The 72,089-nt window shown below is 37.5% G+C and overlaps 1 protein-coding gene across 2 annotated transcripts; it reads right to left on the reverse strand.

Moving 5' to 3' along the window:
* Nucleotides 1-10,947: 10,947 nt before the first annotated feature.
* LOC116274477 (hyaluronidase PH-20) lies at nucleotides 10,948-45,416 on the reverse strand. Of its 2 annotated transcripts, XM_031665201.1 has the most exons (6): nucleotides 45,243-45,416; nucleotides 23,236-23,320; nucleotides 21,048-21,158; nucleotides 16,529-17,688; nucleotides 15,970-16,059; nucleotides 10,948-11,515 (listed from the first exon to the last, which is right to left on the reverse strand). In XM_031665201.1, exons 4-6 carry the CDS (start codon nucleotides 17,507-17,509, stop codon nucleotides 11,027-11,029), a joined length of 1,560 nt encoding a protein of 519 aa, XP_031521061.1. In that variant the 5' UTR covers nucleotides 17,510-17,688; nucleotides 21,048-21,158; nucleotides 23,236-23,320; nucleotides 45,243-45,416; the 3' UTR covers nucleotides 10,948-11,026. The 2 variants fall into 2 exon arrangements, with proteins under 2 accessions (XP_031521061.1, XP_031521062.1); XM_031665202.1 differs by lacking the exon at nucleotides 23,236-23,320.
* Nucleotides 45,417-72,089: the final 26,673 nt, after the last annotated feature.

The raw sequence follows: 72,089 nt of genomic DNA on the forward strand, positions 1-72,089 counted from the left end.
GCCTTGAACTCCTGGCCTCAAGCAATCCTCCCATCTTGTCCTCCCAAACTCTGGGATAACAAGCATTAGCCACTGCACCCAGCCTTAAACTCTAGTAGCTTAAAATGTGACCTTATTTGAAGACAGGATCTTTACAGAGGTAATTAAGTGAAAATGAGGTCTTTAGAGTGTTGTCTAATCCAACATAACTGGTGTCCTTAAAAGGGGAAGAAACATGGTCACAAACAGAAACATATGGAAGACACAAGGAGAAGATAGTCACCTACAAGCCAAGGGAAGAGGCCTGAAACACGTTTATCCCTCATGACTCTCAGAAGAAACCAATTCTGCTAATACCTTGATCCCAGACTTCCAGCCTCCACTGTAAGAAAATTAATTTCTGTTGTTTAAGCCATCTAGTCTGTGGCACTCTGTTATAGCATCACTAGCAAACTAATAGAGATATACAGAATAAATCCCAGGAGACTCCAGGTAAAGAAAGTGAACCCAGACTAAAGGACTTGAGGAAGCACTAAGCTGGGGCACAGAAGAAGATATGATGTATTAATTCCTCTGACCACCACCCTAGGGAAAGAAGAAACCTCTCTTAAAATACAGAGCTAGCTCTGAGGTTCCAAGTTTTCAGTTTCTTCACCATACATGAAAGCTATTAGATATACTATCCGAAGCAATCTATAGATTCAATGAAATCCCTATCAAAGTACCAGTGTCATTTTTCACATAAATAGAGGAAACAATCATAAAATGTGGGTGAATTCAAAAAAAAAGTCCAAATAGCCAAAACAATCCTGAGCAAAAGTAACAAAGCTGGAGGCATCACACTACCTGACTTCAAAATATACTACAAGGTTATAGTAACCAAAAGCGAGAGCATAGTATTGGTACAAAAACAGACACATAGACCAAAAAAACGGGATAGGGAACCCAGAAGTAAATCCATGTTTCTATGGACAATTGATTTTTAACAAAGGCGCCAAGAACATATATTGGGGAAAAGACACCCTTTTCAGTAAATGGTGCTGGGAGAACTGGATATCCATATGAAGAAGAATGAGAACGTACCCCTATCTCTCAACATATACAAAAATCAACTCATGATATATTAAAGATTCAAACATAAGACCCCAAACTATAAGACTACTGGCATAAAACATAGGGGAAATGCTTCACTACATTGGCTTGGGTACAGAATTTATGGCTAAGACCTCAAAAACACAAGCAACAAAACCAAAAATAGACAAATGGAGCTATGTTAAATGAAAGGCTTCTGTACAACAAAGTAAACAATCAACAGAGTGAAGAGATAACCTGCTGAGTGGGAGAAAATATGTGTAAACTGTTCATCTGACTAGGGACTAATATCCTGAATATATAGGGAACTCAAACAACTTAACAGTGAAAAAACAAATAATCCCATTTTAAAAATGGGCACTCCAACCTTGGTTTGCATCTTGACCCTAGCCCTTGTTTCCCAGTGGGTTACTTTGGGAAAGTTGGTCAGAGTAAAATCTCAATTTCTTCAGATAATAACAGTGTCACCATCACAGGGTATTATGGAGATTAATGAGAAAATGCCTATAATCTTTTAACACAGGCCTGGCCCAGAGCGAGTAATCAAAAAATAAGAGCTAAAATAAAAATAACAGCAATACAACAAACAAGCATATGGTGCTTACTATGTACCAAGTACTGATCAAAGAACTTACACATATCAATTAATTTCATTCCCACACAGATGAGGAAACAAAGGCACAGACAAGTTGTGTAACCTGCTCAAGCTTACACAGCCAATGAACAATGGGCCTAGAACTCAAACTCAGGTAGTCTGGCTCTAGAAACCATATTTTCAAACTATTAGACATACTATCTCTATTATTATCCATTGTTAAAGACACAGCCTTTATCTCTTTCTTGAGCTTTGAAATCACATGGTTTTGAAAAAAAAATTATCAAGATACCCTACAGACACCTCAAATACAACATGCTCAAAACCTAATCCCCCAAACCTGCTTCTCCACCTGTGCTCCTTTTTCAGGACTCGATGACATTGTCCTGGCAAGGAACTTGGTGTCAGATTGAGGTTAGGAGGCAAGACTTTACTCCAGACCAGATTGAAGATTGGCTGAAACATGAAAGAGGCACCAAAAGCAATTCTCCATAAGACACACCTGCCAGTATCATGACAGTTTATTGTTGCCATGGCAACACCTGGAAGTTGCCTTCTCTTTCCATGGCAATAGCTCAGAAGTTACCACACCTTTTCTCGAAATTTCTGAATAACCTGCTCTCAGTTTGCATATAATTATAAGTGGGTGTATATATGACTGCAGAACTGCCCCTTGGCAGCTACTCTCAAGCCCTGCTCGGCAGTAGCGGTCATGAAGCTCTAACACTGCCACCTCAATAAAGCTGTTTTCTTCTGCCACTGGGTCACTCTAGAACTCTTTCCTGAGCAAAGCCAAGAACCTTCCGAGGCTAAGACCCAATTTGGGGGCTTACCTGCCCTGCAAAAAATTAGGTTCCTTGCTTTCCCTTGACCCTCCCATATCCAATCATCCAAGTATTGATTTCTAATTCTATCCTTTTCTCTCTATCCCTAATACTTCCCTAATTCAAGACTTTATCCTCTCTGGCCTAGATAATGGCAATAGCCTTCTAACTAGTTTTCCTGCCTCTAGACTCAAAGACCCAATTTCTCCACAACGTACTTTCTCTGCAGATTTAAAATACAAATCTGACCATTTCAATCTGGGCTAAAGGATTAATTGCTGTTTCACTAACAGCATCCAGAAGACACTTCATATCTGACACCTACCTTTCCAGCCCCAACTCCCATCTTGCACCATGTCCCCCTTCCTTCTTGCATTTCAGCAATCTCCAGAGGCTCTTACACTCTCTCCATCTCTCACACACACACACATACACCCACACATGTGCACACATGCACACACACATGCACAGACACCGTGCTGTTTCACAAATACTATATTGGAGTCTGTGTTTTAAAATTATCAGCATAACTCCTAAGAATATATAAAACAATCACAGGGAATATATAATCACTTACTTCCTACCCTACCAATTCCCTCACTGACAAAATAACCACAAAATTAATTTACTTGTAGAAAAAAGTTTAAATCAGTTTTATAAGTAATTTTAAAAAATTATCTTTCAAGGACACTGAAGAACTTGCAGACAATCACCAAACAGTAACATTATTCATATACTGTTTTTACATTGTAATACCAGATTTATCTGAAATATAAGCTGACTGATTTCCTTCAGGATACATACTGTGACTAGCACTGTGACTAGCTATTATTTCTGTTTGTTGAAACCAAAAGGCTTCAAGGACACAGAAATGTTACTGCTGAAGAAGCACAGGGGACTTGATGCCGTTATCTTACTGCCCCCTGCTGCTATTATTGTGTGTTATAAATGAGGCCCAGGAAATTGTAAAGTGATGCAACCTTCTAATAACCTAAGCTTCCTCTTTTCTCAATTGCCAGTGTCTCCTTTAATCCATAAAAGCCATATTGAAAGCATGTAAAAAATTAACAGATGACCCTTGATAACCTATTCCCTATGATACAGCACCCAGAAAAAAAAAATATTTATTTTTTCTTCAACCTTTAAGTTTCAGGGTGTATGTGCAGGATGTGCAGGTTTGTTATGTAGGTAAATGTGCGCCATGGTCGTTTGCCGCACAGATCAATCGTCACTTAGGTATTAAGCCCAGCATCCATTAGCTATTCTTCCTAATGCTCTCCCCCTACACAGGCTCCAGTGTGTGTTTTTCCCAATGTGTCCATGTATTCTCATTGTTCAGCTCCCATTTATAAGTAAGAATATGTGGTGTTTGGTTTTCGGTTACTGTGTTAGTTTGCTGAGGATAACAACTTCCAGCTCCGTCCATGTCCCTGCAAAGGACATAATCTCATTCCTTTTTGTGGCTGCATAGTATTCCATGATGTACATGTACCACATTTTCTTTATCTAGTCTACCACTGATAGGCATTTAGGTTGATTACGTCTTTGCTATTGTGAATAAGGCTGCAATGAACATACATGTGCATGTGTCTTTATAATAGAATGATTTATATTCCTCTGGATATATACCCAGTAATGGGATTGTCGGGTCAAATATCATTTCTGCTTCTAGATCTTTGAGGAATAGCCACATTGTCTTTCACAGTGGTTGAACTAATTTGCACTCTCCCCAACAGTGTAAACGTGTTCCTTTTTCTCTGCAACCTCACCAGCATCTGTTGTTTCTTTTCTTTTTTTTTTTTTTTTTTTGAGATGGAGTCTGGCTCTGTTGCCCAGGCTGGAGTGCAGTGGTGCGATCTCGGCTCACTGCAAGCTCCGCCTCCCGGGTTCACGCCATTCTCCTGCCTCAGCCTCCCAAGTAGCTGGGACTACAGGCACCCGCCACCTCGTCCCGCTAATTTTTTGTGTTTTTCGTAGAGACGGGGCTAATTTTTTGTATTTTTAGTAGAGACGGGATTTTACCGTGTTAGCCAGGGTGGTCTCAATCTCCTGACCTTGTGATACCCCTGCCTCTGCCTCCCAAAGTGCTCGGATTACAGGCGTGAGCCACCGCACCCAGCCCAACCTCTGTTGTTTCTTGACTTTTTAATAATTGCCATTCTGATTGATGTGAGATGGTATCTCATTGTGGTTTTTATTTGCATTTCTCTAATGATCAGTGACGTTGAGCTTTTTTTCATTTGTTTCTTGGCCACATGAATGTCTTCTTTTGAGAAATATCTGTTCACATCGTTTGCCCACTTCTTAATGGGGTTGTTTGTTTTTTTCTTGTGTATTTGTGTAAGTTCCTTGTAGACACTGGACATTAAATCTTTGTCAGATTACAAAAATTTTCTCCCATTCTAGTAGGTTGTTCACTTGATAATAGTGTCTTTTGTGTTCAGAAGCTCTTTAGTTTAATTAGATCCCATTTGTCAATATTGTTAAAATGGCTGTATCACCCAAAGTAACTTATAGATGCAATGCTATTCTAGTTAAACTACCATTGACATTTGTCACAGAATTAGAAAAAAACTATTTTAAAATTCACAAAGAATGGAAAAAGACCCCAAAGAGGCAAGACATCCTAAGCAAAAAGAGTGAAGCTGGAGGCAACATGCTATCTGATTTCAAACTATACCACAAGGCTACAGTAACCAAAATAGCATTGTACTGGTACAAAACAAGCACATAGATCAATGGAACAGAATAGAGAACTCAGAAATAAGACCACACATCTTCAACCATCTGATCTTCACCAAACCTTACAAAAATAAGCAATGGGGAAAGGATTCCCTATTTCTTAAATGGTGCTGGGAGAACTGGGTAGCCATATGCAGAAAATTGAAACTGGACTCCCTTCCTTACACCTTATACAAAAATTAACTCAACATGAATTAAAGACTTACATGCAAAACCCAAAATTATAAAAACCCTAGAAGAAAATCCAGACAATAGCATTCAGGGCATAGGCAAGGGCAAAGATTTCATGACCCAAACGCCAAAAGCGAATGCAACAAAAGAAAAATTCGTTTCTTTTGTTTTACCCATGGTCAGAAGCTACTCTGAAGCCTGGAGTGAAAAGAAATAAGAACTAGTTCCTTTGTGTTATAATGTTACTTGACTTCACATCCTTGCAGGAGCAGTATTGTCTAATGGTGGAATGCACAGGCTTGGGAGTCAAAGTCACCCACTCCCATCTTCTTTCAGCCTCTAGGACTTATTAGCTGTCTGACCCAGGGCAAGTCACTTATCTAAGGTGTAGTTATTTCAACTGGAAGAAAAATTATTAAATGAGAAGTTGTATGTAAAGCATATGATTGTTGTATAATAAACAGAAGCTCTTCTTATTTATGAAGAATTGTAAAGTGGTGATTAACAATTTCAGTCAGACTAATTGGCAGCATCACGTGGAAACAGAACATCACTAAAAGTATTCGTCACTAAAGGCAACCCTAACTATTCGGGAATTAAGGTTTCTACAGGATACAAAAATTATATATTTAATTTTGCCTGCTCAGCCCTCAAAAACATTTGTATAATACATATTGCAGTTTTAACGGTTTTTCCTACTTTTATGCAACCCTAACTATTCGGGAATTAAGGTTTCTACAGGATACAAAAATTATATATTTAATTTTGCCTGCTCAGCCCTCAAAAACATTTGTATAATACATATTGCAGTTTTAATGGTTTTTCCTACTTTTACAAAGTTATAAGCACAGTATATTGAACCCAGAAATATCTTTACCTCCAGTCTTTAATTAAAACCTAGCAGTGCCACATGTGATGGGTCACAGCTGTGGTCACACCTGCACTCTCAGCTACTAAGGAGGCTGAGGCGGGAGGATCACTTGAGCTCAGGAGTTCAAAGTTACAGTGAGCTATCACCATGCTGGTGCATCCCAGCCTGAGCAACACAGTCAAATGGCAAAATATCCTGTCTCTTAAACTAAACATTTTTAAAAAGTCAAAAATTTAAAACCTAGCAGAGAAAAATAAAATCATTTATAATGATATAGTCTAAAAATTACATAATTGTATATTTATCCAAACCCATCCTTGTCCTTATATCTGTTATCTAGGATTAGCAAATTAGAATAAAAGAAGTGATATGCTTCAATAAAAATGATATATTCTACCTACTACTTTGAGGTTTATTGTTAAATATATCCTGTATTGAAATGATTAGACAGCAAGTAAGTGAACAAAGTTGTATTAGCATAATGTTTTAAACGTTTATAGAGTCTAATTACAGATGTAACACATCAGTCATAAGATAAACACCTTCACGGAGGTCCCAATATTTTTCTGATAATTGACATGTACATGTAATATAGTACTTAAAAAATGGCACATAGTGCTTAAATGAGATAATTTGTAGTTTTCAGTCAAATTAAAGATGTTATAAATAAATTTTACTTAATATACTACCTTATGAAATAAAAATATTGTCAATTTTATATTTCAAATGTAAACCTTAAATCATCTAATAGAGGAAAAATTTTGGAAGATAGATACATTCTTCAAATAAATAACCATTACTATGTTTTGGGCACCTACCAATCTTATAACAAGCACTGTACTAGCTAACTTTTGTTTACTTTTTCTAGTCTTCTAAACAATTGACCTAGTTGAGGAAAGAAACTCAGAGAAGTTAAGTTTCCCAAAGTCAGCGGCTTGCAAATTGCTAAACTGGGATTCGCTTGCTCTTCCCCCTATATCCTGCTGCCAAGAATTAGCCTTCCCATGAAAAACTAACAGCTCATTAACTTTTGAATTTTGTTTAAATGATATTTCTTATAAAAAAGTAATTTGCCAAAACTTTGTATAGCCGTATGCCCTTATAAAAGCAATAAGAGTCAGTAGATAGATGAATTTGTAATTCCTTGTAACTGACGTACTTTAAAAATATAATGATGATTCTCATAGACAAATGCCACATATAAAATAAAAAGGGATAAAAAATCAAATGTTCTTTTTAATGCTAAACTTTGGTTTCTGTTTTCATACTATAATCTACAGGTATCTAAAAAGTTGTATCTTACATTTTAGAAATGGTAGCAGTCTACTAAAATAGAATTTAAGTATAAATGAGAAAACAAAGTTTACTCTGAAAAGAAAAATAAAAGATACCCATAATAAACTATGAAAAAAATGTCAACATTACTGATTATAAACCAAGTTAAAACAAGATGTCATTTTCACCCATCAGGTGAACAATGACTGCAGAATTCTATAAAGGCCAGTGTTGTTCATCTCTATTAGTGAGATCATTAATTGGAACAAAAGTTTTTGAAAGATAATTTTACAATATCTATCTAAATTAAAATGTATGTACCCTTCACATCAGCAATTCCACTTAATCCTGGCAAAAGTATGCCATGGTATATATGTACATGATATTAACTATAAAATTTTTGGCAGAGAAAAAATTTCCGTAAAATAAATATTCACCAACAAGAAATTTCCTTTAAAATTGTCATATAGTGGTATCACAGCATGATGTGGTCAGTACAAAAATGTACTGATATGGACAGACACCCAAAATATATTGCTACATGGAAAAAGCAAGTTACCAAAAATTATGGCACCAGAGCCCAATTTGTTATTTGCGTATATATACGCACACATTTGCTTCCATATTATTAGCAAATTTCCGGAATTATATACAAAAAAACTGAAACCAGGAGTTGTCACTCGCAGAAGGAAGAGAGAAGGAAACATTTAGTTTTCCACTTTGTATTGTTTCATAAAGAGCAGCAATGACTTTATAAGAATAAAAAAAAAATACAACTCAAAATGGATTAAAGACTTAAATATTAAGACCCAAAACTATAAAACTACTAGAAGAAAATACTTAGAAAACACTTTAGGACATTGGTTAAGGCAAAGATTTTATGGGTAAAACTATAAAAGTACAGGTGACAAAAACAAAAATAGTCAAATGGGACTATAACAAACTGAAAAGCTTCTACATGGCAAAGGAAAAACAATGAACAGAATAAAGCAAAAATCTATAGAATGGGAGAAAATATTTGTAAACTATGCATCTGACAATTGACTAATATATAAAATATACAAGGAACCCAAATAATTCAACAGCAAGAAACAACCTAATCAAAAAATTGCTGAAGGATCTGGGTAGACATCTCTCAAAACATACAAGTGAACAAGAGGTCTTTGAAAAAAAATACTCATCTTTACTAATCACCAGGGAATGCAAATCAAAACCACAATAAGATATCCTTCACCCCAGTTAGAATTGCTATTATCAAAAGACAAAAAATAGCAAGCACTGGCAAGGATGTGGGAAAAGGGAACTCTTGGTGAGAAAGTAAATTAGACCAGCCATTATGAAAAACACTATGAAGATAGGGAATTTCTCAGAAAACTAAAAATAGAACTAGTATAGTGATAGGGTTTGGCTGTGAGCCCACCCAAATCTCATCTTGATTTGTAGCTCCCATAATTCCCACATGTTGTGGGAGGGATCCAGTGGGAGATAACCAAATCACGGTGACAGATATCCCCCGGACTGTTCGTGTGGTAGTGAATAAGTCTCTCAAGATCTGATGATTTTATAAGAGGTTTCCCCTTTCCCTTGTCTCTCACTGTCTCTTGCTGCTACCATGTAAGAAATGGTTTTCGCCTTTCACCACGATTGTGAGGCCTCCCCAGCCACATGGAACTAAGAGTCCATTAAACTTCTTTTCCTTTATAAATTATCTAGTCTTGGGTATGTCTTTATCAGCAATGTGAAAATGGACTAATACACATAGGATACAGCAATCCCACTATTTATCCAAAGGAAAAAAAATAAGTATATCAGAGAGATATCTGCATCCCGTGTTTATTGCAGCACTATTCACAATGGCCAAGGTATGGAGTCAATCTAAATGTCCATCAACAGATGAATGGATTAAAAAAAAATGTGGTATATATACACAATGGAATATTAGTCATAAGAAAAATGGAGTCCTGTCATTTGTTGCAGCAACACAGATGGAACTAGAGGCCATTATCTTATGTGAAATAAGGCAGGCATGGAAAGACAAGTATCTCACATTGTCACTCATCTGTGGGAGCTAAAAAAATTGAAATCATAGACAGCGGAATTATTGTTATGAGTATTAGAGGATAGGAAAGATGGGAGGAGAGAAGGATAGGGAGAGGCCAGATAATGGGTACAAAACAGCTAGAGGGGAAGAATAAATCCTAGTGTTCTATAGCACTGGAGGGTGACTATAATCAACAACAACATTGTGTGTGTTCAAAAAGCTAGAAGAGAGAATCTTACATGTTCCCAACACAAAGAAATGTTTGAGGTGCTGGTTACCCTTATTACCATGATCATTACACATTGTATGCATGTATCAAAATATCACTCTCTATGCCATAAATATGTACAATTAGGACATGTCAACTAAAATTAAAAGAGAAAAAAGAATAAAAAAGATTTTAAGCTAATCTAATGTAAAAAACTGTACAAGTGGTTCAGTTTTAAAAACTTCAAGCTTAAAAATGCATAATTTTTTTTAATTTTTAAAAAATGCATAATCATTTGAATTATTTTTATTGCTTTTTAGAGCTCAGTCTCAATTCAGATATTAAACAAAGCTTAAACATAAAGAAATGAGATCTGTAACAAGTAAAACATTCTCCTTTTTTCTCATGAAAAATGTAATGCCTCAAAAAAACTAAGATCCTGAAAACTTGTGCCATCATTTGAGAGTATCTAGACAACTGGATTTGGAATATGTGGTTTCATCTCTTTTTGTTTCTAGGGAGGCATGTGGAAAGGAAGGAGGAGATAGTAATATTTGTACAGATCAGACTAGGCAAGAAATTCAAATACAACTGCTCTGCGCTTTAACAGAGTCGAAGGTTAATTGTATACACTGAAGATATTCCTTTCATTCCTGTGCAAATTAGAGTCTTCAATGGCACCAGAGAAAGCAAAAAAATACTAATTCTTTTCTCTTATCTCTTCCCTCCTTTTGATTTCTTTTCCACCATCCTTTTTCCTTCTCCCTCTCTCTCTTGATTATGAGCAGAGGAGAAACATAAATATCCAAGCACTCTAAGTCTTATTGATGGGTTGTATTGAAAGGGTTTTCACTTTCAAGTTCTTAAACACTCTATATCAAGTTTTATTTATCAAAATGTCAGTGTCTTGTGCAGAATGATAGTGTTGAAACAATTCTGGCAGCTTTGCAAGTGAAACGCATAATAGGAGTTTCTGTACTCTAAACTGGAGTATTTACATAAGCTATTGATTCCTGGAATACAAATCCCTGAACTCATGGTTGAGAATTCATAAAATATAGCAGTGTTTGTCAAGTTCAAAGGAAATTATCATTTTCTAAGTATAGTTATTCAGACAGAACTTTCCAAAAATGATCTTTCAACAAGAGCTGTTCTTTTCAGAGATTTAATTAGTTGAAAAAGCACCCTTTAAGATGGACATATTGTTCATTTCAGCTAACCTGTGCAATCACAAACTCACTACAGAAGAAATGATAACAAACAAAATATTAACAATGAACATTGTGGTAGAGACTGTGGAGGATGAGGTATTGTAGAAAATTGGAGGAGATCCTTCTGTCTCCACGGGAGGCTTTAGAGAGGCATCTATACAGACACCATCAGCAATACATACATCAACAGCATCAGTGTCTTTTACATCAGCTTTCTCCTTACAACTCAAGTTGGTATAACAGCTGCAATAAAATTTTTCAGAAAATTCCTCCAGGTCTTCAACTGTTGGTTTTCCATGTACTGTGAACTTTCCACCTTTCTCCAGTCGAATATCAAAATTGTCTGGGTTGAGGTGAAGATAGTCACTTGAATTCCAGTCCTTCCTTATACACACTCCTTGCTCCTGGCAAAGCACTTGGCTACACATTTTGGCTGCTAGTGTGACGTTGATTATGTAAGGATTCAGTATAGTCTCCATGTAAGTGTCTAGGAGCAAGCAAGATTTCTGTAAAATTATAAGACAGAATATCAAAGGACAAGTTAGTTGATATGTGAATTAATTTACTGTACTACACAATTTTTTACAGAAGAATGCAAAACCAGAGGTAGCAAGAAGTAGAAGATAATTTCTTTTTTACCTTAACCAACAAGATTATTCCAATTGCTTTTTGTAAGACTTACAAGTTTCACATGCCACTTCATTCCACTGAATTACTGACTAATTGAGGCTTAATATTCCTTACCCTTGCTCTTCCTCCATAATTCATAACATTATCCGAGGATAGAATCCTACAGCTGTTACAGTATGTTAGAGTATGGTCTCTAGGATCCATTTGCCCTGATTGGAGTCCCAGTTCCATTAGTGACTAGCTGTAGGAACTTGGGAATTTCTTAAGCTTTCTAAGTCTTAGTTTCCTATCTGGGTGACTTTGGGCAAGTTGATTAACTTGATTATGCTTCAGCTTTATCATCTGGAAAATAAGGATAATTATGATGCTTACCTCATAAAGTTGTTATGAAAATAGATTTTAAAAGAACAATACATATAAATGTGCTGAACACAGGGGCATACCATATCTTCAGTTGACCCTCAATAAATTACAAATAAATGTAAGAAACACTACATTTGTCAGACAATTTTTTTCCTGAGACAAATTCTCATTCTGTCGCCCAGGCTGGAGTACAGTGGTGCAGTCTTGGCTCACTACACCTTTGATCTCCTGGATGCAAGCAGTCCTCCTGTCTCAGCCCCCTGAGTAGCTGGAACTATAGGCATATGCCACCAAATCTGTCTAATTTTGGTTTTATTCTGTGGTAGAAGTGAGGTCTTACTATGTTGCCCAGGCTGGTCTCGAACTCCTGGGCTCAAGCAATCTTCCCACCCCATCCTTCCACAGTGTTGGGATTACAGGCATGATCCACCATGCCTCGCCTGCCAGACAAGTTTAAATAGCATGGAAAAGGCTTATAATTTGGCTTATAAATTGCTGGCTCAAATACGTTAAACAGGTTCAATTGAGTATACTTTCTACTAAATGTTATGTATAGTCAAGTTATGGGTGAATAATGACAACTCTTTTACAGATTTGGCAGACTATGAGTGATGACTAACTAAAATGATTCATCTTGAGACTGGCATGTTCTAAACCCTGGACACTATCCTCTAAGAAATATTGAAGTTGATCACTTTTTTTCATATTCAACAGTTCCATTGAATGAGGTAGTTGTGCTAGTCCTTTTTCAGGTCAAAGGAAGTGGTGGTGGTAGATATGCAGGCATGTGAAGGAATCTCGGCAGCTTCCATCTGAATATATTTCTTTTCATCTTCCTTGAGATGATGTCATCTATTGTTGGCAGAATAACTGATTGCCAAAATTGTCTGCATCCTAATTCCCTGGAACCTGTGACAATGTGAGCTTACATGGCAAAAGAGACTTTGCAGATGTGATTAAGGAATGGATCTTGAGAAGGGGAGATTATCCTGAATTATCAAGATGGACTCAATGTAACTACATGACTCTTTGAAAGTGTAGAAAGTTTTCAAGCTGAGTTAGAAAGATGAAGTGAAGGAAGGAGAAATTCAAAGTGTAAGAGAGATTCAATGCACCTTGGCTGACTTTCAAGATAGAAGAGGGCCCTGAGCTAAGGAATGTACTGGCCTCTAAAAGCTGGAAATAGCCATTTGCCAATAGCCAGCCAGATAATGGGGATCTCATTGCTACAAGCACAAGGAAGTGAATCTGCCAACAACCCAAATGAGCAAGTATCTTCTCCTAGAAAGGAATTCAGCCCTGCTGTCACCTTGATTTTAGTCCATTGAAACTCATATTGGACTTCTGATCTAAGAACTATAAGATAACAAATTTCTTCTATTTTTTTAAACCACTAAGTTTGTTGTAATTTTTATGAAAGCAATAGAAAACTAATACACCATCCATCTTCTTAACAATCCAGTAGTTTTGAATGGTGTTTAGAATGAAATTCAACTTCTTCTCTTGACTTGTGCACAATGTGACACGGTATAACCCTTTCCTCCTCTTGTACAACCTTCCCATATCCATTCTACCTTAGACATAGTAGCTATTTCACTAGCACGGCAGTTTCATTTCAAACTGCACTTACTGTTCCCACTGCTTGGAATGGTCTTTCCTCTAATTTTTACCACAATTGACTTCATCCTGTCATTCAGATGGCAGCTTCAAATTAGACAACGCCCTTCTCTGATACCTTCCTTGTTAAGTTCTCCACATCTCTGTTTTAATTCTCTGTGTAGCACTTACCATATCAAAAATGTTTCTTACTTGTGTACTTTTTAAGTACTCATAAGTTCCAAGAGTACATAGACTTTCTCAATATTCTTCAACACTATGTTCCCAATACAAGGGAAATGAGAATTTATACCAAGTTCAAATAACATTGCAGCTGCTTTCTCAACTCCACAGAGACAAGGGTTATACAAAGAGGAGTAAAAGGGTGAGAATGACTTGAGAATCATTAACCTGCATACTTTGTAGTCTATGGAAATACATTAAAAGTGGCTCTCTAACAGGTAAGACTTGGTTCTTATCATTTTTGTGTCTGTGTGTGTGTGTGTGTGTGTATATCTATATCTATATCTATCTATCTATATATCTATATATATATATATCCATGGTGTAAATCCTCCTGCCATGGCCAATTTCAAGCTACCTCCCAAACATTACTGAATGCAGATCTGGGAATCAAGTATACCACCATTACACATTATGGTAGCATGCCATGAAGTAGTACATTATTACATAGTATTTCCATTTATAAAGGTATGAAAGATGTAAATAATCTCAAGAGCATGGACCATGGTAAAATGAGGTAAAATAATTGATATATTGAAATGTGTCACCTGTTTTTAACATAGTTTTTATTGTAAGTTTTTATCATTTAATTTTTAATAATGGCAGTGATTAACAACTGGCTCACAAAATCCCTGAATATTTACCAATTAGGTCTCAGTTGGGACCAGTAGGGCTGACTCTGTCACACCACCAGATCTAATAAAATGGAATGAAAAGAAATGGCTCATTTGCATTTGTTTTCTGTCAATTCCAGTAACTGCAAGTAAACCTGCAATTATCAGTTTCTTAAGTTGTCAATGAATCAGAGAAAACATGAGAAGTAATCCATGACTATTGATTGCAAATGACATAGAAAAAAGGGGAAGTAATGATAGATCTATTATTTAAAATAATCAGAAGTTGAGAAAGGTAGCAGAAATATATACAACAGAATCTATAGGGGACAATTTTGGGACAATGCCACTAAGAAGAAAATAATCATATAAAAGTTGAAGGATTGTCTCTGGTATGGATAATACTGAAGATGATTTGAGAGACATAGTAGTAGAATTTGAATCTAAGCTTAAAGGGCCACTAAAAAACAAGTGTGATACTTAAATAGTATGTCATGTCATCCTATTCATTGAGGAATGCCTGATTCACTCCTCCTCAGAGTAAGAGTGGAGTTTTCAGTTTTTTAAAAAAAGAAAAGAAAATAGTATGGAGAATTTATAAATATGTATAAGTTTTTAAATAATAGGACATTTGAGAAGGGAGTTTATGGATTTGGGGAAACAACTAATAAAAATTAAGAATTTACTTAAGAAAATTATCATTTTACAATGATTTTCTGACACATAAAATACTTTACCAAGGGTCACATACCTTTTTCTGAACTTACATTTCCTGTTATTCCTTTATATTAGAGATCCAATTAGAGACAAAAGAGTTATACAAAATAGGCAGATGGGCTCTGAGTACCTTAAAAAATTCTCATAAATGTAACTGCTGTTAAGTATTTTTAAATAAAGACTATGTCTATTCTGTCCAAACAATAAGAGATGAATACAATGCTTCTCAAAGGCTTTCTTAGACTACTAGAGTATAGACTATTTGCTAAAATCCTAAGATAGGACCCTTGGGCCATGAGCTTCATCTGGCATTCTTCATGGCACGTTCATCATTGGTATTTCCACATCCAACAGAGAAGAAAAAATTCAGCTTCAACTCAGCAATGTCCATAGGACAGCTTTCCTCTTAGGTCAAGAAGGTTGATGAGGTGGGGGATAAAGATCTGATATACAGAATTAAACAAGAATGAAAATAAAGGAACAAGGACCTATCTTCTGATACAAAACACCATGCCAGAAAATTAAGATTGTAGTCTTGTTTTTGTTACTTAATAGTCATGTAGCCTAGAGAAAATCAATTATTCACTGAATTTCTATTTCCCCACTGGAAAACGGGTATACTATTTTCTGCCTTACAACCACCACACAAATGTATTTTGATTCAGCCAGTAATACTTCAGCACCTATTACTGCCTGCTAAGCATAGTACTACTTATTTTCTTATTCAATACCAAAACAATCCCCAAAAACATTAAACATAGAAATATTTTCACCTATTTTCTACCAATTCAACTTACCATACTTCGCATTATACTGAGGCTTCCCCATATTACAATTCCAGAAGCACCCAGAGCAACAGTTTCACCAAGCGTAGACACAAGTTCTTCCTGGAAAGTGTGACAGAAAGAGTTAGCAGATAAAAACGAAATGAAAGTGCTATACATAGGACAGTAACACCGAAGCTAAGCATGCTGACCCAATAATAATAATTTTAATATTTCCCCATTATTTCTATCTCTTACACAGCCATTGCCTTACTATAAAACAAATAAGATACTATTACTGTTTCAATCACTTCTATTGAAAAGACAGCAGGCCTAAGAAATAAAAAAAAAAAGAAACTCAGTTCATACACTGTCTATACTACCTAATTCTCCCTGCCTACTAAGAGATAAAGACATTACATTAAAGATTAAGCATATTCTTATTTTGCATTCATAAAATAATGTAGAACTACTTGTGTATACATTCCTAATATTAAAAACTAGATTTCACTCCCTTCGAAAATAATATTAAATTTCAATAAACGTATTTTGTGAATTTCATTTCATAGCCCTCATACCTTGATTTACTTACTCGAGAAAGGAATTTCAAAACTTGATCAGTAAAAACTAGGCGGGCATAGACAAAAACCGGAAGTGGATTTTTTGCATCAGGTATTTTGGAAACCCTGATGGCTTCCCGAACTCGATTGCGCACATAGAGTGTAGCAACTACAACAGACTGCTGAGTGTTCAGATAAATGGATGGGTAAAGGGCAGTGCTTTCATTCCATAACCAGCTGAGATCATCATTTCTTTTTATTTCTACATCGAAGCAACTTCCATTGTAACCGGGTTTCCTATAGTGATGGTTGTAACAATCCGGAAAAAGATAATAACCCCACAAGTGATTTGGCCGAAGTGATCTTCCCAATTTTATAGTCTCTAGCATGAAATCCTTCCCTGCCTTTTCAAATTCTTGTTTAGCTTTGTCAGTGGCCTGTGGGAGACTAAGCTGTACATTTTGTTGCTGAACCAATTCAATAGACCTATTCCTGTAAACATCTTTAGGTTTCCAGTTTCTTGCCCAAGTGGGTCTCCATTCTTCCCAGTCAATAACAGCCATTCCCAAATTGTCTACTGGCATATAAAAAAGAATGTCTTGCTTAGATTTGTCCAGATGGTCTTGCAAGGAAACCTTCTGGGGGATTCCTCCATGCACAGTTACTCCTGTGGTTAGGTCTATATATGGATAGTAGCCAAGTCTATCAACATAAAATATTGTAACACCTTGCCCGGTGACGTTTATTCGGGGGCTTCCCATTAAAGTGAAGAGGCTCATATCTAGTGGCTCATCAAATTTTCCAAGACAAAATTCACTTGGGGCATTCCAGGCCCAGAGGAAAGGCACATTTGGAATAATAGGGGGTGCTCTGAAATTCAGAGTTAAGCAACACGGAATCAGAAGGAAGGTGAAAACTATCTGTGATACTCCACTTGATTTAACAAAGCTTCTGAAAAAGATGTGCTTGAATTTTAGCACTCCCATTGTAAAGAGTAATGACTGTGAAAACATTTATTTCTTCCTACACACGTTGGTTTACCCAATATTTGATGCAAAGTGTGAGCACAGATGAAAGGGAATGGAATGAATTCACTTTGGTAGATAAAGAGGTATAATGATTAAGTTACATTTAAATATTATTATTCTTGTCTCATGTTTCAGGATTGTTTTGCAAGTTGCGTCACCTATAACTGAAAAAAGAAATACAGAATACATTGTTATGATGCATTTCATAATAAAGAATGTAAGCTTCACCAAGTTCTCAACTTTAAGTGCAGGGGGTTTAATTTCATCTTAGAAGATGGAGGACCCACTCCTGTGTTTGAATCTATGAAATTATTTCCTTTCATGTATGATACAAACTCTATACTAGTTAACATTTTTCTCATCTTTCCAAATCACTACTGGGCCTACAGAAAGGAGACTGTAGCTATTTTCCTTTTGCCTTTCTGGCTGTACATAATGCTGTACCAAGCAATGCCTTAGCAAAAGCCCATTGGAGGAAAATAAATTCCAAGTTGATCCTCTCATTCTGTTTATTGCTTCCTGAAAGACCACTTGCTAGCTGTCTTCCATATACTGAAAACAACCTTTCATAGAATTCTGAAATTTCATCTTTCTCTTTCTTTCTTCTTTTTTCTCTTTTTTCACATTTTTTTTTATCAAAGGGGAGCAAACTCACTTCTGCCAGAAGTAGTAAATCAACAGTTTGGCTGAATGTATTGAATCAACCAAAAACTTCTACCAAACAAGTTGAAAGGCTCCTTGGTACACTCCTCAATCACATCTTACAATAATGTACTCTCATGTCTAAAGTTAATAAAACATTTTACTACTTTCCATTTTCTACTAAAAGGATTGGCTCTAGCCTAACTTAAGAAAAGCAATATATAGATTTTGGTCTTTTTATAGTGTTTGATAAGTAAGATTGTCTTGTCATTCTGATTGTGACAAAGCAAGGTGTTATAGCACATACTCTGGCTGTATTAAACCACAAAAGTGGTACAATAAAATGGTCTGGGCTCAAGAAATTAAACTATGTATATACTCAGCATTTAGGATTTGCAAAAATTACCTGCAAGAAGATATATTTAAATGTTCTGTGATTCTAGGAGGGAATTGGAAACTTTCTTTTAAATTAGATTAGTAGTATACTGCTTTATGAAAGTATAACAAGAATTATACTATTCTTCCCAGGAACATGTGTCCTTACCATAGCAAATTATCCGGTGATTTCCTTTGCTGAAAAATATATGACTCTAAAGAGATCACCATATCAGAATAAAATAAAATTATAAAGACTATTATAGTCTCATGTTTTGAAGATAGTGAATTTTTCCCTTCATGTTTAGAACATACAAAGTACCTAAAGATTTTTGTAGCTTAAATACTCATAAATTTCTTTATTCAGGACCTAGATAATCTTCACCTAAAATAATATTAGGGGGAAAAACGAATTGCTTTTAAATACCAACTATCAATACTAATGCCTGAATGGCAGGGACAGGGAAAAGAAAATGGAATAAAGGATTAACTTTCCCTGTATCTCAGGGAAGGAGTAAGCTAATCCTACTGAAATTAACATTTAAATCTATTTACACGTGTTCATTTTATGTAAGAAAAAGATGGGGGACCGGGCTCAATGGCTCATGCCTGTAATCCCAGCACTTTGGGAGGCCAAGGTGGGCGGATCACCTGAGGTCAAGAGTTTGAGACCAGCCTGACCAACATGGTGAAACCTCATCTCCACTAAAAATACAAAAATTAGGCAAGCGTGGTGGTAGGCTCCTGTAATCCCAGCTAGTCAGGAGGCTGAGGCAGGAGAACCACTTCAACCCAGGAGGCGGAGGTTGCAGTGAGCCGAGATAGCACCACTGCACTTCAGCCTTGGTGACAGAATGAGACTCTGTCTCAAAAAAAAAAAGAAAAAAAGAAGAAAAAAAGAAATGAAAAACATGGGGCAGAATGAGCCTGTTGAGAATGTCTCTACCCATAGAAGTCTTCAAAAAAGAATGGACACTTCTATGCTTAAAATTTTAATCAGTGAAATATCTTTTCCTCAGCATAAATCTAAGGCAAAGCCTTGGAACAGAGAATTGGCACAAAATTGAGGATAAACCTAGAAGTTAGCATCAAGAATAACATCTTTTTGTTTAAAGTATCTAATAGAGAACTTTACCTGTTTACAGAGAAAACCTGACATTGGCCTAGACAAAGAATTTATGACTAAGACCCCAAAAGTAAATGCAACAAAAACAAAAATGGAACAAACTGGACTTTATTAAACTAAAAAGCATCTTCACAGCAAAGAGGATAATCAACAGACTAAACAGAAACCTACAGAATGGGACAAAATGTTTGCAAATTATGTCACTGACAAAGGATTAATACACAGAATCTACAAGGAACTCAAACAAAATTGAAGAAGAAAACAAACAACCCAATTAAAAAGTGGACAAAGGACATTAACAGACATTTTTCAAAAGAAGACATGCAAGAGGCCAATAAATGTATGAAAAATGCTCAACATCACTAACCACCAGAGAAATGCAAGTCAAAACTGCAATGAGATACCATCTTACACCAGTCAGAATGGCTATTATTAAAAAGTCAAAAAAAATGTTGTCATGGATGCAGAAAAAAGGACACACTTATACACTTCTGGTGCAAATGTAAATTAGTACAACCTCTATGGAAAACAGCGTGGAGATTTCTCAAAGGACTAAAAATAGAACTACCAATCATCCTAACAATGCTATTACTGGCTATCTACTCAAAGGAAAAGAAATCGTTATATAAAAAAGACAACTTCATTCAAATCTTCATTGTAGCACTATTCACAAGAGCAAAGTCATGGAATCAACCTAAGTGTTCCTCATTGGTGGATTGGAAAAAGAAAATGAGGTGTATATACACTATGGAATACTATTCAGCCATAAAAAAAATAAAATCATGTTCTTTGAAGCAACATGGATAGAGCTGGAAGTCATTATCCTAAGTGAAACAACTCAGACACAGAACTGCATGTTCTCACTTTTAAGTGAGAGCTAAACAATGAGTACTCATGGACATAAAGATGGAAACAATAGACATTGGGGACTCTGAAAGGGAGCAGGTTGGGAGGGGGATGAGGATTGAAAAATTACCTGTTGGTTACATTGGTCACAATCTGGGTGATGGGTACACTAGAAGCCCAATCCTACCATTATGCAATATATTCATGTTACACACTTGAACATGTAACCCTTAATCTAAAATAAAATTAAATTTAAATATCTTTTAATGAAAAAGATACCATTAAAAAAATAAAAATAAATACATAGATACCCTAATAGAGAACCTCATCTTCCTGGAAAATCTTAACTAATTTAACCCCAGGTAATAATGCCTGACCTTATCTTTCCACTAGTATTCCTAAGCTCTATATTCAATTTATACCTATTAAAGTTGCATTTTTAAGTGTCTTCCTTGCTCATTGTGTAGATAATTGCTTCTTAAAGCACTTCTGCTAAGTCTTTGCTATCCCCCAAACCCAAACAATAGCACTTACCCAGAAGTCTGCTTTCAAAGTCCAGCCACCCAATGTCTCTTCAGTAGTATCAAGACAAGAAGTTGGCTGGTCTCAATGTCTTCCTAGAGCACTGGCTAGTCATTAGCATCCCTTTGAAAAAAAATAAAAAAGATTATTTTCTCTCAAAATAGATTTAGAAACTTTAAATTCTGAATATATCTAAAATTCTACTTAAACTCTTATTCCTGTTGTAAAGGCATTTTATCACTGGAACACATGCTAGCTAAATCCTTTGAACTAGGAATCCCTTGTCTAAGGATAAGTTCAAAATGATTTTGTAATAAAAATTATGTAGCTATGTGTAGTTATTCACACATGTAGTATTCACCACTATGTATTGTAGCATCTATGAAATGAGAAAAAATAAAAAGCAAGTTCAATACCCAATGATAAGAAATGATTTAATATGGTATTTCAACCTGAAAGAATGTATGCAGATATCAGAACTAGTTACAAAGATAATGATACAACATGTAAATATGTTTGCCTAAAATACGAAGTGAAATAAAGTACAAAACTACACACTGTTGAAGTATGCAAAAACATGTATGTGCATGCTTAAGGAATTAAAACTATTCAAAACTGTGAAAGAATATTTGTATTTTCTGAGTGTCCATTATATATTTCTGATCTTCTAATTTTCTTTCATCCAACTATCATCCTGTTTCTCAAATAAAAAGTGGAAATGAATAAAATTTTAATGTTAGAAAATAGTTTGCCAGAACAAATTTGAATCTCAGCTTCCCTTCAGTGAGGAAAGACAAATAACCATAAACCTCTCCACACATTATCTACCAGGATGCTTGTACAGGGGATTCTTGTTCTTGTAAGAGGAAGAGGAGTTGATGATTGTGAAATTCTTTTTCGAATAAATGCTACTGTGTATATTTAAGGTATACAACATGATGTTTTGGGAAGATTAGGATTTTTGAGGTAAGGAGAGGAGAGTATCAGACAGGAAAAAAAAAAAAAAAGAGCCAAATTTCTTGGCTTAGTCCTCTGCTTTTCTTTTCCACAACAAACGCTTTATTTCCATGACAAATGCTTTCTCTCTAGAGAATCATAACGGATATAGATGTCAGTCAAGACACTGCCTTCAGAATCTACCTTTTGGAATTCCCATTTCCTGTGAGTTTATGTATACATTATCTCAATGGAATTAAGAACTGAATTTAGACACAATCCTCTTACCATTAAAATTGTTATAGATTTTGGATATAAATTATGATCATAAATATTTTTAAAAATTTAGAAATATGGACAAATATTGAAAAAGGCAAGACTATAACTTTGGTGAAAGCAAACCATAACATTACCAAAGGGGGAGGAGCAAAGAGAGTCCCAAATCTAAGTCATGCACAAGGCACCTCGTCAATTTCCATTTCTCTACAGACCTCACTCAAAACTACCAAACTTTGTTACAATACTGAAAATGGCCTCCAGCCTCGGGAAGCCTGAGGATACTGAGATAACTTTAGTGTTCTAAATTACTTCTGTACATACTGTGGGAATCATTCTTTAACATGAAAAATGAAAAGCAAATTTCCACATGAGTGGTAGGTCCCAAGCTGATTGCCCTCGTATCCTCATCGCATTTGGTAGGATGTGTGGCATTTCCAAGGTACATAGTTCATAAGTCCAACCCAAAGGCTGACTAATACATCCAGTTACAAGTAACAGTGACTCCAAGCTAAGAGTTTTAAAGAAACTTTTAAGAGACCAGCATAATATCCCCAAAAGCGTATTTTTTCTCCTAAAGTAAAAATATTTACAAGTATTTTCACGAATGAAAGGAGCTTTTGTGTAAGATTATTTTCTAGGAAACTTCTTAAACTATTGTATTTTATAAATAAATTGACCAGAAATAGATTATCATAAACTTGATTCAACAAGAGAAGTTAATCCCATTGTAGGTGGCATTTCATCAACTCTTTTTTCTTTCCTCTTTATTATTGTTGTCATAATTATTCCTCTCCTTTGGTTCTTTCAGCCTCGTCTTAACTTTCTCAGTGTCACCTAGATATGTTTTGAACAAGCCAGATATTCTTGAGGTTAAAGAAACTGCTTAAAATGTGGCACATTACAGAACTTTGTATCTTTTTTTTACAAAACCATACCTGCTTTTTGCTACAAAGCTGTGCAGTAGAAAGAACAAAAGGCAACTTACTTTTAAAGTAAAAACTGAAAAGTTTTCCTTTAAGATGTGATTAGGTCAGAAGTCACTCCAATCTATTAGCTCTGCAGTATTAAACCTGTTGGGTGAGAAAAAACAGCCCTTTGCCCAGTCAATTAAAGGAAGATTTAATCTTTTGAAATGTTACTGTGTAATGTGGTAGGGAAACCTGTCTGTGTGTGTGTGTTTGTGTGTGTGCGTGTGTGTGTGGTGTTTTAATCTCAGCAAATTCAATCTTTGAGACACAATCTCAGTCTGTTGCCAAGGCTGGAGTGCAGTGGCACAATCTTAGCTCACTACAACCTCCAACTCCCAAGCTCAAGTGATCCTCCCACTTCAGCCTCCCAAGCAGTTGGGACTATAGGTGCACACCACCAAACCTGGCTAATTTTTAAAATTTTTTATAGAGATGGAGTTTTGTCATGACGTCCAGGCTGGTCTGGAACTCCTGGGCTCAAGTGATCTCACCACGTCGGCCTCCCAAAGTGCTGGGATTACAGTCTTGAGCCATGCACCTGAACTTATTGCTCAGCTTTGGTTAAATTAATAATATATTTCTATAGTGTAATACAAATGAAGCATACACTTCATGGAACTGTTTTCAAGAAAATACAGCATTGATTATAAAAGAAAAAGTAATTTCTCCTTTAAAAATTAATAAAATAAATTAAAATTAACATTTTCAAAATGATAAAGCAAGTTTGACATTTTTTTATGATAGAAAAATACTACTTTTAAGAGTTTTGAAAGGAAAATAAATCTCGGAACCGCAAAATCACTAAGCCAAGAGAAGTGTCAACATAGGCACCATGTCAGGCAAAACTGCTTCCCATTTTATTCCTAAATAAGCTAGCTACAAAGTTTAAAAAGCTACACACCCACCTCACAATTTGCCCACAAGAAAATGCTTCCTGGACAAAGGACAGACAGAATTCAGAGTCATCCCACTGAGGCTCACCTGAGACATGCATATCTGATTGCTTCCTCTACCTTATTGTTTATATAAAAATGCAGATTCACTGAACCAGACTAAATTTTGTATTCAGTGGAAGGCTGATCAAGGACTCAAAAGAATGCAACCTTTTGTCTCTTATCTACTTACAATCTGGAAACCCCCCACTTCAAGTTGTCCTGTCCTGCTGGACCAAACCCATGTACATCTTACACATATTGACTGATGTCTCATGTCACTTTAAAATGCATAAAAGCAAGCTGTACCCTAACCAACTTGGCGACATTTGTCAGGACCTCCTGAAACTATGTCATAGGCATGTCCTTAACCTTTGCAAAATAGACTTTCTAAATGTATTATGACATATCTCAGATACCTTTTGGTTTACAATTTGGTGATCAGTGGAAGGGACTCTACATGGAGGTGGCCCCTGACCTTTGACAAATCTCCAACTGGCTTGGTACCAGCTTGAATTTTTATGGCTCCAACCAACAGGACAATTTGCTGAGGCCTGGAAGCTTCCCTCCCTCCAGAGAATCCCCAATCACCCAAAATTGGGTTGACATCTAAACTTTATTTTGCTGTACAACTCTTTTTCTGAGTTTTACTTTCTTCCAACAAGGAAGGCAAGTTTTTCTGCTTTCATGACAATGGAAGGCAGGTAACTCATGTCTGGAGTTTGAGCTCGCTTTCCAACAGGGAAGGCCAGTTTGAATTTTTTCCTGCTTCTAGGATGGTAGAGAGCTGTCTTCAGCCTGAGACCCACTCCTAGGTAAGTAGCTGAATTGGGATTTTGTCTTGGATAAAGTTATGATTAACAGTCAGCTGGTCTTAATTCTCCTTACCATTAGAGTGCTCAGTAATGATACTGTGGGGTTTTTTGTTGTTTGTTCTGGTCTTTCTCTCTGGTCTCAGAGTTGACCAACTCTACCTGACTTGGTCAAATCTGAATGAGAATTCCAAATTATGGGGAACAAGACCTGTATGGATTGGCTAAAATTCCTCATAACTGCAAAAGAGAGGGGGGAAAAAAGTGCTTGGTTTCTGTGTTTGTTCCCTTTCTTAAAAAAACAACTGTTCTTTCGTTTACTTTTCTTCACCCCATTCCTTCCTCTCCTTTCACTATCTTCAATACCAGGAAAAATCTAAAGAAGCTTCTAATGATTCAAACCCCTAGAAGAACTCAGAACATGGGCACCACTTGCCCCTTTTTGGGGTGTTCTGCTTTCTTCGTAGAGTTTCAAAAGTCATGGGCAGATTCTTCCTAGGTCTAAAGGTCTACTTTCCTGTATTTGCATTACCTGACCTCTTTGGCTTTGGAGGGTACCAAAGATTACCTTGTACTGTGAAAGGATTTGACCTTGGCATGTGTAATGGTGGACAAAAGCTAACAAAGTTAAAGCTGGCTGAGGACAGTTACAGGAAGTGGTCTTCACTGATTTTTTTTTTTTTCCTCCTAGGAAGTTGGTGTTTAGGATCCTAATTCTAATTCAGAGGTGCATTCTGAAGAATCTTTTTCATTACCTTTACTCCCAAAATTAATCTAAATTGGCTTGACTGTGCTTTTCCGTGAGAACCTGAACTGTCATTGTCATTGATAAATGAGAGACTGAGTTTTCTCAGCTCTGAAGAGAAAGGGCATTTTGCTCTCTCAAGTTCCTAGCCAAAAAGCACCCCTGGGTACCAGGGGCCAAGTTGGAGTGTCTAGGGGTTAACCCCCTGTGACATGTAGTGGCCTTATAGGGAACCACCAACAAAGTTAGTTTAAAAAGGCTCATCCAGTAAGTGCATATGGAAGTTGACCGCTTCACACTTCGAGCTCTCCCAGAGGTGCTAGACCTCTGAAGACAGAAACTACAACAATAAGAGGGCAGAAACGACTCAGCAGTGGTACAATGTGGAGTCCCGCCTACAACCAGCACACTTGGACTCCCCCATGCCAAACCTTAGGTCACAGCTAAGTTCCTCCTTTTAAGAAAAAATGTGGGAAACAAATCATCTAAGAAAGGAAAGACAAGGAGGATGACCTCCTCTCAGGCACCCTGTTTGGTTTTATGATGTCTCTACTTGCAAGGGGCAGTATAAATGGAAGGGCATGCTAGGTTTTCTAATACTCAAGCTGGTTACACATTAGGACTGTTCTTGTGCACATTTTATACTTACAGGCAAATTATGTCAAGGAAAATTCAGAGCCCTAAGGTCAACCTGCAGCTATAAAGTTCCTAAATTCTCTATCTCTGTTTTTTTTTTCCTGCCTGCTTTGTCTGCTGTTACTTTCCTACTGAGATAAAATCCACTGTTCACATACAAACATTTTTGTTATTGTTTTGCAAACCAATGGGTTTCTATTAATATCTCATGGCTAGATTTCTGAAGTAAAAGCTGTAGGATCTTTGTGTGTGTGAGTGTGTAAGTGTGTTTGTGTGTATGTACACATACTTTGTTACGTTTTTGGCCACAAGTTACCAAATTGGGTTTAAAGTTAAGGAGTACTTATAAATGAGAAAATAAGTCCAAATGCTTTTCAAGTTCACATGACTTAAGTAAAACCTTTCATAAGCTAGTTTTAAAATTATTAGTAAGTAATATTAGAAATGTCTTAAAAATTGTCAGTGTATATTTTTGTTTGCATTTATTGGTCAAGAGATTTCATACTTATCCCTTATCCCTTTCATAAGGTGTCAACATTGGCATAAGGGTAATTAAATGATAAACTCAGCCCAAAATGGAATGATCTTTGCTTTTATAATTTTTTATAAATAAGATGCTAATATTGGTTTAATGAAAACAGCTAAATCTTGAATTACTTAGTAAAATTACCACATATTTAATCTTAAGGTTCTTACTTAGGTAAACTCCTGAAATTCACATGCTGTAAAATGATGACAGGGAAATAACCTTAAATGATTACTATCACAGTTTTCATAAATAACCCAGGTAAACTATTAAAATAAAATAATTGGGTAGATGTAATGGGATAAATACTTGTAGATAAATATCATAATTTAGAACCTAAAGTTATATTAAATTAAATAATAGATATTTTATTAAATGGGTATTTTCCAATTAAAAAGTATGTAGAGTAGGAAAACATTCCTTCTAAAAAAAAAAAAAAGATGTGTTCTTGTTCAAAGATGAATACTTTTTGTCTAATTCAAAGCTATTTTAAAGATTATGTATAAAATGAGGTAAAACTAACCTGGAAAAAAGAGAGATGTAAAGAAAGTTAAAGAAATAAAGTAGTATTTTTGGTAAGAAAGCTTAAAGAAAAATAATTTTACATGCAAAACAATCTTATATACTAAATTTTTGTCCTAGAATAAAATGACTGGTTGTTAAAGAAAGAAGGGTGTTCAGGACAACCATGTTCAAGCATGTCATGAATGGTCTGTGTAAGTCATAATAAGAGGGTTTATGAAAAGAAAAAACTTTTATATGATCAAGTTGTCTATATTTAATATTTTTAAAACCCCACCTTACACACTAAATAATTGGTTGGAATAATGAGATTTTCTTAAGGTACTGCTTTACTCAATAAAATCACAAGACTTTATAAATTTTTTTATGCAAAGTTCAACTTTTACTGCGTCTCGGTGTTTTCAGGTCTCTCTCCCCTTTTAAATGGACTGAAATAATAATTCTGTCCTTCAATTCATTTTCAACTACTGTAAGTTTTTTCTTTGGGTCATAATTGTTTTGTCCTGATGCTAATAATGTTTTATCTTGAAGGTCTAAAGGAAATGTTTTCTTCCAACATAATATTCTGTGCTCTTGGCTTTAAACTGCTCAGGACACACCTCCTATGTCTAATTAATTCAAGTACCATTCTCATTAGATCTGACATGAAGATTGTCTAAATGAACAGCAGTCACATTGCAGAAGGTCTTTTTTTTTTTGCCTTTTGGTAACTGGGCCTAACAAACAGATTTTACATTTTATCAAAAAAATTTCTCTGTCATTATTATTAAGTTTGGGTTTGCTTAGGAAAAAACTGAGATTAAATTTTTATTTAATTAAGGTTATTACATCCCTGTAACTTTCTGCATGTGCTTTTACAGTCCTTGTGTCATTGAGTACAGGGCTTTGACTTCTGACTCAAAAAAGGACCCCAAATCTTGCTAAATCTTAAACACTGACAGCAGTTAAAGCCTCATCTTCAGACCCAGTAGAAGATGCCAATCAAAATAAACTGTGTTCATGAGACACAGGGCCAGAAACTAAAACTATTCAATTCAAGTCCCAGGGACTATAGCAGAAGAGCTAGGCATGTGAGATCATAAGGGCTGATTTTGAGAGAAAATAAGTTCAGTTTCTCTATAAATTAACCATTAATGTTGAAGGCATGCTGAGGCAAGACCAGAATACGGACCCCTGTGTTAGATTAACAAGATTTTCTTATTTTTTTATTTTTTTATTTTTTTTGAGACAGAGTCTCACTCTGTCGCCCAGACTGGAGTGCAGTGGTGTGATCTTGGCTCACTGCAAGCTCCGCCTCCTGGGTTCACACCATTCTCCTGCCTCAGCCTCCTGAGTAGCTGGGACTACAGGCATCTGCCACCATGCCCAGCTGATTTTTTGTATTTTTAGTAGAGATGGGGTTGCACCATGTTAGCCAGGATGGTCTTGATCTCCTGACCTCGTGATCCACCCGCCTTGGCTTCCCAAAGTGCTGGGATTACAGGTGTGAGCCATAGCACCTGGCCAACAAGGTTTTCTTGGAGCATTAACCCACTTCTTAATAAAAGATTATAAAGGTTACAAAAAGGCTTATGGAAATCATATCTTATGGTCAAGATAATTAAATTTTTATAGGCAGTTTATAAGATTTGAGAGACATATTTAATTGACCTCCTTCTGTCTTCATTAAGGCTTATTGTTTGGGAAATTAAATCTCCTCTCTCGAAGACAAAGGTTTCTGCTTTTGTTTTTTTAATCTTTGAGTTATCATTTTGGCTAAATAAATGACTTACTTTATAATGACTGTAATCCTATTTTGTGATATCAAGTGTTCTAAACATTTTATATTTGAAAAACTTTCCAAAATCAAATTCTAATTTTGGTCCTCGTAAATTTATTGATATTAGTTCCCTAAAGTTTATAAGAGATATTTGGTTTATTTGATATAATAAAATCATACAGGAAGCATTGTCAAATATGAAACAATGTTTAACCTTCTTTGAATTATATTTATATAAATGTGTTATTAGTGTGTGTTCTGGAGTTGTATGAAATTCCTGTGCTTCTAATACATCTAAGCATATGTTATCAGTAATAATTATGATTATTATGTGAAATTGTTGTATTTCACAGAAGTAACCAATTTTCTTGTAAATTGTGTATTTAACTATGACTGTTCTAAGACTTTTGTCATCCAGTTTTATTTTTATCTTTTTCAAAAGGTGACATTATAACCAGCACAGGATTCTGACAGGTGCTCTTGAAGGCAGATTTCTGATAACTTTGAAGATTGTGACACTAGAATAGAGGAAAAACTTCCAAGATTCCTAAGGAAAGTTGAAGTGTTCATGAATATCAAGCAGAACAGGAGTTAACTGCATAGACTAAACCCCATGGAAGACTGAAATAAATCCTTTTATTACTTTTTGCTTAAAATGTTACTGATCCTTCATTTATCAGAGGTAAGAAAAATTTTTCTTTTGAAATATTTACAGCTTTTAGTAATTGAGTAAAGTACATGCCTATAAACAAAATTTGGAGCATATTCCTCTCTACGTGATTTCTCCAAAATTTGGAAACCAGTTGCAAGTATGCTTAACTTATAGCAATATAGTTATTTGCATAAGTATAATAAGAATCTGTTTTCTTTTGTAACAGGACATAATTGTAGACACTAGTTATTTTACCAAGGTTTTTTTTACTGGAATTGAATTCTTTCAGATACAGACTCCTTTAAGGAATCAAAGTTGAATTAAAGAGCAATAAAAGTCCCTTCAGAAAGCTGGTCTTCTATCTTGTCTACGCAGTCCCTGTACAGGTTCCTGATCTATGGCAAGTAAAGAATGTCACTTTCTGACAGTCCCAGGAGCCCCAAGATTCCTTGGGACCTAGAGGTGAGGAATTCACTCCATTAATACAGGTATTTGCAGGCACAGGCTGGGCTTAAGGCATTAAAGTCAAATCTGAGATTCCCTATGGAATAAAGTTTCAGCAAAGCCAATTTTTTAAAAAAAGAAACAATTATTCTTGCCGATTTTATGCATATACTGTCAGGCCTTTACGGCCAAATATAATAAGACTAAAACTTACTTTGCAACTGAATTTTTCTTATGACTTGTCTTTAGTGAAAATAGGACTGGAGAAAGAAAAAATATGTTTCAAACTATCTCAGAGACCTTTGTTTTAAGCTACACTTTAGAAAAAAGGTCTCTCAGGCAGTAAATAAATAACTATAGTACACCTGTTGTTAGATTCTAGTCTTGCCAAATATTTTTCAATTTTTATTATTTGGACTGAACTTACAGTTTGGACTGAATTCTAAAATTTTTCCTGACTACTGGTCTACAAAATAATCCATTCTCTTTTTTCTTCTATTCCTTTTTTTCCCCATTTTTCCTGATTTGAAATCACTAAAAATTAAGCTGTGCTTTCTTAAAGTCCTGCAGACTGAAGCTAGACAAATTAAACTTTAGAAGAAAATGACAGGAACCTATTTACATACATAAACCACTTTCACACCAGCCTACTGATTCACAAAGTTCAGAGTAATAATGCCTATATCAATTTTCCAGTATTGCTCACTTCTTTGTTTTTCTCCCTTCCTCTCCCTATATTCTTTCTGTAAAACGTGAGATTTCACAACTTGCTAAAAATGAGCTTTCCTAATAACGTGGGACCTACCTGTCTACGAATAAACTGTCCTAACCACAAGGGATGAGACATAACCTGACACGAGGGGCCCATTTTCTTCTAAAATGCTTTTTCTGAAAGACTTTTAAAAGAAAAGGGGAAAATGTGAAAGAAAAATAAAACTTGGGAGGCCCAAATCACTAAGTCAAGGAAAAAGTCAACCTAGGAACTATGTCAGGCAAACTGCTTCCCATTTTATTCCTAAATGAGCTAGCTACAAAGATAAAAAGCTACATACTTCCCTCACAATTTGCCCACAAGGGAATTCCTCATGAACAAAGGACAGACAGAATTCAAAGTCATCCCACTGAGGCTCACCTGAGACATGCATATCTGATTGCTTCCTCTGCCCTATTGTTTACGTAAAAATGCAGATTCACTGAGTCAGACTAAATTGTATATTCAATGGAAAGCTGATCAAGGACTCAAAAGAATGCCACCTTTTGTCTCTTATCTACTTATGACCTGGTGGCTCCCACCTCGAGTGGTCCCGCCCTGCCAGACCAAACCAATGTACATCTTACACATACTGAGTAATGTCTCACTTCTCCTTAAAATGTGTAAAAGCAAGCTGTACCCGGACCAACTTGGGAACACGTCAGGACCTCCTGAGGCTGCATCACAGGTGTGTCCACAGCCTTAGAAAAATAAACTTGCTAAATGTTTTGAGACCTGTCTCAGATACCTTTTGGTTTACAGAATCCTGCTTCTTTTCCTTAAGATGGGAAGAAAGAGGGGAGGGAGAAAAAGAAGAATAAAATGATGAAATCCTTCAAGAGCAGTTCCCAAAATAAAATTTTATTTAATTACTATTTGGAAACATAGAGATATAATTCACACATGTCCAATTTGTACAGCAAACTTGTCCTATTGTAATGGTGTAATTAGGAATTAATATATCTAAGAGACTAGAAAAATCACAGTCTGATTAAACATGAATTGGAAATATTGAATCCTTCAGCAATGACTCAGTATTATTGATGTATTATAAGAAATATTAGTACTTTCACATTTTTAAAATGCATTATAGGTCTAAGCACCACCATGGCTCATGGCTGTAATTCCAGAGATTTGAGATGCCAAGGCGGAAGGATCACTTGAGGCCAGGAGTTTGAGGCCAGTCTGGGCAACATAGGAAGACCCCCATCTTTACAAAAAATAGAAAATAAAAAAGTTAGCTGGGCATGGTGGTGTGAACCTGTAGTACCAGCTACTGGGGAGGTTATGGTTGGCGAATCATTCTAAGCCAGGAATTTAAAGCTGCAGTGAGTTGGGATTGCACCACCACACCCCAGCCTGGATGACAGAGTGAGGTCCCATCTCTTAAATTAAAAAAACAAAAAAAGTATGATAAGTCAATACTAATTATGCTGTATTAAAAATAAGAAAATAATTCATCTTATTCTTGGAAGATAATTCCCTTGGGGAAAAAATGTGAATAACATTTTATGTCCAAAATATCTTTGTAGGTTTCAGAGCTTATTAAAGAATATATATAATACACCTTTAATATTAGGATTAGTTTATTGTTAAACTTTCAGAGCCACTCATCAATTGGTACTCAATCGATGCGTGCTAAATGAGTTAGTTAGTAAATTATATAAATGAACTTGATATACTTTAAATTTCACTAGACTCAAAATTATGACCAATGGTGACACTTTAAAATGAAGATGTTCAAACACAAACTAAATCCACCAATCAGAAGCCAAAGGAAAAACAAAAAAAAGAGAACTAAGCAGTAATTACAGCAGTAAAAACAGATTTAATTCAGAAAAAAACAATTGCAATAGGGGAAACAAAACCTCAGTATAATCCTGGGCTCAATTCCAAAAACAACAAGGAAAAGCGATAATTTGTAGCCAAAAGGCAGGGTGGGGATCAGCAGGATAGAAAATTACTAAGAGGAAAGATCTCAGGTAAGGCAGGTTCTGGTGAAAACAACCTAACAGTATTCTTACTGAAGGCTGCTGGGGGTGATCAGACATCTCCTGGGGGATGATGGAGGATGAGGAACCCCCAAGAGTAATCTGAAATAGAAGATGGGGAATTCCTGCTAAACTGACTTGCAGGTTCTTGCTAGAACTGGACTCCAAATGGAAGGACACCCAAGCCCAGAGTTTGAAACTTAGACAAAAATAATGCACAAATGAGCCTGATTAGAGTTTGATTAGCAGAATATCATTGTCTCTCCTCTTGTGCATAATTAGTTAATTAACTAAATGAATTTGATGTCCTTTGAGTTTAAGTAAAATTATGGCTGATGATGAAACTTAAAGTCAAAATATTCAAAGAAAAACCAAGTATGTCATCCAGAAGCCACAGAACACAAGCATTATTCAGAAGACTAGCATGTCTTTCGCAGGCAAGCATAAGGCTGACGCACTCAAATATGACTGAAATGAAGTAATTGAATAAAGGCTTGAGGCCGGGCATGGTGGCTCACGCCTGTAATCCCAGCATTTTGGGAGGCTGAGGCGGGCGGATCACGACATCAGGAGATGGAGACCATCCTGGCTAACAGGGTGAAATCTCATCTCTACTAAAAATACAAAAAATTAGACGGGCATGGTGGTGGGCACCTGTAGTCCCAGATACTTGGGAGGCTGAGGCAGGAGAATGGCAAGAACCCGGGAGGCGGAGTTTGCAGTGAGCCGAGATCTCGCCACTGCACTCCAGCCTGGGCGACAGAGCGAGACTCCATCTCAAAAAAGACTTGAAGAGCATCTAAATGCAAGATGCTAATTAAAAACATAATAGCTTTGCTGAGGATGCTGTCTGTCAAATGTCTCTTGTCAAACCCCAGGCTGAGATCAGTGATACTTGACTTTCAGTCAACCCAACATCCCACTATAAAAAAAAACCTAGGACCAATCCCGGTTCTATGATTACAGTGGTTCAGCTGCCTAGCACTAAGGCAAAAGGCTCGGTACCAAGTTAGGCTAAAGTTTAAGAAGAATGACAAACACCTTTATTACTACTGGTGCATTGCACAATGATGTTCACAAAAGTATAATAACCATAATGAGGGCTATGGGTTTGCAATTAACTGTCTATTAGCAATAACCAGTGTTTCTCTTCTCTCGACCAGTCAGATGACTTTTGGGATTTATTTCTATGATTTGCCAAAGTCATAGTTACTAAATCTTCTGCATATGGGATTGTATTAAAGATCCAAATAGTCACTATAGTCAGACACAAACAGAAAACACCTTTGTCCAAAGGTAATAGGGACCCAATCTCATCAATTGTAACTAAGCATATTAACCAATGCTGAAGGTAAATGCCAATAAATCTATATTAGCTCATCTTCAAAAGATAATGCAACAAGTATTTTTCCTGTTATCTATTTAAGGTATCTGATGCCTACAGAGATATCAGGCCTCTACATGGAGCACTTAGGATGCAGACTGAATTTTTCCTTGGGATAGATGACTTGTTTAAAAATCTTGTCAGAGTGTTAAGTGGCTTTTTATTTATCTTCCTAAAAAGCTATGTCCTGAAGTCTACCTTAAGAATGCACATTTTGTACAGCCAGGCATGGTGGTATGTGTCTGTAGTTCCAGCTGCTTGGAAAGCTGAGGCCAGAGAATCACTTGAGGCCAGGAGTTTGAGGCTGTACTGTGCCAATATCATGCCTGTGAACAGCCACTGCACTCTAGCCTGGGCAACACAGTGAAACTCCATCTCTTTAAGAAAAAAAAAAAAAAAGCACATTTTGTGATAGCAAAACTATGACTAAAGTCTTACATAATCAAATATCTTCCCAGCACCAATTGCCACCATTCTTTCTAACTAATGTGATATAGTACAAGATTAGAATATACTTGTGCCACAAAACAACGCTAGAAACATTTATTAATGTCTTTCTTGACAATGACTTTTTTTCCTGTCTTCTCACATCCACTTTTTACCTTTTACTTTCTGTCTTTACTGTCCTCCATTTGCCTATGGGAGGTGGAAGCTGATGAAACACGTGTCTAAAAAGACTAAGGAACTCAGATCCAGAAAAGAATTGAGGCTTTATTTCCATTTGTAGTTCTATTAAGAAACAGCTGAAAGATCCAAATTATTCAATCTTTAAGCATCACTTAACTCTTTAAAAATACATCAGTAATTCCTAAATCTGTCTAAATTCCAGGAATGTTGGGATAATGAGTAAAATGATACGTATGAAGTGTATGGTTTTTTTTTTTTGAGACAGAGTCTCACTCTGTCGCCCAGGCTGGAGTGCAGTGGCGTGATCTCGGCTCACTGCAAGCTCTCCCTCCCGGATTCTCGCCATTCTCCTGCCTCAGCCTCCCGAGTAGCTGGGACTAGAGACACCCACCACCATGCCCGGATAATTTTTTGTATTTTTAGTAGAGACAGGGTTTCATGGTGTTACCCAGGATGCTCTCAATCTCCTGATCTCATGATCCGCCCGCCTGGGCCTTCCAAAGTGCTGGGATTACAGGCGTAAGCCACCGCACCCGACCTGACGTGTTTTTTTAAGAAACTATGTAAATCTAAAGTGTAGTGTTATTTCCCCTGGACTACCAATATTATTAAATCTTGCTTATTATGGCTCATTTGCATTTATTCCAAACTACAAGAAAGATAACTGTAATAGGTATGGAGAGGATTCTTTTTGACATTTTGGGAGCCATAAAAACCAATATATATATAACTCAAATAGGGGTATCTGTATAAAAATTTACACATTGTAAACCCTTACCCTAAGAACATTAAAGAAATATTTGCCATGGATACTGATTTAGACAATACAGAGATGCTTGGGGGTAATAACAATAATCTAAGTCTTCTGTAAAGAATGTGGTTAATAAGAAAGGTGAGGTGGGAAGAGGAAGGGTTATACATAGCAAAATTCATTTCGAATTGTAGAAACTCAGAGCAAGATGTATTTACAATTGTCCCTTTATCTCCACCAATAAACTGAGACACTGCTGGTGTTTTGCCTCCACAGAGATCACATGCTTCTCATTAAAAGGGAAATTGGAAAGGTAAAACAACACTTCCACAGCAGAATTCAGTCAGCCCCTCCACTCTGAGACCATCTGTGGCTAAAGTCTATTTAGAAAGAGCATTACAGAGTGAAAGCATTCTCATAAAGTTTATAAAATGTATCAGGGAAGAAGGGAGGGGGAGAACTAAGATAAACCAAGCCTGCAGCACACTCAGCATTAAACGTTATGTTAGCTTGCTCTCTGACCCACTTCCCAACAGTGTTTCCCTGTTGCTCCAGAATCACATAGACTGTTAAAGATTGTAGTTCCCCCTAACTGCTCTAACATGACAACTTGAACATTATTAAATGTAAGTTTTCCCTTTGAGATGTATTTTAAGTCCTGCATACCAGTGAAACTACTGATGTCAGTTGGTCTAGGGACCACATGAGGAGCTAACTCGTCTCCTTTTTCCAAATAATACAGTTTTCACATCCTAATGACTTCATCCCTCTTACCCCGACCAATCAATAACCCCAATCTTCCAGCCCATTGTCCTCTACAATCCCCTTAAAAACCTCATCCCAGAAATCCTTGAAGAGATGGATTTGAGAGTCTCCTCCCATCTCCTCACCTGGCTGCCCTGCAATCAATAAACTCTTTCTCTGCTGCAAACACTGCTGTCTCAGTGTATTGCACTGTTACTGTGCAGCAAGCATATGAACCCGTTGGTCTTACAGCAAAGCCACAACTAAATTTCACTTAAGTAGTGCAATTCATTTGAAGCACAACAGAGAGTAATTGAGAACACAGTAATACAAGAAAGTGATATTAAGTAAGCCTATACCTAGCATTTTTTCCAGATTGAAGGTCACAACCTATTAGTGAGTCATGAAGTAAATTTAATTGCTTGTAATAAGACTTTTAAAAAGCCCATAAAATAGACTATAATAGTGTAGAATAGGATAGAATAAAATAGGTAGGATAGAATAAGAAATACCTTTATTATATATAATAAATAATATTTTTAAAATTGTTTGCTATTCTCCTGTTAATCTGTGTTTTTGTCAGTTCAATTCATGAGCCTCACCCACAGAACTTCAGGAGTAGAGGAAAGTTACTTTTCTTTCCCTACAGTTCTGGCAATGAGAATGGGATATCATTGGCTGGGACACCCTGCACACTCCAGAGGCTACCATTGAGATCTTGGGAGCACTCAGCAATGTTAGCAAAAGGTAAACATTTTTACCACATCAACCTCCTAATCTCTGCCTGTAGAGTCTGGTCAAAAGAAAATGGCAAGAGACTATCCTTGTCTTTCCCTTTTCAAATTCAGATTAGCAGGAGAAACCATTTGTGTCAACTAGTTCTTTGGATATAGATACTTATGATTTTTTTGCGTGTGACCAATCAAAATTTAATTTCTTTAAGCTACATTTTGCCACAAGCAAAGAGATGGCAAATCAGTTTACTGGTCATCATTATATACAAATAAAGAAGGTGAGATTAGGGTCTTGTACACTTTTTCTGGTCCATGTGCAGAGTAATGGTTCAAACCAGTTCTGTGGTTCCCAGTAGATTTGTAATGGTTCAGGTTCTCTTTATTCATCTTCATAGGCAGTTAGAAACAGATTCACATGAAGGTTATGAAATAGAGTATGGTTACCATCTCCTCAAGAAAAAGACTTGGATCTAATGCAGAGATGGGGGTAAGGAATCAACTCAGGTCTCCTGTGCTCTCCATGATGCAACTTCAAGAAGACAATTATCATCTTCACTCCCATCCAAGGGAGCACAATGAAGTAGGTGAGGGTCTTCCACATACTAGCTGAGCCCTCCTAGCCATAGATACCACTTGATGTGGCTGCCCCAATTTGGGATTGGACTGATCCCATAGCCGAGGAGCCCAGAATGCAAGTGGGTTCTGGCAATGAGAGTGAGATATCATTGGTTGGGACACCGTGCACACTCCAGAGGTTACCACTGAGATCTTGGGAGCACCCAGCAAAGTTAGCAAAAGGTAAACATTTTTACCACATCAACCTGGACATTTTCAACCTGGACTCCTTGTGATTTTTATTTGAAGTACTCTTGGTTTTAATTCATCCTTTCCCTCCCAGAGATGGTCATTGTTTTCCTATGTCTCTGTCTTTTGTGTAATTTTTCATATGGAAGAGAATCACAGGCATATGTCCTATAAGGCATGTTGTTAAAACTGGCTTTTTAGACTGATGGGTTTACTGTCCTCATTGGGCAGGTGTTTGGACAAACTTTGCTGTGGGTCATCAATTTTTAAAAAAAGATGAGATTCTCCTTTCATCACTTTTTATGTTCTGAGATCTCGGCTTGTAACCAGTGAGGATATGCTCTTTGGTTTCTGCCAGCTGATGGGTACAGGTTATCAGGGATGCATCAAGTGGCTACCATAAGGCTAGGAACCCTAGACATTGGAGGGTATGCTGAAAAATCAATTGGACAAAAGCAGATTAATTGGAAAAAAAGCATGCAAATCTATTTAACGTGTACATACAGGAGCCTTCAGAATGGAGTCCCAAGGATAGAGGGGAAATTGTCTATTTTTACGCTTCAGTTCAGCAAAGTATGAACAGCCATATAGTAATATGACTGGACAAAAAGGGTAGGATCTAATGCTAATAGACTGAGGGAGAGAAGTCCAGCCAGGCCTACCTGTCTAGATTTTTCTTGGCCTCTCTGTGCATGCATTCCTTCCTTCTAGGTAAGGGACAGGAATCTCTCTGGAATGGGGGTCTTATGACCTACAGTCAAACAAGGTAGGTCACATAATTCCTTTATGGCCAGTTTTTATATAGAAAGACAGAGGGAAAGTTAGAGTAATATTTTTAGGTTTTATGGCTGACTTGGGTAAAAGGGGTTCTGATATCTATGACCTGTTCAGGGGAAGAGAAATTCTAGTTTTTATGGCTAGCCTTGGAGGCAAATGGGACTGAGAGACAGGAGGGCAGAAGAAGGTCAGATAAAAACTTTTGCTTCTGAGGCCTTCATTATGGGGTATTACTTTCTGAGTCCCAACAACATGAAGTGTGTAAGCAGCATTTTCATTGTCCAACCATGCCAGCTTTCAGGAGAGTTTGTTTTAATGAGGGGTCAGTATGACAGATGTACTTGAAAGTTATGACTTAAGAACACCCTGACAATGACCTTGTAGTCTAAGAATCCAGGAGTAGCCAACCCAGAGTTTCACTCCTTAGCTAGGAAGGACATCTGAACCCCTGACCCATCCCTTAGAATATAGGCTATACAGGGAATCAAGGCCCTTTGCTTTGGGTTAGATGGAGCTTGCTAGGTGGCAGGTGCTAAGTAAAAATGTTACATAATCTGCATGCTTTTTACAAATGGGAGCAGTTGTCCTGTCCAGCTCTCCATGACCAGACCATCCTTGTATGTAAGTTCCCCCAGTAAATCCTATGTCTCATTTGCTCTCAAGGTCCCACTCTATACGGAGTCTTTGTTGTCTCTACCCTTATTGCTTTGCCAGTGCGGGAAGTCCCATCCAGCATCACCTGTCCAATCTCACAGATTAGAGAGTCTGTAATTGGATGCATCTCACTTGTGTAGGACACCAGAGACACTAATTTTCACAAACATTATTCTTACTGCCTGTGACAATGAGGGTTTTTGCTTTCTTAGGCTATTTTTGGGAGTGTATCTTCTGCACCTCTTGGGGATACCTCTTGAATTCATGATAAAAATGTATTCTAAGCCTAGAAAGTTACCTCCAGGTTTTTTCATGAAAAGATTTATTGGATTGAGTTGCTGTTAGAGTGGATATATGCTTGGAGATCCTATTTGCAATGGCTACATGATGAATTCATGGATTTAGAAAAACTTTTAGAAAAGATTTTTAGAGAAATCTCATCCTAAACAAATGATTTTTTGGTACCTACGGGAAGTTGAAATCGGAAGTAGGACAAAAAAGAGCATTATGGCTAGGCTTAGAGATTCCCTCAAGATTAAGAACAGAAATTAGGCTTAGAACAAAAGTTAAAAATCCACATCTACTGTACATGTTCCTTTCCCCTGCAACTGTGCTCTTCTTTATTCTCAATTCCATATCCCTAACCTTCCAGAAGGTATTTTGAATCTCCAGACCCTGACTTATGTTTCTCTCCCTCAAATCCAGCCCAGACTCCTAAGCAAATTCCTATAATCCCTGAAGCTCCTCTGACTTCTAAGAAAAAAAAAAAAAAAGTCCCTAAACACCCAGCTTCCTTCTTTAAATTCTTTTTCCCTGCAAGAATAGCAGAAAGCACTCTGGCCTAATCTCCAGGCCAGGGAATACAGGTTACTTATGTAAATGCTGATAGTCAGAAAATAACTTTGTCAGAGGCCTCAGGGATACACAGCAGGGCTCATTTCATTGTCCCTTATAATTCCATCTACTTTCTGGGTCGATATAATCAGATCCCATCAGCTGCAAGTCTTCCCATGAAATTCCTTTTGTGGATGTATCCTTAGTGCCCACAGCAAAGAATTCATGTCCTCTGGACAGCAGCAGATCTTTTAAAATAAAAAGTCGTTTTATACCACACCCCACCCCACCCCCAAAATACACACCTTTCAGAAGATCCTGTCAAACTTAGAGAGAAGTTAGAAAAGTTAGTGACAATATACAACTCCCCTCCTAGGGATTTTGATTGGCTCTTCCTACCCAGGGTGATACTGTGGTTACCAGACAAGCCAGACAACCCCCTAGGGACAACTACCTCTCCCCAGCAGCAAACACACATAAAGAAAACAGGTAGCCAGAACTTCTCCCAGGCCTGCCTGCAAATGACGAGGAAATGACTCAGCTGGCAGCTGATATTTAGGGCCTCATAAAAGTGATTGTAGAGACCTTTCCCACCAAAGTGAATTGGTCTAAGGTTGAAAAGTACACTCAGAAAGAAAAGGATGCCAAGATTTTTGTGGAATGTTGTATACAGACTTTCCAAAGGCATGCTGCATTTAACCTCAAAGCCCCAGAACAGAAAAATCTTATTATTTCCACCTTTATTGGAAATCCTCTGTCTGGAATAAGGAAGCAAATCCACAGTAGCTTTTTTGTCTGGGCAGGACAATCTCTTCAACATTATGATTGAAGCTTCTACCCCATTTGTTGAAAAAAGGCTTGCAGGAAAAGAGGAGGGGGGAAAAATTAACATCAACTGTCCTTGCCTTGCAAATTTAGTCTTTATAAAAACACACCTATGACTCTAGGGGCAACTCAAGTCCCACCCATTTTTCTTACCAGCCCCAGAGCCTCCCCTATTCATTTCAAGATGTTTGCAGGTACTATATACAAAGCCAGACATTGAAAAAAACAATTGTCCTGCACTTAAAAGAAAGGAAAGCTTAAACAATCTCTCCTGACCCCAACTTCCTCAGAGGATCCATTTTCCTCTTTCTGAGAGAGGAAGCATATCCTCCATCCTTAAAATAGAAGATCAAGAACTGAATTTTTAAATTGACACTGACGTGACTTTCTCTACTACTGGCTCAAAGTATTCATCTCTATCTATCACCTCTAATTCTATTCAGCTGTTGGAACTCCAGGGAAGCCTGTTTCATTGCCTACATCTTAGGCCACCCAATATTTGTAGGCCCTCTTAACATCCATCACACCTTTCTAGTTTCTGACTTCTTACTGGCAAACCTTTTAGGCAGAGGTTTGTTATGTAAATTTAACGCCACCATAGAGTATAATTATAAAGATGTTTTTTATTTTCCTACCTTCAGACCAAACCTCAAGCTTCCTACCTTCCCTAATGGAAACCCATATCAATTTAAAATCTTCTGAAGAGGATGCAGTCCTAAAAGATATCCCACTTAGTATTTGGGCCTCACATATAAATGAGATTGGATAGCTACTGAGTGCACAGTCAATGGGCGTTACCTGGAAGAGTAATAAACCTTTCCTATAAGTAGCCCAATACTCTCTCTTTCAAGATGAAAAATAAGGAATTGAACCTATAATCGACTATTTTATAGCAGGGTTTTCTTATACCTTCTTACCCTGCAATACCCTAATCTTGCCAATAATAAAAGTAAAATTTGATTTAGATGGGAATCAAATCCCATCTTAGATTTGTACAAGATCTGAGAGTCATAAACTCTTATAATGCCCCATCACCCCATAATTCCTAATCCAGCCACTATTCTGACCTCAATTCCTGCTGATGCAGTCTGGTTTATAGTAATTAACCTCTGGTCAGCTTTCTTTTTAATTCCATTACTCTGGGACTCAAAATTTGTCTTTGCACTTATGTTTAGAGGAAGACAATCAACATAGATGCATACCTCATAGATATTATGAGTTCCCCTCAATATTTTTCTAAGTCCGTAAAACCAATCTCCACCCTGTAGCTTTTACTCAAGGCTTCACTCTTTTTCAATACATTAATAACCTCTTTCTTTATAGCCAAACTAAACAGAGTGATCTTATAGACTCCCTCATTCTCCTAAAATAACTAGCTGAATGAGGCCTTAAATCCTTCATATCTAAACATCAGTGGATGCAAACAACTGTTACCTGCTTAGGACATGAGATATCTCAGGGCACTGAAAATAGCACAAAATGCCTTGAATCAGCCTTGCCCATCTCTCTCCCGAAAACAAAAAGCAGCTGCATAAATTCCTAGGGGCAGCTAACTATTGTCACCAATGAATTCCTGCTTTTGCTGCCCATGCTAAACCTCTATAGATGCCCTCCTCCCGATGCTACTTCAGAGTTCATTTCCTGGCTCTTGGAGCCATTGAACTGCAAAGCCTGAAAATGAGCACTTCTCACATAGCCAGCTCTTGGCTTACCCAACTTTGGCAAACTGTTTCACCTATACTACCATGAAAAGAATAGGATTGTTTGGGGTATTCAGAACAACCTCTTGCCTCTTGGATATGAGGACTAAGCTCTGATTTTTTTCTTACCCAAATTTCTACCTAAGGGGTCTAGGGAGTCATGCCCTACAAACTGTAAATTCTCATCAGTTGGGTTTTATTGGACCATATATATTGTGGCTTACTTTTCAATCTGACTCTGGCATAACATTATGAGACAAGGAAAAAAAATGTTTAACCCCAAGATATATTTCCTTGCCATACCTTAAAATTGCCCTGCAAAGTGTCTTGTGGGAAGAATCCACATTCTATAGAGAATCCCTTTCCCTTTTGTTTTCCTTTCTTCCTTCCCAGATCCAGGAGATAATCAACTAAGAGCCAGGCACACTTTTAAGTCCTATTAAAAAAACTATTTACAACCTGGTCTCTTTAAAATCTGCTATCTAAGAGCTTCCTCTGCACAATAAAACTTGGTGTCCATAATCCTTTATCTTTAACCTGAACATTCCTCTCTGTCGATCCCAGGTCTTCAGACAACCTCAACCAATTGTCAGCCAGAAAATATTTAAATTTACCTACAGGCTGGAAGCCCCCACTTTGAGTTGTCCTGCCTTTCTAAACCAAACCAATGTATTTCTTAAACGTATTTGATTAATGTCTCATGCCTTCCTAAAATACGTAAAACCAAGCTGTATAAATAAGGGAGGAGACCACCCCTCATATTGTCTTATGCCCAATTTCTGCCTCCAAAGAAAGAAAAAGTAAAAACTAAAAGGCAGAAATGAAATCCACAGGCAGACAGCCCGGCGTCATGCCCTGGGTGGTTAAAGATTGACCCCTGACCTAACTGGTTATGTTATCTATAGATTCCAGACATTATGTGAAAAAGCACTGTGAAAATCCCTGTCCTGTTCTGTTTCAGCACCCAGTCACATACCCACTGCTTGCTCAATCAATCACGACCCCCTCACATGGACCCCCTTAGAGTTGTAAGCCCTTAAAAGAGATAGGAATTACTCACTCGGGGAGCTCAGTTTTTGGAGACATGAGTCTTGCCAAAGCTCCTGGCTGAATAAAGCCCTTCCTTCTTTAACTCAGTGTCTGAGGGGTTTTGTCTGTGGTTTGTCCTGCTACACCCCAACTACCTTGGACACATGTTCTCAGGACCTCCTGAGGACTGTGTCACTGGCCATGATCACTCATATTTGGCTCAGAATAAATCTCTTCAAATATTTTACAGTTTGACTCTTTTCATCAACAGGTATCCTATACTATATTTCTTGTAAACAAGAAAGTATCAGAGACAGGTCTCAATCAATTTAGAAGGTTATTTTGCCAAAGTTAAGCATATGCCCAGAAGAAATAAACATGGAATCACAGAAACAGTCTGTGGTCCACGCCTTTTTCCAAAAATGAATTTGAGGGCCTCAGTATTTAAAGGGGAAAGGCAGGCCATTGTGGAAAAAAGGAGGGTATGATAATCCACATGTTGCAAGGGAAAAGAAGTAGGTAGGGAATAGTCAATTACGTATTCATCCAGCGCTCAGTAAATCTGCACTTTACATAAGATAAGGTGAACACAGAGTAACTACCTATTGAGTTATTTAACATTTTATCTCTAACTATCTGCTTAGGAACAAAAGAAAAGGCAGTTTCTTGCGCAACTCACATTTCAGTTTAATTTTTTTTTCCTTTTGGCATGGTGAATTGGGGTCCTGAGTTTTTATTTTCCTCCCGCATTCTCAAGTCAATTAGACTCTATGGCATCAGGCATGTCCCCATTCCTGCATGAAGTAGTCACAACTGGTACCTTAGTTGGCAAATTCAGTATTCTTATATTAGGTTCCCTTCTTTACCTCCACATTCCCCATTCCCCCATTCTGTGTCCATTCTTTTATGACTTAATAAGACACCGCACCTCTCAACACAGTAGCAGACCACCTGTACACAGGCCCTATTAACCAATTCCTCCATTGTAACACCTTTTTTTTTTTTTTTGAGACAGAGTCTCATTCTGTAACCAAGGCAGGAGTGCAGTGGCGCAATCTCGGCTCACTGCAACCTCTGTCTCCCAGGTTCAAGTGACACCATGATAGTGGTAAAGAAATTAACAACTGAGGTTATTCCTCATCTTGGCATTTCTTTATAGATTGAATCAGACCAAGAAACTCATTTTTCAGTAGAAATAAACAACTGACTCCCCAAATCTCTGGATTACTCATTAAAATTTCTTACTTCATACCATCCTCAATCATCAGGGCAAGTGGAACATAAAAATCTAGACATAAAAAGAACTTATAGGAAAAAATCCATTAAACCATCTCTTTCAACCAGGAGATCAGGTATACATCAAGATTTTTAGAAAAAGTGTGTACTATTACCTTGTTAGGAAGGACTTTATGAAGTACTGCTAACCACCTACACTGCTATCACACTGTCTGAATTCATGTGAGCCACATCAAGGTAGAGCCAGTCATCACTCTCAGGACAACTGAAAGACCATCCCTACAGGTGACCTCATAGTAAGGATTTCAGAGTCAAGGCTCTAGAAGCAAGATGACACCACAAAGCAAACAGCTTTCCTCAAGATCACAGATCAAAAAACTTTGCTTTCATCTATTTTCCCCCTTTAAGTTTCTCTCCTTCCTGGTGTGTGGGGGGAGTAAAGGGAGGATCTTTTTCAACAAAACCTCCCATTTATTGAGAAGCTCACTGGAGATTACTTGTCTCAATCTATCCTATTCTCTCTCTGATCCTCCACTATGGGCTTTCTTTCAAATGCTGCCTCTTTCATATTAACCTCATTCTTTTCTTCATAGGTTTCACACAAACCTGACACCACCCTTGCACGAGTTTCTCAAACCTTGGTCATGTCAACTAAACAATATAATTATTGCTTATGTCAACATCTGTATAGCATGAGCAAACCTGAATTAGTTTTTATTCCTGTCCATGGGGTACCAGGTAGACCAACTATGGAAGATAAATTAATGAAAGAGTATGGTATCCAGGGCCAGAAAAACAATGTCACTCTACTTTTACTTCTGGTGAGTTCATCGGGCAAGGAAAAACCTCTGTGCACGCTCAACAATTGTCCCTTGCTCAAGTAAAGATGTTGGGGAAAAAAAAAAACTTTCCAATTAAAAACAAATATGGTACTGATCTCTTCCCAAGTAACAAGCCAAGACAATATTGCAATCAAACCCTGTAGTTTGACTCCATACACTACATCCTCAAACCCTTCATGGAGGTCATAATGAGGCAGGAGAATAGGGTCGGGAGACAAGAAGCCTGAGGACAAACTGTGGCTGACTTCTTGGAATTAGACCAAAAGGAAAACCCCACCTCTCCATGCCCAAGTGAAAAGGGGCCAGAGTTCCTGCCCTCTACAAAACCCTCCTCCCCTAGGTCACAAATGAGAATTGCCTCTGATTGGTTGTGGGCCAACCTCCACTTCAGCCTCTGATTGGTCTCAAACCAAGCCTCCACTTCAGTCTCTGATTGGTCACAGGCCAATCCTTCATTTGCATAGGGTATAAACAATTGGAGGCCTCTAAAGGGTACTTAGAGGTGTTACCAAATTCTTTTAGTTTAATTTGAAACCCTGAAGAACATTGCAATGAGGCTTTTGAGCCACTTGCTCAAGCTTGCTCTTGCTCTGTGGAGGCTACTTTCACTTCAATAAATCTGTGCTTTTGTTGCTTCGTTCTTTTGTTGCTTTGTTTGCACATTTTGTTCAATTCTTTGTTCAACACTCCAAGAACCTGGAAAACTCACAGTCAAGACTTTCCATCCGGTAACAATAAGTGATTCTAGAACTACCACTACCTTTTATAGCACAAAGTTTTGCCAAATCACCAAATGTGTTGGCTGGTTCATAGGCCACTCTTGCACAACCTGGGTGGGGTAGCTCAGCTGCTCTCCTGATTAGGCTTCTTAACACCAGAAATTATATATAAATAGATCAAAAATCTGGATTAACTTGGTCAGGTGACAAAATCAAGCCTTTTAGCTGTCAAAGCCAGATTGCAGGTCTCCTATGTCAAATATTTCACGACATTTTCTGCTTTTACAAACTGACAGAGGCACATGAAAATGAAGGTGTGGAGACATCAATATGACCAATAACAACAGTTGTGGAACACACTAGATCTGGAGAATTACAGGATCCACTTTTTGTTCATGAACAACACTGATCATTTTATCTTGTGTGGTTGATGAAAATGCTGCCTCTTTGTGAATCAGTTGGTACAAATATTGTCTGATTTATACCTTTGAACAAAAAAGATTAATATTCTCCATAAGACAATGAGGCTCAACCATTTTATTAGACTGACCTATTCCCACAGTTGGGAGATTGGTTTAATGGAATATGAAGAAATGTGCTTAAGTTTGCACTTTTCTGGTTATTTATTCTCATTCTAAGCTGTATATTCTTCTTTTGAAGAGCTATCACTCAGCAACTAAACTGATTCTTCTCTCCATAGCCATTAATTCAGATTTTATTATGAGAAACTTATGGTAAAGTTTCAGATGGGGGAAATGAAGGAATTCAGAACATGCTACCCCAAAATATGCTACTTTGGTATGGGGATTATTTTTATTATTTTATTTTATTTTATTTTTTGAGACAAAGTATCACTTTGTTGCCCAGGCTGGAGTGCAGTTGTGCAATCTTGGCTCACCACAATCTCCGCATCCTGGATTCAAGTGATTCTCCTGCCTCAACTTCCCAGGTAGCTGGGATTGCAGGCACGCGCCACTGCACCCAGCTAATTTTTGTATTTTTAATAGAGACGGGGTTTCGCCATGTTGGCCAGGCTTGTCTTGAACTCCTGACCTCAGGTGATCCACCTTCCTCGGCCTCCCAAAGTGCTGTGATTACACGCATGAGCCACTGTGCCCAGCCCGGCATGTTGATTTTTTTGGGTTGAAGGTGATTGAGCAACAGCAGAGGCAAGAAGGGCTCTCTGACTTACCTCTTTCTGCCTCAGGTATGACAGAAAATTTTCCATGTGAAAGAGGCTCTCCCTGTTTCAGGAAGAGAACATTCTTATCACTGGAGACTGGGGGTCAATACTGAAATGGATCAGAACAAACAAAACTACTAAAATATTCCTTATCTTCCATTAGATTTTCCTGTGTATTTTCTGCCGCTTTCCCACAAATTACTGCCTCTAGAAGCTTAAACTCTTTTCCTTTGTTTTATCATTTCCCCACAATTTAGCATTCTTTGTTTAAAAAGTATATAAGCTCTTGGCCTGCGTTGCTTCTTTGGCTCTTCATTTTTCTTATAAAGGCTTATGTGTGCAGTAAAAATATTAAATATAACGTATATGCTTTTATTTTCTTAATCTGTCTTTTGTCAACTCATTTCATGGACCCCAGCCCCAGAACTTAGAGAGTAATTTTTTGTCTTTATACCTGGCCAAAAGAAGGTATTCCATAAATGTAAGTTGTTCCTGTTATTATTATGAATAACATTGTCCCTTGTGACCATCCACTCCTGTATGAAAGGCAGTAAAAAGTATCAAAAAAGAAGGGCCATGGCCAGGACCATTTAATAATTCACAGAACTGCTAACATTAAAACTTTTCTAAGAAGTTAAGAGACAAAAAGTAACCAAAATATGTGAACTATGAAGGAATTGTTCTGGTGGAAATGAAGTACTCAACAAATTTATACTGCAGTGGAGCCAGATCTGATGATGGTGCTGTGCCTCCATGATGGTGAGTATCACTACATATGTGCTTCTGAGAAGGAACCTACTCAAGGAAGTCTTCATGGATCATGATTCTATCAGCATGTCAGATTAACCCAAGCCTTAGTGTACATTGCATTATTTTGACTACCTCTTTGCAACTTTGTAAGGGAGTCAACTAAAAATACTCTCTATTTAAACTCAGACTTCAAGCTTCCTTCCCTCAACCCAGTTGAAATATTTTTCTGACTTATAAAGTGTGATTTATCTGGAAAGTTTTCAGTCTTTTAAACTGAATTAATGGAATAAGTACATAACATTTAAGTAAGTGACATTTAAAACAAGTAGTGGCAAAAAACATTATTAATATAGAATCCAGATATTTTTGCAGTTTTTGGTAGTTATACATTAGTCTGACCAAACAGGCTGGTTGTACTTTCATTGCACAAAATGGGAGGAAGAACAGTTACCAAAAATCAAACGAGCAATAGTTAACAAGATTATTTCTCAGTACCAAACTCATACCAACTTACTTTAGCTATTAGCATGTTTGTTACATCTATAAGTTACGAGCAACATTAATAACAAGTATTGCTTTTATTGCCATTATTAAATAATAGATCTAACATATAACGTATGTCACAAATGTATGGCACATGCCCTCCAAAAAGAAAATTAACTGCAACTTCAGCTTTTTAATGACATTACAAAGATGTATTAATATTTGTAGTTCTCTCTGTCCCCCTACACCATCCCATGATAACCTAAGCATATTAACACTTATGAATGAGAAGACCAGACAATTGTGTTTGCCTCCTCACCAAGAACAGAGGAAAATAGGAGTGCTCTATGATTCTCACCTGAGACAAGAGAAACAGGAACTCAATGCTAAAGCAACAGGCGACTGAGCATCTGAGTAGTTGATGACAAGGTAGCAGTGTCCCTGATACTCATCAACTAGGACAAGGCACAGAAAAAGAAGGAACTTTGAGGGAAATCAGCTATAAACAATACCCAATAAGGCCAGGCCTGGTGGTGGCTCACGCCTGTAATCCCAGCACTTTGGGAGGCTGAGGCAGGAGGATCACTTGAGGTCAATAGTTCAAGACCAGTCTGGCCAACATGGTGAAACCCCGTCTCCAATACAAATACAAAAATTAGACAGGCATGGTGGCACATGCCTGTAATCTCAGCTACTCAGGAAGCTGAGACAGGAGAATCTCTGGAACCCGGCAGGTGGAGGCTGCAGTGAGCCGAGATCATATCACTGCGCTCCAGCCCGGGCAAAAGTGCAAGACTGTGTCTTAAAAAACAAATGAACAAACAAAAACAACCCAAGAATATTTATTAGAATTGGGGGCTGTTCCACTTCAGAATTTTTGAAGAGTTTGGACCAAACGTGAGGTTGGGAGATGGAGACAAGTTCTTTATAAAATCTACTCTTTTGCTTAAAAACAACACAAAAGAACCAGAGCAAATAGCAAAATAACTTTAGAGGGCTAAACAGAAACTTCAAAAGGCACATGCTCAGTTGTAAAGACAATTACAGAGTAGTGAGTCTCCCAAGGTTGCATGTAATTAGTACTTTAGCTACTTAATGAATGTTTATGGTTGACAAAAAATATTGTTGTTATTCACTTGTGTGTGGCTTATTTGCTCTTAACATGCAATAGCTACGATTTCAAAAATCTAAGCTGCAAGTAACATTTATTGATGGACTAAACTGTTTTAATGAAAGGTGATATTTGTTATAATTTTAAATGTTAAAATAAAAACAGCAACTCTTGCATTAAAATTTCATTGAGACAGGTTAACATTAAAGCAATTTCTACCAAATCTCTAAAATCAGCCAATCAACAACTGATTTTGAAGTCATCTACCAATTTTCCGTAGTTAAGTAATTAATTATTACATTTAAACATTACAGCAACACTCTGGGGTAAGAATTATCATCCTCATTTGTGAAATGAGAAAATAAGCATTAGAAAAAATTTGATAACTTGTCCACCAGTCCAAAGCTACAAAAACCAGTTCTAGCTAATTCTAAGGTTGCTCTTTACCTTGTCCTCTAGTGGACAAATTACCATCTTATAAAGATAAAAATATTAAGCAAACACAGACATTTTCTAGAAAAGGGAGAAAATATTTTAATTGTCTGATACAGTATGTAGATAATGGAAATCTTTCTGCTTGTATAATTAGCCATCATATTTTGCTGATAGAATCAACCTCACTTTTTTAAAAAAGGAATTAGAACTCACAGTCTAAATATCTTCAAAGTTAAACATTTAGTTATATCCCAGTATAGTACTCTTTTCTCGAAACCAGTGATTGAGATAACTTTAACAAAGCGATCACCTCATTTCTTAATTTTTTTCACTCAACCATTGTTTTTTGTTCATTTACTCCAAATAATTAGAAGTGTCAGTCTGGCAATTATGTTTCATGTTTTGACTTAACTCAATTTTGATCAGGAAAATGGAAGTGCTGTACTCATATTTACTAACTTCTCACATCATGGGATGGAAGAACTTAGAAGTCCTTTAAACTAAGAAACAAACATTTTACCTAAGTTAAAGATGAGTTTGAATTATTTATGAGATCTTTCATCATCTGGTTATAGTACCTTCTAACCTGGCCAAGTGATTAACTGAAGGTCAGACTTATTATACAACTTCCTCAGAAAAACACAATGAAGAGTGGGTGACGTCTTCCTCCACTCATACTGGCTTACAAATTGTTGTGCTATAAAGCACAAATGAGGGTGCCGGGCGTGGTGGCTCACACCTGTAATTCCAGCACTTTGGGAGTCCAAGGCGGGCAGATCACAAGGTCAGGAGTTTGAGACCAGCCTGGCCAACATGGTGAAACCCTGTCTCTACTGAAAAAACAAAAAATTAGCCGGGCATGGTGGTGCATGCCTGTAATCCCAGCTACTCAGGAAGTTGACGCAGGAGAATCGCTTGTACCCTGGAGGCAGAGGTTGGGGAGATCGCACCATCGCACTCCAGCCTGGGCGACACAGCAAGACTCCGTCTCAAAAAGCAAGACTCCGTCTCAAAAAAAAAAAAAAAAAAAAGCACAAATGAGGAACCAGGACAAAGGGCACCAGCTTTGATCTAGCTCAAGTCCTAAATCTAAAGAGAGAGTTGAATAGTCACCACCATTTTTACTTTTCTTTCTTTCCTTCCCTCTCTTATTTTTCTCTCTCTCACTCTACATATATCAACACATTTAATTCTAATACTACTCCATCAGGTAGGCACACTTATTATCCCCATTTAACAGATACCACTCAACTTTTTACCCCCAGACAAAGCAAGTTTCGGTCTCATCCCTTGGATTCAGATTTCAGAGCCATATCTACTCCATTGGCAAAGCCCTAGAGAGCCTTAGTTCAGCAGTTCCAGTGAGGAAAATAAACCAGTGGAGATGAGGCCACGTGAGTTCTTCAGTTCAAGACACGTGTTCCATCAAAATGCTGGCTTGAGAGATGTTTCTGGCCATCTTCAAAGATACAACGTTTCAGAATCTAAGGGAGAGAAAATTCTAGAAAGCTCCACAAGGGTTGTGGCTGGAACCAAGGACCCATACCATAGGTTTAGCTAAAACCAATCTGTGCCCAGGACCCTCAGTCTCCTGTGGCGTCGCGGTCCATAGTCAAGGGCAGCCCCGGCCGCCCCTCAGAAATGGAAAACGGTGTTACCAGAAGGAACGGAGGTTGTTACCCACCTCAACTCTACACCCTTCTATATTCCTAATGGCAACATTGGGTATATCCATTATTTTTGTCATATGTCCATTTAAATCTGCTGCTACCTTCATCGCCTCCCTTCCTCATCCAGCAATAATGCCGTGGACTTCCCATCGTCCCTCGTGCGCCTGCGCCGCGGGGTTTGCTGGTATCCTGGTTGCTGCTGCAACCTGTTGCTTCTCAGTGCTCGGACTGCACTGATGCCTTCAGTTCTGCTCTGTGTTTTCACTTCTCTGTTTTTTCGCTTGTCTATACTACACTTGAAAGTACTCTGCCTGCTTTGATTTTGATTCTGGTTTCGCCTCTGTGCTTAAGAATCTTAATTTTAGGAATCCTCTTGACTATAATCTCTACAACCTACGTAAGGCTCTTCACTCTATAGCCAAGGTCTAGCATCCATCCATTAAATTAAGTTGATTAATTAAATTACTTGTTAGCAATTAATTAAATTCTACCAAATTATTTGATCTTTCCTGGCCCCAAACCGCAGTTAAAATGTACTTCTCTTTTGCTCCAGTTCCTTAGCTAATTTACTTCTATGAGGATTGTCATGCTGTAATAGCTTATACTACATATTTATACTTATATAAGCATATAAATATATTTATGTTATATATTACCATGATCATGTTAGTGCATTTTAATAGACTGTCTCTGTTTTCATTGATTGCCTAAGTGAGAATGTCAGACATTTTTAGGGTCATGGAGCATCTCAAATTATGCCATAGGTGCCACCTACTTAATTTATTGATGTGGCAATTTAACAAATATTAATGGAGCATTAATTCCATGCCAAGCCCTGGGCTTGAAGGATACTGTAATAAGCCACACGGAGCTAGTCCTGTTCTCATGGAGCCTGTGTTCTAGTGGGAGGACACAGAGAACAAGTAATAAACAATTTCAGGGTGACAGCTGATATTGCAGAATTCGTTTTAATGACAAAGAAAGCAATTAGGGTTGAAAAGGTATATAATGTCCATTTTATAGCGTAATAGATGATGCTGACTCTTAAAGAGATTGCATCCACTTCCTTCAAAAATTGAGTACTTACTTTCCTACACTCAAGCAAACACTGTATTACAATACTTTGTAAACTCTCTGTCAACCTGAGTAATGTAAAAATGGTATCTCATTGTCAATTTAATCATAATTTATTTTCAGAAAATTTGAATCATTCATATTGTCTTTGCTGATTTTCGGTCATTTTGAATTGGTTGCTTAAGAGCTCTTTACGTAATAGAAGAAATTAGTACTTTGTTACAGGTTCCAAATGTGTTTTTCTAGTTTATATTTTGATTTGCCCATGATATCATTTTCATGCAAAAGTCAACCTCCTTTATTTTTTATATACAATTTGTTTCTAAATATTTGGAGAGTAAATTGGACTTAGGTCAGTTTCCCCAAGAGCAGATCCTTTTATGAGATTTCATGTGCAAATGATTTATTAAGAAAGTTTTCTCAGGAAAAAACTCAAGAGAATGAGAAAAATAGGACAGAGAAGGAGATGAAGACAAGAAAATGTATAATTGTATGTAAAGGCCTTCAGAAGGCAGCTTTAACTTCATCATTCAGGGGATCCAATTAAGGGCTGCAGGAGGCAAAACCACACTGAATGGGAGGGAGGGAGAAAGGGAAGCACCCCGAACCTGGGGAAAGGAATTTACAACAAGCAATAAAAGGGGACTTTGGGGATCTGCCTGGGCACTAAAGTGTCCCTTAATGAGGGGTGGGACAAGCGTCAATGTAAGGAAAGAATAGGGAAGTTCAAACTTAGGATTTGATTTTAATGTGGAAATCTCTTCCTATTTGTTTGGGCTTTATTATTAAACTAAGTAGAAGAAGGAATCCACCCAGTCAGGAAAATTTAGTCTACCCTAACCTAGTCACTCATGATTAGTCATGTATAATTATTTCCTTCTCCCCTCAACTCTTTCTGGATATTCATAGTCAGGCCTGAGGGTACCAAAGTCATTGAGAAAGTCAGTTTTCAGTAAGTTGAAGGCCAAGTCAGTAACTGTAGATGTAGATCTTGGGGACCTGTGAAAAGAGGTAACGGATTGAAAAGATCCGTTTTTGGTTAAGGAACACAGAATGTAGTCTTGCACTATTAATAATAAAGGCTATCCTTGCCCTATTTCTGGTGTAACTAGAAAATAATCCCTGATACTGACTTTTTAGCATCTCAGAGTATTATCTTCTTGGAGAATACACAGGTTCCACTAAATACATTTTTAATTTTACTTCTTTCTTAATCTTCTTGTGAAGTAAAATTTTTATCTTGTAAGGTAAATATCATGCTGAAAAAAATCAATTCAATACATGTTTGCTAACACTTGAAGAAACAGTTTGCACAGGCTGTGGGTCTCTAGAGTCTTCCATGAAGGGTACATGGAGCTTATCTGGTCTGGTACTAGGGCAACTAGAAGTAGTAATTGCTATGGCACTGTGGCTTCTATCAGCAGCATAAACACATCAGGTTACCAATGTCCAATGATGAAGGGTCCTTTAGTATGAAAGGTAGCTTAGCTCAGTGACTTTTGGATTGTTGCTTTTCTTAACTGAAGCTTATGTATGTTCATGTGACTTTCATCAGGCCTTCTCATGGGAAGTTTTAAGAAATGACTTGGTAAATGCCATTCTTTCTAAGGTAGTGTAGTTACCTTGAAATTGTTGTCCCCTAGGTTTGAAAAATGTAAATCAAACATAAGGCATATGGCTGAACTATGTGTTCACATCAGTTGGAGATTACCACCAAATGTTCCCTGACATCGTATATGTCAGACACTTTTAAAAGTCCATGCTGGCCGGGCGCGGTGGCTCACGCCTGTAATCCCAGCACTTTGGGAGGCCGAAGCAGGTGCATCACCTGAGGTCAGGAGTACAAGACCAGCCTGACCAACATGGGGAAATCCCGTCTCTACTAAAAATACAAAATTAGCCGGTGTGGTGGTGCATGGCTGTAATCCCAAATCCCAGCTACTTGGGAGGCTGAGGGAGGAGAATTGCTTGAACCCGGGAGGCAGAGGTTGCAGTGAGCCAAGATCGCGCCATTGTACTACAGCCTAGGCAAAAAGATCGAAACTCCGTCTCAAAAAGAAAAAAGGAAAAAAAAAAAAAAAGTCCATGCCAAGTCTATATTACTTTCTGATAAATCACAGCTTAGTAAATAATATACTTGTGACTGGCACCAGAAAGCAAAAAAATATTTTGTGGTCACTAGTTCTAGTTCACCAGTGCTTATCACTTCATTTGAATTCAACAAATATCTAGATGACACTGGATAGGAACATACTGGCAGAAGAATGGCATAATTGATTACATAATTATATGCAAAAATGTTATTATAAAACAGACATTGGTAGACTGATGTTCTAACATTTGAATTGTCCGAAGGTAATATTCTAAGACTATATATTTCTATGTGTAATTGTCATGGGACTGTTCTATATTTTCTTTCAGGGATGTCAAATATATTAAAAGAACAAAATGAACTATCACATCATATCTGATTATTTAACTTTAATAATAAAAATACAATCATGTAAAACTTTACATAAAAACAACATGACCTACCATGGATTTTCCCTTCCGATTCCTTTTTTTTTTTTTTTTTTTCTTTTGAGGCAGAATCTTGCTCTGTCACCCAGGCTGGAGTGCAGCGGCACGATCTCGGCTCACTACAACCTCCGCCTCCCGGGTTCAAGCAATTCTCTTGCCTCAGCCTCCTGAGTAGCTGGGATTACAGGTGCACACCACCACACCGGCTAATAATTGTATTTTTAGCAGAGATGGGGTTTCACCATGTTGGTCAGGCTGGTCTCGAACTCCTGACCTTGTGATCCACCTGCCTCAGCCTCCCAAAATGCTGGGATTACAGGCGTGAGCCACCGTGTCTAGCCCATTCCCTTCCATTTCCTATAAATCAGTTCCTAAACTTACATTAAAAAACAATTTAATCACCCTTTCACCTCTGCTCACATAATATTTCACTCATACTTCTTTTATAGAACTTGTCGTAATAATCTATTTTGAATTACCTGTCTTTTTACATGATGATAAAATCCTTTAGAGAAGAGATGAAATCTTATTAATCTTTGTAACCTTCACAGTACTAAATATATTTCACATAGTCAATTCTTCACAATATTTGTTGAATTAAACTGATTAGTCTTCTATTACATTAAGCAAATATTTATTAGCGCGTTGGTTAAGTGTAACTCTTTGGGCAGTGGGAGGCAAACAAGATGAATGACATTCTCTGCATACTTGAGTACTGCTGGGTTCTTAGAACACATATAAAAAATAGAGAACAAGACAAAATTTGATTTTTAAATAAAACTATAAAATAAAATTAAGCAATATACTAAATAAACCCCCGATTAAAGATATGGCATACAAACCAAACAGTAAATAAACGTTTGAAGGAAAAAAAATAGCAATTTTGATTTCAACAGAGATGGAAGTGGTGTTGGGGATTAGGAAGAGGTAGTCCTGGGAAACTTTTTATTGGAGTCCAGGAAAATAGTGTAGTATTTGAATAGTGAAACATAAGGCTGGAAAGATAGCTGGAATCAAATTGTGGAGGCTTTGGACAATAAGATGAAGAGTTTTTCCTTTATCTAGCATGCAAGTGGCATTATAAACCAAAAAATCACGCTGAATGAAATTAACCTTTAGGGAAACTAATTTGATATCAGTATGTAGTATCTCCGGTACGATCAAGAGCCAACCCACTCCAACAACCTGGGGTTCTTATCCCTCAAAGAGGAAGTGACAGGATTTTTAAAAACGACAACCGCAAATAATAGAGTAGAAACTCATTTTTATTTCATACATTAAGAGACATTCACTGTTACTGACTGAAATCATAAGGAGAGTTTTGAATTATAAAAATTAAATGCTGATAAAGACAGTGACTAAAAATTGAAAACAGAAAAGAAATAATGGGGTCTGAAACAGAAAGGAAAAATAGAAAGCCTGCCTCAGCTTTTTATAAAAAGAAGCCACATTGTACTTCTCAGAAGGTGGATCCTCATTTCATGAATGAAATGCTAATGACAAGAAATCCTAAATGACATAAAAGAGACAGCCAAATAGTAAAAGATCTATCTATAAAACAGTAAAAGTTGTCATCTATAATGACTCCAAGGAGCTACTAAATCTTACTGTTGTGTTAGTTTTTTTCTGTCAATGTCAAAATGTTTTGCATTAAGTTCATTTTTTCATATTATAACATTTGTGATGTGGTTAACCATGGGTAATATTCCAGCTAGGAGCAGGCTGTGAGGCAATTTATCAAACTAAATACCTAAACTCAATCTGAGTGTTATCATGATTCTGGACTGCATTAATAAAGCCTATTTTTGGTGAATTGGAATCTCAGTCTAACAACTCCTCTAGTCCTCTGTCCACCCCCCACAAAAAGGTGTCTTTAGTCTGGCATTACATTTCCACTTGGATGGGCTTCAGGAGGATCTATTCATATCCTTACATTACATGCATAGATGTGCATTTTTCTAGGAAGAGTGTGTCATATGTTAGATATGTCTGGCAGAAGAATAGTTAAGAATTCTTGACGTAGAATTAAGCTGGAAGACAGAGACATCTCACAGCCAACTCCAGTGTTAGATTACTTTAGGAAAAAATGATTTCCCTTGTATTCTTGCATTGCTTTTGAACTTCACTCCCGAACAGACTTGTTTTTCTGAAAAATAAAATACCTTGGGCTGGGCATGGTGGTTCATGCCTGTAAATCCCAGCACGTTTTGAGGCTGAGGCAGGAGGATTTCTTTAGCCCAGAAATTTGAGGCCAGCCTGGGTCACATGGCAAGACCTCATGTCTACTAAAAGTAAATAAAATTAGTTGGGGATGGATTGTGGCAGGTGCCTGTGGTCCCAGCTACTTGGGAGGCTGAGATGGGAGGATGGCTTGAATTCAGGAGGTTGAAGCTATAGTGAACTGTAATTGTGCCACTCTGCTCCAGCCTGGGTGACAGAGGAGATTCTATCAAGGAGTGGGACATTGCTGTAAAGATACCTGAAAATGTGGAAGTGACTTTAGAACTGGGTAACAGGCAGAGGTTCGAACAGTGTGGAGGGCTCAGAAGAAGATAGGGAGATGAGGGGAAGTTTAGAACCTCCTAGAGATTTGTTGAATGGTTTTGACCAAAATACTGATAGTGATATGAACAGTAAAGTCCAGGCTGAGGAATTCTCAGATGGAAATGAGGAACTTATTGGGAACTGGAGCAAAGATTACTTTTGTTACGTGTTAGCAGAGAACATGGTGGCATTGTGCCCCTGCCATAGGGATCTGTGAAACTTTGAACTTGACAGTGATGATTTAGGGAATCTGGCAGAAGAAATTTCTAAGCAGCAAAGCATTCAAGATGCTGTTTCTAACAACACATGCTCATATGTGTGAGCAAAGAAGTAACCTGAAACTGAAACTGGAAGTTATATTTAAAAGAGAAGCAGAGTGTAAAAGTTTGGAAAATGTGCAGCCTGGCCATGTGGTAGAAAACAAAAGCCCATTTTCAGGGGAGGATGTCAAGCAGGCTGTAGAAATTTGCATAACTAAAAGGAAGGCAAGTGCTAATTGCCAAGACAATGGGGAGAAGACCCAGAAGGCATCTCAGAGAATTTTGAGGTAGCCACTGCCATCACAGACCCAGAGGCCTAGGAGGGAAGAATGGTTTTATGGGCCAAGCCTAAGGCCCCACTACCTACCCTACGCAGGTTCAGGACACCACTCTGCATCCGGCTGCTCCAGTTCCAGCCATGGCTCAAAGGGGCTCAGGTACAGTTGGGCCACTGCTTCAGAGGGTGCAAGCCATGAACCTTGGCAGCTTCTACATGGTGTTAAGCCTGTGGGTACACAGTGCAAGAGTTAAGGCTTGAGAGCTTCTGCCTACATTTCAGAGGATGTATAAAAAAGCCTGGGTGTTCAGACAGAAGCCTGCTGCAGGGATGGAGCCCTTAGGAAGAACGTCTACTAGGGTGTGTGCAGGGAAAATGAGTGGTTGGAGCTGTGAGAAGAGGGCCACCACAGCCTCGAGACCCCAGAATGTTAGATCCACTGGCAGCTTGCACCCTGTGCCCAGAAAAGCCACAGGTGCTCAACACTAGCCTTTGAGAGCAGCCATGGGGGCTGAACCCTGCAAAGCCACAGGGGCAGAGCTGCCCAAGACCTTGGAAGCCCACCCCTTGCATCTGTGTGCCTTGAATGTGGGATGTGGAGTCAAAGGAAATTACTCTGAACCTTTAAAATTTAATGACTGCCCTGCTGAGTTGTGGACTTGCATGAGGCCTGTAGCCCCCTTTGTTTGATCAATTTCTCCCTTTTGGAATGAGATTACTTACCCTATGCCTATACCCCCATTGTATCTTGGGAGTAACTAACTTGTTTTTTATTTTACTGGCTTATCAGCAGAAGGGACTATCCTTGTCTCAGATGAGACTTTGGACTTTTGAGTTAATGCTGAAATGAGTTATGACTTTGGGGGATGTTGGGACGGCATGATTGGATTTTATAAAATGAAAAGGACATGAGATTTGGGAGCAGCCAAGGTGGAAGGACATGGTTTGGATCTGTGTCTCCACCCAAATCTCATGTGAAATTGTAATCCCCAATGTTGGAGGTGGAACCTGGTGGGAGCTGATTAGATCATGGTGGTGCATCCTTCATGAATGGTTTAGCACCATCCCTTTGGTGCTATTCTCATGATGGAGTTCTCATGAAATCTGGTTGTTTAAAAGTGTGTGGCACCTCCCTATCTTTCCTTCCTCCTGCTCTGGCCATGTGAAGTGTGGCCTCCTTTTCACCTTTCACCATTATTGTAAGTTTGCTGAAGCCTCCTCAGAAGCCAAGCAGATGTCAGCATCATGTTTCCTGTACAGCCTGTGGAGCTGTGGGTCAATTAAACCTATTTTTCTTTATAAATTACCCAGTCTCAGGTATTTCTTTATAGCAATGCAAGAATGAACTAATAAAGCCTAACACAGGAAATTGGTACTGAGGAGTGGAGAATTGTTACAAACATACCTAAAAATATGGAAGCATCTTTGAGACTGGGTAATAAATGATGGTTAGCAGAGTTTGGAGAGCTCAGAGAAGACAGGAACATGATGGGAAGTTTGGAACTTCTTAGAGACTGGTTAAATGGTTTTGACCAAAATGCTGATATGGACAGTGAAGTCCAGGATGACAAGGTCTCAGATGAAAATGAGGGACTTACTGGGAACTGTAGCAAAGGTCAGCTATGTTACGTCTTAGCAAAAAGTTTTGCTGCATTCTACTCATGCCTAGGGATCTGTAGAAGTTTGAACTTAAGAATGATGACTTAGGGTATCCGGTGGAAGAAATTTCCAAACAGAAAAGCATTCAAGATATGGCCTGGCTACTTCTAACAACATATGCTCAGATGCAGGAGCAAAGAAATGCCTAAAAGCTTGAATTGATATTTAAAGGGGAAGCAGAGTGTAAAAGTTTGGAAAATTTGCTGGCTGGCCATGTGGCAGAGTAAAAGAAAAAGCATTATCAGGAGAGGAAATCAAGCAAGCTTTGGAGCAACCAGTTGCTAGAGATTTGCATGACTAAAAGAAGCCAAGTGTTAACAGACAAGACAATGGGAAAAAGGCCTTGAAGGTATTTCAGAGCTCTTCTAGGCAACCCCTCCCATCACAGTCTCAGAGGCTTAGGAGGACTGAATGGTTTTGTGGGCTGGGCCTGGGGTACTACCAACCTGCACCACCCCAGCAGGCTGCTTCTTGCATCCAGGCCCCTCCAGAAGCCTTGGTTCAAAGGGTCCCAGGTGTAGCATGGACCACAGCTCTGGAAGGTACAAGCTGTCAGCCTTGGCAGTTTTCACATGGTATTAATAGAAACTCAGAATACAAGAGTGAAGTGGAGCATTGGCAGCCTCCACTTAGATTTCAGAGGGTGTAAAAAAAAAAAACAAACAAAAAAAAAAACCAAAAAAAACCCTGGGTTTCCAGGAAGAAGCCTGTTGCAGGGGCATAGCCTCCATAGAAGTACTCTACAAGGGTGGTGCCAAGGGGAAAGATGGGGTTGCAGCCCCCACACAGAGTCCCCAGTGGGGCACTGGCTAGTGGAGATATGGGAGGTGGGCTGTCATCTTCCAGACCCTAGAATAATACATCCACCAGCAGCTTGCATCCTGAGCCTAGAAAAGCCAAGGGTTAGAGCTGCCCAAGGCACTGGGAGCCCACCTCTTGCACCACTGTACACTGGATGTGAGACATGGAGTCATAGAAGGCAATTTTGGAGCTTTAAGATTTAATGATTGCTCTGCTGGGTTTCAGACTTGTGTGGAGCCTATATCTCCTTTCTTTTGGCCAATTTCTTCCTTTTAGAATGGTAATGTTTACTCAAGGCCCATATCGCCATTGTATCTCGAAAGTAAAGTAGTCGATTTTTTTTTGTTTTACAGATTCACAGGTGGAAGGAACATGCCTTAAGTCTCAGATGAGACTTTGGACTTTAGACTTTTGAGTTAATGCTGGGATGAGTTAAGACTCTGGGGGACTATTGAGAAGGAATGATTGTATTTTAAAATGTCATAAAGACATGAGGTTTGAGGCCCCGGGCAGAATGATATAGTTTGGATGTTATCCTTTCTAATCTCATATTGGATTATAATCACCAGTGTTGGAGGTGGAGCCTTTTGGAAAGTGATTGGATCACTGGGGCAGATTTCTCATTATTAGCTCAGCACTATCCACTTGGTTCTGTGCTTGCAGTACTGAGTGAGTTCTCATGAGATCTCGATGTTTAAAAGATTGTGGCATCTTTCCCCTTACTCTCTTGTTTCTTCTCTTGCCCTGTGATGTGCCTGCTCCTGCTTCACCTTCTGCCATAAGTAAAAACTCCCTAAGGCCTCCCCAGAAGCCAAGGAGATGCCAGTGCCTTGTACAACGTGCAACAGTGTTAGCCAAATAAACCTATTTTCTTTATAAATTACCCAATCTCAGATATTCCTTTAAACCAATGCAAAAACACCCTAGCACATGGGAGACAATATAGAACCAGTTGAAAGAACAAATTGAAGTATATGATCTGAGATCTTGAATCAGTCTCTTAGTTCTGAGAATAATTTTCTTAAACAGTTGTGTCTCATTTTAGATGATGATGTTATAGGTAGGTTTCTATTAAAGTAAAGCCTCTATATTGTGTAGGCAAACAAGTATTAAGTTCAGAGACATTTTTATGAATGCAAAAGATAAAGATAGGTGTCTGAGTGGTTTATAAGATAGTGTTTTTTTTTTTTTTTTTTTTTAATCTGAAGCATTTTTAGTTAAAGTTGCAATCTGGCAGAGTTATTTAAATTGTAGTTTGAATCAGGTGTGTCAGTGAAATTCTTTAGTAGTCCATATTTTATAGGCATGAAGGCCATCTGTCTATATAGGTTACTAGAGTGATTTCTCCCAAAGTTCATATCAAGTTGTCCAGCTTTAGTTTGTAGAGCTTTAACCAAAACACATTTTTAAATTTCTAGTGATTTTAGGTCAGAAAGGTGGAAGAAAAATTGGAAATGTAAGTCTGGAAAGTCACAACTAAATATAAGAAAGAGCTAAAAATCTAGAATTTAGACCAGACTATAGGTAAATAATAAAAACTTAGAAATGACAGACAGGGCTAGAAGCTAATAACAGATGTATGATAGTTTTATTTATTTATTTATTTATTTATTTTGAGATGGAGTTTCCCTCTTGTCACCCAGGCTGGAGTACAATGGCATGATCTTGGCTCACTACAACCTCCACCTCCATGATTCAAGTGATTCTCTTGCCTCAGCCTCTCCAGTAGCTGGGATTATAGGCATCCACCACCACACCCAGCTAATTTTTGTATTTTTAGTAGAGACACAGTTTCACCATGTTTTCCAGGCTGGTCTCAAACTCCTGACCTCAGGTGATCCACTCACCTTGGCCTTGTAGTTTTATTTTGAAACATAATTTTTCTCACTCTAGTTTCCCATTTCTACAAAAGCTAAACCATAGTAGAACCAATTTATTTGTAAAATAAATTTTAGTCTTATTATACTTGCCTTGATTATTTGCATAAAGTGTAGTAAGGATAATATTTGGCCAAATTGACTCATTGTACATTGGCTTTACTGAAACTTTCATAAAGAATCTCAGATTAGACTTTTAAAAGCCTCTCAAGGTTGTGAAGCTAAGCCAAGAATTTACCATCAGACTATGCATATAATACCTGTATCAATTGAATGAATTCCTCTCTTCTTCAGGTCTCCAAAATAGCTTGGGTTTTCTGGGCCTGTTAGAAAACATTCTTTACTCAGCACAGGACAAGAACTCTATAAAGAAACTGTGTACACAAGCTACCCGCCCAGTATTTTTCTAAGTATATTGGCTTTATAAAGTCAACCTCAATCCCTAAAAGCATTCTGATCATATCTAAAAATATGACTTTCCAGTCAAAGCCTCAGTAAAATAACTAGTGTATTCAATGTGTCCTGTTACAAAATAAAACAAATTCTTACTGAATTTTTGCCAATAACTATATTTCCACAAATAAGAGTACTCATGAATAGTCTCTGAATTCTAGAAAAATGAGATAGAAAGTTAAATATTTTAACCTTTCTCATAAAAGTATACTTTATTTACCCAGTTGCTGTAAGGTATAAATAGCTTAAGAGAAAAAAAGTTTTCTTGACCCTGGAAAACAAAACAAAAAGAATCAGCATGTTTTAAATAAAAGGAAGTCATCAAAATTATTTTAGTCTATCATCAGTTCATTTTCATGTACTTAATTATTGTTCTGCTTGATGTTGAGTTAGCAATCTTCATGAACCCTTCAATCAGTATTTTTTAAATTCAAGTTTTTAAGTAGTCCAATGGTATGATTTCCAGTGTTATCAGAAACCTGTAAACAAAAATACTTGTCAGGGTTCTTTCCATAAATTCCCTTGAAGAAAAAGCGAGTATTAAACTGTATCTATTTATAAACCACTTTTCTTAGAAGAATCAAAGTAAGATAATAATTTCCTGTGGATTACAAAAGACCTAGTATAGCCATGGTTAAAGATACAATTGGCAAATAAATTTGATTACTTTTTCTGTGATCTACAGTAATTTAACATAGTAATCATAATTATGACTGATAATATATAGCAAGACATATCAGACTTTTAGATATCTTATACAATTTTAGAGCACATATTAATAACATCCACTCAAAAACAGGTTAAACATCTTTTCTTATTTGACAATGTCTCTCATATGCAACAAGTAAACCTAATATGTCTCTCTTGGACTTCCAGGGTATATTACTCCATTCTCACACTGTTATAAAGAAATACTAGAGACTGGGTAATTTGTAAAGGAAAAGGGTTTAATTGACTTACAGTTCTACATTGCCAGGTCAGACCTCAGGAAATTTATAATCATGGCAGAAGGGAAAGGAGAAGCAGGCACCTTCTTCACAGTGTGGTGGGATGGAGTGAGTGCAAGCAGGGGAAATGCCAGATCCTTATAAAACCATCAGATCTCATGAGACTCACTCATTCCCACAACAACAGCATGCGGGAAGCTGCCCCCAGGATCCAGTTACCTCCACCCTGTCCGGACTTTGAAACATGTGGATTATGGGGATTAAAATTCAAGGTGAGATTTAGGTGGAGACACAGAACCAAACCATATCATGGGGTCACTTTTTGAAATGTTCAAAAGTTGGCTCAAGGTCAAAAAGACAATATAGAATTTGAAATTTGAGTTTGAGAAACTTGTCAAATATAAAAAGTTTAATAAACTTGATGAAAAATAGGATCGCAGGTCACTGTAAAATAAGTCATTTATTGAGCTAAAGTGATAACTAAAAATTTTCAAAAAAAAAAGACAAAATAAAACAAAAAAAAAACTTTACCCATTGATAGGGAGGTATATTAGTGCATTCTCATGCTGCTAATAAAGACATACTCAATACTGGCTAATTTATAAAGGAAAAAGGTTTAACTGACTCACAGTTCAGCATGGCTGTGGAGGCTTCTGGAAACTTACAATCATGGTGGAAAGGGAAGCAAACATGTCCTTTTTCACACGGCTGCAAGAAGGAGAAGTGCCGAGCAAAGGGGAGAAAAAACCCTCATAAAACCATCAGCTCTCATGAGAACTCATTTACTATCACTAGAATAGCATGGGGGTAACCCACCTCATGATTTGATTACTTACCACTGGTTCCCTCCCATGACATGTGGAGATTATGGGAACTACAAGTCAAGACGAGATTTGGGTGGGGACACAGACAAACCATATCAGGAGGAGACTCAGTTTTCCAAACAACCAATCAAAAGAATAAAGACAACATGAGGCAAACTTACCCCACTTATTGCCATTTTTGTCTTTATAATCAAAAGGCTTCCAAAAGTATTTTACTATTTTTATTACTATTACATGACAATCTTATTTAAAAGAGAAAGCCAAATTTTACCTTTTCACTAGTACATTGTTAATACGAAAGCTAATTTTAACAAAACCTTATAAACAGATGTATCCTATCTGAATCATCTTTGAATCTGCATGATTTTATACATATTTTATAATCTTTTACAAATTTTAATTCTTTTTCTTTTATCAATTTATACACATATTCAGTTTTATCTATCACTTTTTATTTATTTGATTTAAAACAACCTTTAAATAACCTCTAAATGAAAGAAAATTACTTTTTAAAGAAAAATCACATTTTTATATCTTTTTATAACTTTTCTTACCAAAAACATCTTACATCTTTGTATATTTTGTATACAGAATTGTTTTCTCTCTATCTAGTAATTTTAATTACATATATTAACTTCAATGTTAACTCTTAGTAAGGCTAATTTTTATTGAAAAACCAAAGAAGTAATTTTAATTTTTTATTTATTTTTTATTTTTATTTTATTTATTTTTTTTTGAGACAGAGTATTGCTCTTGTTGCCCAGGCTGGAGTGCAATGGTGCAATCTCAGCTCGCTGCAACCTCTGCCTCCTGGGTTCAAACAATTTTCCGCCTCAGCCTCCCGAGTAGCTGGGATTATAGCCATATTCCACCACACCCAGCTATTTTGTATTTCTAGTAGAGTCAGGGTTCCTGCATGTTGGTCAGGTTGGTCTCGAACTTCCTACCTCAGGTGATCCACCTGCCTTGGCCTCCCAAAGTGCTGGGATTACAAGTGTGAACAACTGGCCTGGCCAGTAATTTTGATGTTTAAGTATCAAGTGCAGAGCTTAGGACAGAGGACAGAGCTCTAAAGACAATGCCTAGAGGATCCAATCCCTCTGAAAGTGGTCAGAAGGCACAGCTGGATCAGGAAATACAGGGCCATATTAGAGTTGGCCATGCCCTGTGGCTAGTGACCCAGGCACTGTAGACACACATATATTTCCAGGTCTAACTATGGTCTCCTGTCTATACCCCAGAATCTAAAGATTTAAAACCAAAGACATAAGCTTATAGACAAATTAAGCAAGTATCAAAAATATCTCATAAACAATAGTTTTATGATGTTAAAAATCTAGCAGAGACAGAATAAATTTGTCTGACCAGTAGGCTCACGCAAAAGTGTGTAAATTTTTAAAAACATTTTAATCAAAATAATTTAAAAACTAGCTTTATATATGAAAGATTACTAAAGTTATATGAACTTACAAAACATTTGGGTTTATTTACTTAATTTATGGTACTGATTTATCTATGTCAATGTGGTACCATATATAGAAAGACAAATATATAAAGACAGACATGTAAATATGTATACATAGAAATAAAGACAGACAAATGTAAAAATGTTAGAGCTGTAATTTTAAATTTTTATCCATGAAACAAGTGAAACAGAGTAGGTTAAAAGGACAGTGGATTTAAACTGTACCTTTATAAATGGAACCAGTTAAAGTTGAACTGTCTTACAGGAATGAAGTCCTTACCAAGTACTAGAGAAAAAAGAGTGGTAAATTTATATCTCAAAGCGCACAGAGAGAATTTAAGTTGTTTTTAAGAGGGAATTTGGGTGTGTTAGAGACAATTAAAAATGGATATCAAGGTAACAAAATCATAGGAATTTACTACAGTATTTTACAAATAAATATAGATTAACCTAGAGAAAGTTTAGAAACCTTTTCAAAATAACCAGTTGAGTGGCAGGAAAGTCATATTTTGGAGACCAATCTAGTTATATAGGTGGATTTTAAGATTAGCTTCCATTTATTAACTGAATCACTGAGCTCATGAAGTCCATTAACAAATAAGGCCAACAAAGCAGTTGCAGTTTTTAGGGCCTAACACTTATATACATGAAAAGCAGGTACAGCTGGAAGGCAGAACATCCAGATCTTCAGAAATCAAGAATCTCATGTTTACACTGAATCCTGGGTCCCCACAAAAAGAAAACACCATGGGACTGGACTGTGTAATGCTTCCACAGTGCACCTCAACTGGAAGGACAACTTCATGCCAATCAGCACACTCTAATCAGCTCATCCCTCATGGGAGTCTTATAGCTTGATGGCAAGTGTTTCTACAGTCTTCAAGTGTACAAACCTCACTTTTCTCATTTAAATGCACAAAGAAATGAGTAGCCAGCTACAGTAATAACCACTCACTGCAGCCACTATCAGTCCACTCCAAAACTGCAGCTTTGCCAGGGACTTGCCAGCCACCACATACCCAAAATTCAAGTGCTCCCACAATACATATTAGCCCCTGCTATGCTCAAAAGCGAAAGAGATGCTCAGTGTGAGAGAGAGCACAGCTTTCAGACCTGAGAGAGACCTGCCCATAATGCTTGGAACTGTATGAAGAATATAAAAGACCCTGAAAAGGGGATGTGTGGTGGCTTTTACTGTGTTCTTCAAGGATCTCGGGGTCACTAAATGTAACATAGATTTATGTAATATAAATGGTGGCAAAAAAAAGGAGGAGTAGAAATAAATGAGAGAACAAGTCTTAGAGGAGCCAATTTGAGAAGATGTTAAGCTTTCCAGAAGGCCAATGAAGCTTTACATTTTTTTCTCAGTAAAAATTACATCAACAAGAAAAGAAATAAACAAGGATCAAACATAATTGAAAAGGGGTTTAGTTGACTGAAAAAAAAAGTTCCCAGGGGAGAAACATAATCCAAAAGAGAAAGAGTAGAAAGGCATATCTAGCTAGCTGGCTATCTCCTGAATATCAGCTTTTGATTGTTTGTTTGTTTGTTTGTTTGTTTTTTCTGAGACAGAGTTTCATTCTTGTTGCCCAGGTTGGAGTGCAATGGTGTGGTCCCAGCTCACTGCAACTTCCACCTCCCGGGTTCAAGCGGTTCCCCTACCTCAGCCTTCTGAGTAGCTGGGAGTACAGTCCTATGCTATCATGCCCAGCTAATTTTTTTGTATTTTTGGTAGAGACGGGGTTTCGCCATGTTGGCCAGGCTCATCTCGAACTCCTGACCTCAGGGCCTCCCAAATGCTGGGATTACAGATGTGCGCCACCACGCCCAGCTGAATGTCAGCTTTCAATTAAGCTGACTAACCACAGAGCTCTTAAAAAAATATTTTCAGGCCGGGCGCGGTGGCTCAAGCCTGTAATCCCAGCACTTTGGGAGGCCGAGACGGGCGGATCACGAGGTCAGGAGATCGAGACCATCCTGGCTAACAGGGTGAAACCCCGTCTCTATTAAGAAATACAAAAAAAAAACTAGCCGGGCGAGGTGGTGGGCTCCTGTAGTCCCAGCTACTCGGGAGGCTGAGGCCGGAGAATGGCGTGAACCCGGGAGGCGGAGCTTGCAGTGAGCTGAGATCCGGCCACTGCACTCCAGCCTGGGCGACAGAGCGAGACTCCGTCTCAAAAAAAAAAAAAAAAAAAAAAGGAAAAACAGCCAATATTACTAGCTTTTGAACCTTTTTCTTTTAAACCATAGATAACTTTCCAAGTGACTCACCAAAACCAGTAAGTCTTAACCAAGGTTTTGAATTAACCAAGTAACCACAAGGCATCTCCAAAGAGGTGCAAACCGATCCTCACAAGAGGCAGAACCACCCCAAAGACAGCTAAACAACCAAGGATGTGTGAGGTGTGTCCAAGGAGGTGCAATGCCATTCTCAAAAGACCCAGAACCACCTCCAAAGACAGCTCAAATAAAGAAACTTTTTGCTAGTCACAAAGTGGGTACAAACCACATTTTTGTCCAGCCATATTCTTTAGAGTCCTAGCTTTTCATCTGATCTACACACAAAGGCCTGAAAGTCTTATGTGCCTCATAGAGACAGAAGACAGGAAATCAAAAACTATTAACGAAAGGGAAAAGGATTAATAATAAATGGGTACCCCAAAAGTCAAGAGTAACACAAACATCAAACCAATTTTTAAATAAATATTTCTTATCCCAAGTTAAAGCACTTACATTTCCAAGTGACAGATTCCTTTACGGGCAATCAAACCCAGGACATTGTGGTAAAAACAGCATTTTAACAGCAAGAATACAAGATGGAATGTCCTTCACTGCAAACTTTTCAGGGAATTCAAGGAAGTCAGTCTGAGAGTACAAAATATTTTAACTTTGTTTTAAATCTGATTTCTGCTTTGTTTCTCTTTTTTATCAACCCTGCCAAGGGAATTTTTTAGGCCATATTCCTTTTCTATCTTTTCATAGGTACCAATAGGATAACTGTTTAAGACAAGAGTTCTCTAAAAAGTTTTCTCTTAAATATAGACAATTTACTTATTTCATAAGTGAGCTAGTTCTCATACTCCCTTCCCCAAACCCCACCTGTTAACCCAATTTTGGGAGGGAGAGAGACAAATACTCTTACTACCGTTGTTTGATCTGGCACCACAGGTAGCTATGTGAGATAACTTACTTGGTTTAAAAAAAAAAAAAAAATTCTTACCTTTCTTTTCTGGCTTTTTGTCAATTGTTCCAAGATCCCATTCATAGCCTTCAGAATGAACAGAGTGATTTGTTACTCCATGTACAGTACCAAACTGTAAGGATGAAAGGCAAACTTCCTTTGCCCTCTGAAAGTTTACTGAAAATTACCTGACAAAAGACAGGAGGAGAAAAGGCATACACATTTTATTAACATGCAGGGGGTGGGAGGGGTGGTCAGAGTGATTACCCTAACCCCCAAATGGGGTACAGAAGTTTATTTACCTTTTTCATAAGGGAGAAAGGAAGTGGGAAATGTAGACAATTCTTTTGAGGGGTAGTACATTATAATTAGGGAGAATGAATGAACTAGGGAGACAAATTAATTTCTAATGATTCTCTTTGGAATCTGAATGAGTCCAAGAGGCAGAAATTATCTTGTGAAAAAGTCCATTCAGTTGTGGTTGCATTCTTCATTCTTCTTTTCTGCAATAGATAATGAGATTTCAGGGAGAGGATAGAAGGTAATTGTGTTTCTTTTGGTAATAAGCTTTCTTGGTCAGATAAGGAAATTCCAGTCAAGAATTCTTCCCTGTACTTGGGGTTGGGGGAGGAACAAGACAATGTTAGAAGGATCTTAATTCTGAGGCTTATTTCTGAGGCCTTTTAATTTGCAAAAGCATTCAATATGCCCAAGCACCGCATTTTGAGGAATTGTTTTCTGCACCCAATGGTAGCATGTTTCTATGTGTCATTCCTTTTTGGACAAACAATATTCCATTGTATGAAGATACTACATTTTCTTTATCCATTCATCAGTTGATGAGCATTTGGGTTGTTCTCACCTTTTCATTATTATAAATAATGCTACTATAAGCATTTATGTACAAGTTTCTGTATGGACATGTATTTTCATTTACCTTGGGTGTATACCTAAGGGTGGAAATGCTAGTGCTGCAGGATTTTTTTGCTCCTCAATTCAGCTAAAATCCAGGCTCTTGACTCACGACCAGGAAAAATTAGACATAAAGACACGTTGAAGGTTGAGGAGGGCAGATGTATTAAGCAAAAAGAAAGCCCACAGCAAAGAAAGAAGGGGTCCTGTCAACAGGCTCCCAAGTCACAGAGTGAATACCAGGCCAGCACCCCATTTTTCCAGGGTGCATGCAGGCCCCTAGTCTGTTGCGGGCGTGCCCAGGTAAGACCCTGTGTAGGTTCCTTTAACTGCCTCTTGCATCTATCACTAAGTTATATGGCAACTCTATGTTTACCTATTAAAGGAGCTACCAGGAAGTTCAACCAAGCAGCTGTGCCATTTTACATTCAACCAGCAGCGTATGAAGATTCTCATTTCTCCATATCTTTGTCAACACTTTTTATCTGACTTTCGAATTATAGCCAATCTAGTGGATATGAAATGGTGTGTCACTGTATAATAGAAGGTTTTTTAAACTGACACATAATAGAGATACATATTTTTAGAGTACATGTGATATTTTGCTGCATATAATGTGTAAAAATCAAATCAAGGTAATTGGGGTATCCATCATCTTGAACATTTATCTTTTCTTTATGCTGGAAACATTCAAATTCTTCTCTTCTAGCTACTTTGAAATACACAATAGGTTATTGTTAACTGAAGTCTTTCTTTTTAATTCCCTAAGAACTAATGATATTTAGTATTTTTTAATGTATTTATTGGTAATTTGTTTATTTTCTTTGGAAAAATGTTGATTCAACTTCTTGGCCCATTTTTTAATTGGGTTTGTTTTATTGAGATTTAAGTATGCTTTATATTCTGGACACAACTCTCTTGTTAGATATAAGATTTGCAAAAATTTTCTCCCATTCTGTGGGTTGTCTTCACCTTCTTCATGGTGTCCTTTGAAGCACAAACGTTTTAAATCGAC

This window comes from Papio anubis, chromosome 4 (assembly GCF_008728515.1).
Source record: "Papio anubis isolate 15944 chromosome 4, Panubis1.0, whole genome shotgun sequence".
Lineage (NCBI taxonomy): Eukaryota > Metazoa > Chordata > Mammalia > Primates > Cercopithecidae > Papio > Papio anubis.

Bases quoted from the DNA above. Each gene is read 5' to 3' on its own strand.
- LOC116274477 (XM_031665202.1), bottom strand. From the start codon at position 17,509: ATGTTTTCACAGTCATTACTCTTTACAATGGGAGTGCTAAAATTCAAG. The intron at 16,060-16,528 runs GTAAGTAAATCA...CACACTTTCCAG, and splicing joins TTTTGAAATTCCTTTCTCGA to GAAGAACTTGTGTCTACGCT. The intron at 11,516-15,969 runs GTAAGTTGAATT...ATAATTTTACAG, and splicing joins TCAGTATAATGCGAAGTATG to AAATCTTGCTTGCTCCTAGA.